We start from the raw sequence: 72,089 nt of genomic DNA, 5'->3' as shown, positions 1-72,089 counted from the left end.
TGTCTCCTCCTGTGTCCTATCCCCCGAAGAGCTGAGAGAGAGGAGGGAGGAAAGCGAATTCATGCAGCAGATAGACAAATTAAAAATGGAAGCTGAGCAGAAAATGGCTGAAAGGGCCATGGAGGCAAAGAAGGCTGTGGCAGAGAGAGCCTTAGCAGAGAAGAAACCTCTACTGGCGCATGAACGGAGTCACAATGAGCTGGATATCAAGGCTAGACTGGCAGATTCCAGCAGTGATGGTGGCAGCAAACATGCAGTACCGGATGCAGAAACATTTGTTGTATTCCCAAGGATTTAGTGCCCAATTATGTGCTTTGAGGTGACATTGATACATGTTTTTCTGCTTACGAGGTTACACTGATCAAGTAATTAGCTCAGAATCACAGCATGTGGAGCTTCCCTGCCAGGACTCGAACCCGGTTCCCCAGCTTCGAGGTTGACCGTCCTAGCCATTAGGCTGCATCCTCTCCAAAGGTTTGCTCCCCAAGAGGTAGGGAACGAAACCAAGTACACACCCCTATGAAGGCCATTTTAATTGCCATGTGTGGGCTCATTCACAAAAAGTATCCCCAAAGGTTCAGAGACAACTAGAAGCTTCCCAACCAATCCTGGGTAAATTTTGTTGATTACTCCAATAAGGCACTGAATGGCTGGGTGAGGGGCAGCAGGGCTAGTTATTTCAATGGGTTGTACCATTTAATCATGAGAGAGCACATGGTCAGTATCTGTTTTCCTGAGTTGCGCCAGCATTTAGTAGACAGTAAGCTGACTGACCCCAGGAAGCTTGATGAGGAGGTGGACCTCTGGGCTAGCACCACCAGAGTGTCCAAGAAGGTAACTGGGTGGACTTCCACAAAAGTGGTCAGGGTTCCCACCAGAAGAAGTAATGTGGACAAAAACTAAAAAATAAGGAGTTTTCTAAAGGCCTCCAAAATAATTCCCTAGGGAGTAGCGGTGACAAGTTCTAGTCTGACCCTATGAAGAAGGAGTTCTTAGATCATAAGACAGGGACGTTTGTACCCCAATGTACTGAGTGTTGCAAGTATGGGCACTCCAAGGGCAACTCCAAATGTCCTAAGAGGGCACAGCTCCCACCAGCAGGCAGACACCTGGGTTGACGACTGTAGCGCTCGGGGAGGAGGTGGTCCCAGTTAGCTTGGGGGGACAGACAGAGGGGACCCTAGTTTCACTGGGGGATAAAGAAATGCTGCTAAACTCCCACATGCCTGCAAATACCTCAAAGTATAGATAGTGGGTCGCCATTAATGGGAAACAGGTGGAGGCGCTGTGAGACACTGGAGCCAGCATGATTACTGTCAAGTGTCAGCTGGTGTTTGTAGTTCAGGTGCTACTGAACATATTCCACCAAGTCGTAGTCACAGACAATCGCGAGAGCCACCTGCTGGTGGACCTGGCTTCCTTTGAGTGGGAGAGGGAGTCTCAGGTTATCTGAAAGTTGCTATGAGTCTTGCCATGCCGGTTGATTGCTTGTCAAGGAATGACCTGGAGCACACTGCCTGCAGGGAGGAAGAGCTCAGTTCTCACTTGGAGATGATGGGATTGCCTGAGAGGGTCTGTATGACCACACAGTCTGTGGCTGTCCAGATTGGGAGTCCAGGGCATCTGGAGACTGAAACAGCAGCCCAGACAGCTGCCAAGCAGAGGGACCGGGGGTGTGGGGAATCGACCCCTGAAATTCCAGCGGTGGAGGTTGACGGGATCCTATCAGGAGGAGTCCCAAAGCCAACCGGAGAGGACATTGCCGCCCTAGGTGACTTACTCGAGCTTGCTTGTTGGTAAGTTGAGAGTGGGCCTACCAGGGAAGAATTCTGCAAAGAGCAAAAGGAGTGTCCCACTCTTGAGGTGACAGGCCTCAGTCTATGCAGCAGCTGAAACCTCTGGCCATTATGAAAAGGTGGCCTGATATATGCTGTCCACTAGTTCTAGTGGGTACCTTGTATCAGTCCAAACAACCCCTTATGGTGATAGGTTAAAGGCAACCTTTATTGAAAGCTATCCTAGCAGTAGCTATGGAGAGCAGCCTTCAGGCTAAGTCTTGAAGGAATGTAAAGCAGCTTGTTTTACCAGTCTATAATCTCTTGAATGATCAAATGAAAAGACAACCACACCAGGTATATATTTAAAATATATGTATTTAGGTTAAGACACACCCCTCTAGTCTCTTTATGAGACTGGAGTTCGAAGTACTTAAGTTACAAGTGAGCAATCATCAGTAATAGCACAAATACACGTTTGGGCCCTAGGGGCGTTCCAAACCATATACCAAAAAAGTGGTATAAGAACCACGACTGAACTTGACACAAGGCCTAGAGCCTGTAGAATCGCTGGGACCCCAAGAAACCATCCAAGGTAGTGACACAGGGGACCCACGGGGACTGTATGCAGTGTGAGAACACATCCGTGGGTTCCCGTTATCTTCTATGGGCAATGTCGCGGTTGGAAATTTAAAGATTAGGGACACTTCTAATCAAGTCAGGACCAAACCCTTTTGGACTTAAGAAGTTCTAGGGTTAGCACCCACGGGAGCACTGGAGTACTCGAGTTACCTCACCCAGGGAAGCCGGGTGCATAGATGTCTTTTGGTGTCGGGTCGTGTCGTCGATTTCAATGGGAGCCTGCAAAGAACTGCTGCTGCTGTGAAGAGGAGAAGTGTCCGAAGAGATCCAAGCCTGGATCTAGGATGGAAGGGACCTGAAAGCAGAGGGGACAGAGTCTGGGTCACTAGCCAGTGACCGAGGGCAGGATGGACCAATGCCCACAAATGTTGGGTGCTTCAGGTGAGTTCATGGGTGTCTTGACTCTTCAGCCACGAAGTCCAGGAGCCATCGATGAAGTCCATGAGCTGGATTCGAGCTGCCCCACAAAGTCTGTCGAGTGCTGCGGTGTCGGTGACCAGAATGGACCCACAAGCCTTGGCAACGGCAAGTCACTGGAATTCAGAGAAAGGACTGCGGTGCAGACCAGCAAGGTCTGAGGGACTCACCCAGCAAGGGTAAGTCAGGGCACATCTGGAGCAACCAGGAAAGCCCAAGCAGAAGAGGAGTTGCCTTTTTGGGGACCTGCTAGCCAACGGGCTAGTGATCGTGAAGGAGCCTCGAGCGGTCGCACTTGAAACTGGCCCACGGGTCACTCGTGGAGTGGAGGCCAGCAATCTTTGGTGCAGGAGGTGCTCAAGGCTGGGGCTACTCAGAGCCCAAAGCACAACTTTAAGGAAGCCCAGGAAGATGCTGTTGCTGCAAAAGATCACGGTGTCCAGGGGTCACGGTTCCACGTAACACACGATAACCACGGGCCTCAACTCTGCTGTGGACTCAGAGTAGCCTCTGGGAAGTCTGGAAATCCACCGCTGGTGATGCAAAGACTTCGGCGTCCGGCGGGAAATTCAGCGATGCAGACTGGTCAGTTGCTTCTTTGGTGGCTGCCAAGCAGGGTAGTCACTCCTTGACCCCAAGGGAGATGTCTTCCGTTTTCTAGTCGTGATAGAAAGTCAAAGGTCCAGGATATATGATACAGAGTTTCGTCCAGGGTAATCTAAAGTCACGAGGACTGGGTTCCCATACTTATACTAAGTTTGGGGGTTGGACATACTTCAGGGACCCACCTATGGGAGGGTTTGGAAAGAGGGGTGGTTACACCCATTTCCTTTGTCCTGTTTGGTGCCAGAGCTGGGGCAGGTAGCCCCTGCAACCGGTTTGAACTGGACTATGCACAGGGACACCAAGTATGCCCCCGGTGCAGAACTTCAAAGCACCAGAGAGTGCTCCCGCCCAGCCCCAATACACATCTGCCTGTCTGGGGAGGTGATTACACCTCCCTTCGACAGGAAACCTATTGTACAGGCCTCCCCTGCCGGAGTTTCGGTCAGCAGCAGGAGGCCAGACCCGTGTCTGTGGCAGAGGCATCCATTTTGTGATGCCAGGGCTCAAGAAAGTCCTTCCGGGTTAGACTAGTGTGAACATGTCTCTCCCTCTAGAAAGGTGGATTGCTACCCCCGCCGCCAGAATTGGCAGGGGGTAGTATTCTAAAGCGTTTGACACCAAACACGACATGTTTTGATGCAGCCATTCCAAAGTTAGCATTTACCGCGAGGTTATAATGCACTTAAGAGTATATGGTATGGCTGTATGACAGAACAGCTATAAGGAAGGATTTCCAAAAGCTGCAGAGGGGCTCAGCTCATGCTTGGGCACCCTCTCACACAAAACCAAGCACTCTGCCTTCAGGATTGTCAAGGCCTGCCATAGGATGATTATAGGTTTATATGTGTCTGTATATATATGTGGATATAGGTAGCCTATACCACGATAAGGGGTGCAAGCACACACTTACCCCGGCTGCAGTAGCAGACCTGTGGTGCCATTTTGTAGTGCTTCCCTGGGGTGGCATAATACATGCTTCAGCCCCTGGTAGGCCTCTGAGGTACATAGTATACCATATACTAGGGGCTTATAAGGCACTCCAGAATCCAATTAGATATGTACCTAATGTACATGCAAATCATTTTAGAGAGGAAGCAGCTTGGCTGTGGTCCTGATTAGCAGGGCCACAGCCAGACTAAGGTAAAAAAACAGTGAAACACCAGCAAAAAGTGGGGGGTACCCATGTGAAGCAGATCCTACTCTCCTACAGGCATCACCTAATCGACTGGGAGAATGATCTCCTCTATAGCAAGCCTAAGGCTCCTGGTACTTGGGCAGCCCATGTGCTGGTGGCTCCATAGTGTTACAGGGTCTTCCTACTAGGTTTGGCTCATGACATACACTTAACATGGCATTTAGGCAAAACACAATCTTTACCAGGCTTGTCACCCACTTCTATTGGCCCTTAATGAAGACAGACTCAGATGCATTCTGCAGGTCTTGTCACATCTACCAGGCCAGTGGGAAATCGGGAAAAAACAAAAAGCTCCCTCTAACCGTCATTGTCAGCTCCTTTGAAAGGGTGGGCATCAACATCTTTGGACCCTTGTACCTCAAGATGACCTTAGGCAACATGTTCTTCCTGGTCTTGGTGGACCATGCCACCATCTTCCCAGAGGCAGTCCCTCTGAGCTCAGTCATTGCACTTGTGGTACCTAGAGCTCTGATGGGGATCTTTACCCTTGTTGGGTTCCCCAAGGAGGTAGTGTCTGACAGAGGCACTAACTTCACTGTCTGTGTACATCAAGTCCATGTAGGATGAGTGTGGTGTAAACTCAATTTTACCACACCCTATCACCCCCAAACCAATGGTTAAATGGTGTCAGGAATCCCCTCCCGCACATGGATTCCCTCCCACGATGCCACTTCCGTGAACCTGGTGCGCTTGGAGGAGAGCGGACTACAACTCCCAGAATGCCCTCCGGCAACAACTGCCTTATGCAACTCAAGAGTTCTGGTTACATAACACCAAGGGTAACGCCTAGTTTTCATGTTATGCAACTCAAGAGTTCTGGTTGCATAACACCAAGGGGAACGCCTAGTTTTCATGTTATGCAACAAGAGTTCTGGTTACATAACACCAAGGGTAACGCCTAGTTTTCATGTTATGCAACTCAAGAGTCATGGTTATACAACGCCGAGAGTACTACTTAAGGAGAAGATCACTGGGACTCGGCGTCGGATATTCTGATCTTTGCAGGAGTACCTGCTTGAGGTACACGGACCCGTTGGTGAGTTGAGCGGCGGAAGGAACATTCTAAGGAGCGGAGGAGAGGTGCTGGTGTGTGCTTCCTGCCCGTGTCCTGTCCCGTTCTGAGAGCCGTATTCAACGTCATTGGGCACAAGTCCTGTTGGTAGAGCCGAAGCTCCCAACGGCCTGACAATTCGGAGAAAACGAGGTTGGTGCGAGCCGAAGCTCCCAACCCTCGTTCCTTGGGTAAACACACGCTTATAGCTAAGACGCTATCCAGGAGGTGTTTCCGTGTCTTAGCCATCGACACTCGTAGGAGAACTGGGATAGGTAGAGCGGCTGCTCCCATCCATTCTCTGCGCCACCTTGGGTATCATCACTTAAACCCGGATACAAGAGACGCACACTAGGAGGTGTTCCCAGCGTCTTTGTGTTGTGGCAGTACTCTGGGGGATACTGGTAGAGCGGCTGTTCCCAGGTGGTAGAGAGCCCGGCCGGGTGACTCCCACGTGCCCCCCGTAGATTCCACAACCTTGGAACTACCCTTCACAGCGGTCGAGTGGCATTGTCGGCCACTGCTTAGCACTGTGCCCTCCGTTGGAGCATACCGGGTCCGGTGTGCATGCGGAGGACGGTTAGACAAGCTGTGAATGGGTATCGTACTTTAACTGGTGATTCCAGTACCGGTATTCTTTGTTGTCTGTAGTTGTTTATCTGTTTATTAAATCATCCTTAAACCTCCATTTCTCTGGTCCGTCGTCTGTTTGTCCCAACCCCGAGAAAGCCAGGACGTTACATAATATCCGACCTCTTCCATAACTATCTCCTGGTTGGGCGAACGACATGGCCACGATTGAGGATGTGTTGGCCGTCTTAGCCGTGATGCAAATCGAGCTCACCGCTTCCAGACAGGAAACAGCAGACGTTAAGGCTAGAATGGACGCTCTGCAGAACGATCTGCTACAGGCGGGTGCCTCTCACACGGCCACGGCTCCTGCAGTTGTGGTAGAGATGCCTGTAGCCATTCCTTTGGCGACACCAGAGAGGTACAGCGGAGACCCCAACACAGTGCAGGTATTCCTCACTCAAGTAGCACTGCATCTGTCCTGCAAACCAAAGGCCTTTCCTACCAGCCAAGCCAGAGTGGCCTTTCTGATCTCGTATCTTGCTGGGAACGCGGCGCAATGGGCAGTCCCACTGGTGAGCAGGGACGACCCTATCCTATGTGATTGGGGAGCCTTCCGCGAGGAATTCTTGAAGGTGTTTGATCGAAGGGCGGACTCGTATACTGCCGATCGAGAGATGTTGGAGCTGAGGCAAGGCAACAATGATCTGGTGCAGTACCTTAATGCTTTTCGAAGGTTAGTGGCCGAAACCAAGTGGCCCATAGCCAAACAAACCGCGCTGTTTCACCAGGGCTTGAGCGAAGAGCTCAAAGATGTGGTAGCACAAATCGACCCCCAACCCAAGACATGTGAAGGCTTGATCAACCTGGTGCTACGGCTGGACCATAGATTGAACGAAAGAAAGGGCGATCACAAGAGGAAAGGGAAAGCGCTGCCATCGTATGTTTCGATGGGTGGCCCTGAGACCAACTCCTCCACCAGGACGGAACCCATGGACATAGGAGCTATAAGGGCGAGCCTTACAGCCACTGAAAAAGAATCACGCCGCAAGCAAGGCCTTTGCCTTTACTGCGGGAAAAAGGGGCACTATGTACGCGAGTGTCCAGCCAAGCCAAAAACCTCACGATACCGAGCGAACAAAACGGTGACAGCAGTGGTGGAAGCACCGGCGGAAAACTGAGGGACTCCGGGTCTAGGGAAGGGGCATCTTGGAGTCACACCCACATCCCTTCCATGTTGAGCCCGAATCAAAAAGGGCGAAGACATTTGTTTATTACCTTACACGTAGGAGTGCAGGACCAGTGGATACCTGTGGTAGCCATGATTGATTCAGGAGCCACGGGCATGTTCATGGACTACAATGAAGCACGGAGACTGGGTCTCACTCTCCTTCCCAAACAGATACCAGAGGAGGTGTATGCAGTGGATGGGAGAAGTCTGGTGACCGGACCTATCGGACAGCACACAGGAGAAATACCGGTGAGGTTCGGAAAACTGCATAACGAACTTATCGATTTTAGCATAATCAGAGCCCCGCAGTACGGGGTCATATTGGGTCTACCCTGGCTCCAAAAACATAACCCAACAGTGGAATTCCTTGGGGTGATGCTGAGCCCCAACGGCCAGGAGATGGCGGAACGCAAGATCAGAGCGGTGGAGGAGGGGCCGGTGCCTCGAGGAGTAAAGGAAGTCCAGAGCTTCATTGGCTTCGCCAACTTTTATAGGCGTTTTATTGAGGGGTTTTCTGGCTTGGTAGTCCCGATCACGCAACTACTAAGGAAGTCTCAGGAGTTCGTGTGGGGACCGGAAGCACAAACAGCATTTGTGGCCCTCAAGAAGGCCTTCAGCACCGCCCCGGTGCTAGCTCACTCGAATCCGGAATTACCCTATGTGGTAGAAGCGGACGCCTCTGATGTGGCGCTGGGTGCCATTCTATCTCAGAGGAATGAGGTGTCGGGTTTGCTCCATCCTGTGGCGTACATGTCTCGTAAATTGAATGACGCGGAACGCAATTATCATATTGCGGAGAAGGAACTACTCGCGATAAAGGACGCATTTGCTGAGTGGAGGCATTTGTTAATGGGGGCCAGACACGTGGTTACAGTGTATACGGACCACAGGAACCTCCAGTTTCTGACGGCGGCGCGGCATTTGTCTCCCCGTCAAATGAGGTGGATGATCTTTTTCTCCGGTTTCAATTTCCACATCACATACCGACCCGGTACGGAGAACAGGAAAGCGGACGCGCTTTCGAGGCAATCGAATGCCAGGGATCCGCAGCCGGTTGCCGAACATTCCATCATCCCTCCAGGAGTTGTGATAGGGGTGATTCAACCACAGACGTTCCTCAGGGGGGTCCACAAGGGGACCCATACCTTCATGTGGCGGAGGTGGCTTCACAGTCACAAGGAGTGGCAAATGAAGGACGGGATTCCGGTGAAAGGACGATGTATGTTGTTACCCACGCCTAGGCTTCGAAAACAGGCCTTCACCTGGTGCCACGTGTCTCCCTGTGCCGGCCATCTGGGTGTCGAAAAGACGGTAGCGAGCCTAGGATGGCAGTTCTGGTGGCCTGCCATGAGAACAGACGTCCGGAATTGGTGTTCATCATGTACCGTTTGCGCATCCATGAAATCGGACCACAGAAGATCGCAAGGACTCCTCCAACCCCTTCCTACACCGACCAAACCCTGGGAAAACATATCCTTAGACTTCATTGTCGGGCTACCAAAGGATCAAGGAAAGACGGCCATACTGGTGGTGGTGGACTATCTCACAAAGATGGGGCACTTCCTCGCTTGCAAACAGGTACCTTCGGCAGGAGAGCTGGCGTCGTTGTTATTGAAGAATGTAGTGAGACAACATGGCCTACCCAACGTGATCGTGTCGGACAGGGGGTCTCAGTTCACGTCGCACTTCTGGAAAACTTGGTGTTCGGCGTTACACGTCAAGTCTGCCATGTCCACGAGTTATCACCCGCAGACGGACGGCCAGACGGAGCGCCTGAACCAGTCGCTCAAACAATATCTACGTTGTTTTGTAGAGAAAGGGAAGGATGAGTGGGTGGACCTACTTTGGATCGCGGAAATCGCGTACAACAACGCCACACATTGTTCCACCAAGGCCTCCCCTTTTTATGGTAACTACGGCCATCATCCCCGGTTCTTGCCGTTTCTGCACCCGGTCAGGGAAGACAGATTGCCGACAACAGCCAAGAGGGTGGCCCGCATCAAGGAGGCCTTGATGAGTTCTCGAGTTGCCCTGGAGGGGGCTAAAGCCACGTATAAAGCCTTTTCTGATAGGAGGAGAAGGCCTGGACCGGTCTACAAACCTGGAGATTACGTCTGGGTCTCTACACGGCACATGAGATTCAAGAAAAGTAGCGTGTTCCATCCCCGCTTCATGGGCCCGTATAGGATCCTTCGATGCATCAGCCCGGTGAACGTGAAAGTGTGCCTGCCCCAGTCCCTGCGGATCCATCCCGTGTTCCACGTTTCCCTCTTGAAACCCGCGAACGCGGTGAGGCCTCGTACGCCGGTGTCGGTGACTGTGGATTCGGAGGTGGAGTACGAGGTGGCTGGTATCTTGGATTCCAAGTGGCGCAGGGGCAAACTATGGTATCTGGTGGCATGGAAGGGGTACGGACCCGAGGAGCAGTCATGGGAACCTGCGGCGGGGGTTCACGCTCCTCGTCTGGTATCGTCGTTCCATCGTCGATATCCTTCCTGTGCTGGTCCTGATGGGGGGCGCTGATGGGAGGGGGATGTACTGTCAGGAATCCCCTCCCGCACATGGATTCCCTCCCACGATGCCACTTCCGTGAACCTGGTGTGCTTGGAGGAGAGCGGACTACAACTCCCAGAATGCCCTCCGGCAACAACTGCCTTATGCAACTCAAGAGTTCTGGTTACATAACACCAAGGGTAACGCCTAGTTTTCATGTTATGCAACTCAAGAGTTCTGGTTGCATAACACCAAGGGGAACGCCTAGTTTTCATGTTATGCAACAAGAGTTCTGGTTACATAACACCAAGGGTAACGCCTAGTTTTCATGTTATGCAACTCAAGAGTCATGGTTATACAACGCCGAGAGTACTACTTAAGGAGAAGATCACTGGGACTCGGCGTCGGATATTCTGATCTTTGCAGGAGTACCTGGTTGAGGTACACGGACCCGTTGGTGAGTTGAGCGGCGGAAGGAACATTCTAAGGAGCGGAGGAGAGGTGCTGGCGTGTGCTTCCTGCCCGTGTCCTGTCCCGTTCTGAGAGCCGTATTCAACGTCATTGGGCACAAGTCCTGTTGGTAGAGCCGAAGCTCCCAACGGCCTGACAATTCGGAGAAAACGAGGTTGGTGCGAGCCGAAGCTCCCAACCCTCGTTCCTTGGGTAAACACACGCTTATAGCTAAGACGCTATCCAGGAGGTGTTTCCGCGTCTTAGCCATCGACACTCGTAGGAGAACTGGGATAGGTAGAGCGGCTGCTCCCATCCATTCTCTGCGCCACCTTGGGTATCATCACTTAAACCCGGATACAAGAGACGCACACTAGGAGGTGTTCCCAGCGTCTTTGTGTTGTGCCAGTACTCTGGGGGATACTGGTAGAGCGGCTGTTCCCAGGTGGTAGAGAGCCCAGCCGGGTGACTCCCACGTGCCCCCCCGTAGATTCCACAACCTTGGAACTACCCTTCACAGCGGTCGAGTGGCATTGTCGGCCACTGCTTAGCACTGTGCCCTCCGTTGGAGCATACCGGGTCCGGTGTGCATGCGGAGGACGGTTAGACAAGCTGTGAATGGGTATCGTACTTTAACTGGTGATTCCAGTACCGGTATTCTTTGTTGTCTGTAGTTGTTTATCTGTTTATTAAATCATCCTTAAACCTCCATTTCTCTGGTCCGTCGTCTGTTTGTCCCAACCCCGAGAAAGCCAGGACGTTACAAATGGCGAGATTCAACAAGACCTTGAAGGGCATGATTATGGGTTTATCTGACCCCATGAAGCGCAAGTGGGACGTCCTCTTGCCATGTCTTCTCTTCGTTACAAGGAGGTACCACAAAAAAGGAGTAGGGTTCAGTTTCTCTGAACTCCTCTATTGTGTACTGTTAGGGGACCTCTAAGCCTTGTCAAGGAGGGAAGGGAGAAAGCCTGCAAGAAACCACTGAAGGATGTGGTCAGCTACATGCTGGCCCTCCGCAACCAGATGCACTGCTTCTGTAAAAAGGCAAAAAGCAAACTAGAAGCCAGCCAAGAGGTCAAGAAACTCTGGTATGTCTGTAAGACCAATCTAGTGGAGTTTTAGCAGGGTCAGAAGTGTGGGTCATGGAACCAGTAGAGCCCAGTGATCTCCAGCACTGCTGGACTGGCCCATACAAAATCAAGGAGCGCAAAGGCACGGCTACCAGACCCCCTAGAAAACCCCAAAGGGTGCTCCAAGTAAAGTGACTTAAGCCTCACTTCGAGAGGTCCGAAGTGAGTATGCTGTTCTTGGCAAATGAGGGGGTGGAAGAGGAGAGGAAACTTCTCTCTGCACATTAATACAAAGGTCAGTGGAGGGTGCCAAGCCCTCTACCACCGTGACCCCAGAGCAATAGGGTGACGGTTACCAGTTGCTGGGACCTTTTGTCTCCTCGTTCTCACTTACCCTTGGACTCACACACCTGCCCGTCCTTGATATCAATCAATCAATCAATCAATCAATCAATCAATCAATCAATCAGGGAATTGTAAGCACGCTACTCACCCATGAGGGTCTGACTAAAGACAGTCCAGCTGTAAAGAACAAAATGTACAGGCCGTCAGACAGGGTGGGAGCCAGCATCAAGGAAGAAGTCTCCAGGATGTTAGCATTAGGGGTAATTGAGCCCTCAAACAGTCCCTGGTCCAGCCCTGTGGTGTTGGTACCAAAGGTTGCCTCACTGGACCACACCCAAACTCTGGTCTGCGTGGAGTATCAAGAACTCAGCTCAGTCACCAGGATTGATACGCACCCTTTCCCTCAAGCTGACGTACTCATTGAAAGGCAGGGCGCTGCCAAATTCCTCATTTGACATGAGGGTACTGGCAAATCGCCCTGACTGAGAGAGCTAAAGAGAGGTCAGCATTGTCAGCCCCAGAGGGCCACTTCCAGTTTTGGGTGATGCCCTTTGGATTGAAAAATGCCCCTGTTACCTTCCAAAGGTTGGTTAACAGGGCCTGGCTGGTAAGGATGCCTTTTGTGCCACCTGCGTTGAGGACATGCTGTCTATATTTCCAGCTAGAAGGAAAACTTATACCTCCTCCACCAGCTGATTCAGGCCCTTCAACTGGCAGGCCTGACCATCAAGGGCAGAAAGGGCCAGATTTGGCAGGGTTCTGTGTTGTTCCTGGGACTCCTGCCAGGTGGGGGCTAAGTGCAGCCCCTCCAGGCAAAGATTGAAACTATCATGGCCTTGCAACTACCTAAATTCCAAACAGAAGTGAGAGTCCTACTGCCTCACAGGCTACTAAATAAGGTTTGTTAACAGTTATGGCATCAATGTTACCCCCTTAGCCGAGCTGACTCCCAAGAAGCAGCCCAGAATGGTGATCTAGTTAGAGGCTTGTCAGAAAGTCTGTGATTGGCTCAAGAAATCCATGTGTACAGCACCTGTGCTCAAGGCACCTGCCTTCTCCAAACAATGTATTGTGCAAATTGACGCTTCAGGGCAGGGCAGGGCAAGTGGGCAGGATTCTTCATTAGCAGGAGGTTACTTACAAAGGAACAGAGGTGGAATGCCATAGACAGAGAAGCTTTTGCTGTGGTCTGGACATTGAGGAAGTTGAGACCATACCTGCCAGGTACCTGCTTCCTGCTTCACACAGCCCACAGGCCCCTCGGATGGATAATGCAGATGAGGGGTGAAAATCCCAAACTGTTAAGGTGGTCCATCTCCCTACAAGGAAAGGACTCTCTTTATGGTGGAACATTGTCTGGGGTCGGACCACGCCAGTGCTGATGGTCTCTCCAGGTTTTTCCTCCTTACTGAAGTGAACTCCCAAGGGGCTTAGTAGCTCTTCCGGCTTTAAGTTGGGGGAGGCGGGACATGTGTTAGACCTGACAGCCTTAAGGTTGCCTTCCATCCAACTTTTTGCCTGCCTCCTCCATTTTCCTGGTCTCGTTTTTGCTGGCTGTACTACTCTGTGCACTAAGCATTGCTAAAGTGCTTGTGCTCTCTCCCCTAAAACATGGTATCTGAAAGAGACTATTAGTTAAAGATTCCTTACCTTAGAATTACCCCAGGCGTCAGAATGGATCCGGAGAATTTTTTCTCAGCAGTACCCCTGCGCGTTGGTAGGTGGTGTCGATCGACTCCACGTTCGTCATCGGCATGGCGGTATCTACTTAGACACCGCATCTGCACGCTGACGTCAGTTCTTTCTTTTTCCACGCCAGCCAGCACAGATCCGGAGAGAGAGGTACCGTTAGTCATTTTTTGACTAACACTTTTTCGACTTTTGCCGATATCTTTTTTGAGTCGTTCTACTCTTGGTGCATGTAGATGTCCCATCGTCAGACTGGCTTCAAGCCTTGTGACTCCTGTCACAAGTTGATGTCGGTCACAAACCCGCACCTCGTGTGCCTCTGGTGCCTGGAGCTCGACATCGACCCGAAGTCATGCTCTGACTGTCAGCCATGAACCCAAAGTCTTTGCGGGAGCAGTCCCAAAAGCTTCTTGGGTCCTGGCAGTCAGCTCTGCGCCGCTCAAGGTCCCGGTCGAGCGGATCGTCGCTCGACCGGTCGTGAAGTCACCACCATCATTCCTCCTCGAAGTCTCCATCATCTGGTAAGCCAAAGCACAAGAAGAAGGTGAAGAATTACCGTCGGTCTTCGCCTTCTCCCCGTCCATCGGCTGACGTGAGGCGGGACGCGGAAGGTCGTCGTCCTTCGGTTCTGCCCGCGGAGCCTCCTGGGACAGCTCCGAGCTTTCCTCCCTTCCTGGGAGCCGGAGCATCCCCTACCCAGCTTTGTGCATTTTACAAACCCCTCCACTCCATCTGTGAGCAGCCCGACTCCACCGGCGCTCCTTTGGGCCTGCTAGACTCGGCTCGGAGCTCTATGCCTTTGATGCTGGCGGCTCCGGCCTCTGCACTGCAGGGCCCCCAGGGATCTAAGCCTGGATCCAGAATGGTGCCGGTCCACCTCACGACACCTTCCCCAGCACCGATTCCTTTGACTACAACTTCAACACCTCCAACGCCGGTTGTGTCCCCGGCCGGCATCAACTCCGGCATCCCCCTCGACTTAGACATGGAGCCGGACCGGCATCGGCCGACGCCGGTACCAACGCCGGTACCAACGTCGACCGGTCCTTTTGTAACACTGTTCTACCCTGGCGTTCCTTATCGCCCTGAGTGGCTACCAGAGGAGGGTGAGGAGGACTGGGAGGGGTCTGTTGACCCTCTGGCAGACCAGCTTGAAGAGCCAGACTTCCTACGGTGGCATTCAGGACTAACCTCCTGACTGAGGTGCTTCAGCCAGCAGCAGCCTTTTCGGAGCCCCTGCTGCAGTTCAATGAGGCCCTCACAGACATCCTTTTGGGCACTTGGTCCAAGACCAGCACAGGGGCTCCTGTGGGTAGGATGATTGCCCAACACCACCGCCCGGCCCAGGGTGACACAATTTTCCTCTCCCAACTCCCTACCCCGAGAGCTTGGTGGTCCTAGCCTCAACATCCAAAGGCGCATTCCCTACTGCTCCCCCAGATAGGGAATCCAATAAGCTAGACCATCTTGGAAAGGAGATGTTTACTTTCGCCAGTTTAGGACTGTGGTCGGTGAACACCGCATGTCTCTTGGGCTGTTGCACCCACTCTGTATGGGACATGGTCGCGCAGGTGCTGCCACAGTGCCCGGAGGAGGCCCGGGCTCTACTCTCCCGTGCGGTTGCAGAGGGTAGAGATGCAGCAAAGTTTGCCATTTGATGTGGGCTGGATACTGCTGACTCGCTGGGTAGAACGATTTCTGCATCAGTAGCCTTGAGGCGCTACGCCTGGCTGAGGAACACTGGTTTCTCCTGGGATGTCCAATCGACCAGGCGGATAATGCGCTCCAGCGCTTCAAGGACTGTATAGCTATGGCCAGATCCTTGGGCTTCACTGCCACCTCTTGCCCTGTTCAATCTGCCTTCCACCCCTTTAGTGGCTATGGAAGGGGTGCCCCACCCCGTTCCACCCAGTGCCACAGGCTGGCACATGCTACCCAGTCTCTGCGTGACCAGGACGTGGGACCCAGTGCCGTGGGTCTGGGGGCTAGTGGGCGGCCAGTCCAACATTGCCCCCTCTGCGGAAGCCTCCAAACCTTCCTAGTCTGACCTTTCAGGGCCAACGGTTGCCAGTGCGCGGCAGGATCCGCCTTCACCTCCCCCACTGGCAAAACATCATGTCGGACACGTGGGTTTTGCAGATAGTCTGAAGAGGCTACTTCCTCCCCTTCGAGACTAACCCTCCCTCCATGCCACCAACATTCCATTGCATGTCGGAGGATCACTCGGCCCTTCTCCGTCAGGAAGTTACGGCTCTCTTGGCCAGGCGAGCTATCGAGCCAGTCACTGTCCCAGAAGTAGGTCGTGGTTGTCACTCCCACTACTTACTGGAACCCAGGAAGGACAAAGGCCTGGACCCTATCTTGGATCTCAGGGACTTCAACACCTTACTCTGGAAGGAGAAGCTCAAAATGTTGACATTAGCTCAGGTCCTGTCTGCCCTTGACCATGGAGACTGGATGGTGGTGTTGCACTTGCAGGACGCTTACTTCCACATTCCCATTCTGCTAACCCACAGGCGTTACCTACGGTTCACAGCAGGCCACGAGCAATTTCAATTTACCGTGCTTCCCTATGGCCTTACCACCGCCCCTCGGGTTTTCACGAGAGTGATGACGGTGGCTGCAACTCATCTGTGCAGATCAGGGGTTCCAGCCTTCCCCTATCTCGACAACTGATCAATGTCGAGCAATCAGATCGGAAGATTGGTTATGGCTAGCGAGGACAATAAACCGTGAAGAGGAGAGCACTTGACGCAAGATAAAAAAAACACCCACAAGCAACTATCTCCTACGAATTTGCTCCTGGAATATAAACGGCTTGGCCAACAAAACATCGAATAAAGACCTCCTGGAATATTTTCAAGGCTTTGATCTCATCTTACTTCAAGAAACTTGGTTAGAGGAAACCTTTCATCTGTTTGGCTTCAGAACCCACCAAACTCCAGCAGTGAGAGGCTCAAAATGTGGACATCCAAAGGGAGGTCTAACTACCTTCACATCAATAAAAACAGTAACTGCGACTGAAGACGTTGATACCTTCACTTCTTCCACCAACTAAAGCACGAAGAGTGAGCATACGGGATGGGAACACCAAGCAACAAATACTACTCTTAAACTCCTATATACATCCCCGCGACAAAACAAAAGGTGCAAAAATGGTGGCGACAGAAATTATCAGGCTCCTCTCGGAAGAATCAACTTCAAAACTATTGCTGACAGGGGATTTCAACATGCACCTAATGGGGCGACAGTCCAGGGACGACCTACTCTAGGAACAACACTCAGCCTGGAATATCCCTTGCCAGGAGCTGAGCACTAAGAGGCAACAATCAGCTCTCGCCAGGAACTTCGTAAAAGATCTGGAACATCTAGACTTTGTGGCCCTAAATGGGCGTTTTCCAGCCCCCTCGGTAACATTCCACACCCCAACCTCAAGCACGCTAAAAGATTACACCTTCGTATCCCTATCATTTTTTAGTTGGCTCACAGGCTTCCAGGTGGGGATCCAAGATGAAAGTGACCACCTACTACAAGAAATTTCCACAAGGATAACTGGATCACCACCTGACCAACCAGCTGAGGAGCCCAAGTCTATTTATATGGACAATCTTAGAAGAATCAAATTCAAAACTAACCAACTGGAGGATCTATTGGCCTCAGCGAAGCTAATATGTGAACAAAGGGAGGAGGCCGCCAGAGATGAGATAACGCACTGGGAAGAATTTACCAAAACACTTGGAGCAAAGCACGCGGCTCATGCTCCTCCAGCTCCAACATCAAACAGGACCTCAAATCTTCAAGACAAACAACTACACACCATAAAAACTCCACATCTGCGGAACCTTAAAAAAGCAATAAACAAAACATTGCGGGAGATTAAGCGCATTCGTCACGACCTATGTTTACAGAGGGAGTTATCGAAACTCAAAACAGAAAAGAAAGAAATAATCTGGCAGGCAAAAAGGGTTTCGGACGAAAATCTGTGGGTTAGACTGTTACATGACTCAAAATCAAACCACAGCGCGAGATTCTGGTGCACAATAAACAGTCTAGCTAACCCGAACGCTTTAAGAATCAACTCACATGTAACAGAGGAAGCTTGGGCCACCTATTTTCTTCAACACTTTAACTCGGACCAGAATCAGGGCACACGCCACACGCCAATCTGCAGAGGGAACCCCTATCAATCTCACAGTTATCCCAGGAAACTAGCATTATTAGTTTACAATCGACCAGGTAAAGGCCAGGATAGCCAAAGGCAAACGGGAGGGTGCACCGGGTCCCAACGGGATTCCGCCAAGTCTTTTTAAAAAAGATCCGGAGTACTGGACTTTTAAACTGTCACCGCTGTTTGCACAAATCACAGGAGGAAACATCATCCCGGACTCCTGGAGGGGGTCAATCATATCCCCAATATAAAAGAAAGGGGATAAGAACTTAGCAAACAGCTACAGGCTGGTGGCCTTTATCGATATTGAAGCAAAATATTACGCTGGACTAATTCTGGAAGACCTTACCGCCTGGATAAAGGATACATCCACCATCCCTATCAATCAAACAGGCTTTGGTAAGGGCATGGGCACAACCACAAACATTCTAGCCCTGTCCCTATTGACAGATAGGATGAAATTAGCAAAACACCCTCTATTCATATGTTTCATCGAATACTTGTCAGCATTCGACAAAATTGACAGGAGTAAACTCTGGCATAAGCTAATGGGGAAAAAAATACCATCTGCTCTCCTAAACCAGCTAATACTCCTTCACACAAAAACATGGGTTCAAGTCAAACTAGGAGACGGCAGGTTTGTATCCTGTAAAATACCAATGACTATGGGGCTCAAACAGGGGTGCGTACTGGCGCCAACACTTTTTAACCTGTACTTGTCCGATTTAACATCGGAATTAGACACATGTATTTTGCATGCGCCAAAAATAGGCGGGTTGCCACTTTCCAATCTCCTGTATGCAGACGGCCTAGTGCTGCTGAGCTGGACTCCCATTGGCCTCCAACATCTATTAGATACAACCAGCAGTTGTTCAGCAAAGAATAGTCTATCGAACAACTATGATAAAACAAAGGTAATGAGGATTCATCCAAGAAAGGACACCTCCAAGTTCCGCTGGCATCTGCCCAATCTGACAATCGCTGTGGTAGACCAATACAAATACTTAGGAGTGATTTTTGATAATAAAGGCACATTTAACGCACAAAAAGATGTCATCAAAAGAAGAGGCAACTCTATCTCCGCAGCAATAAAATCCATCAAGCATACAATAACCGGTCCAAACCTTACTCCATTATTACAAGTTTGGCACGCAAAGCTCATTCCGGCAATCACTTATGGGAGCGAGTGTATAAGGGGAAGAGACGCAGCCACATTAGACAGTATTGTCTCAAGAGCGGCCAGAATGATTTTTAGCCTACCTAAGTATGTTTCACCTGCACAAATAAGGCTGGAATTCGGCCTGCAAAGCCAAGAACTAGCCCGGAAAGGAGCCTATACCAAGAGTTGGTACAAAATCAAAAGAGCAGAAGCAGGAACATTGAATTCTTACCTATGGACCGAAACACAACAAAAGAAAGACTGTGCAGCCATGAGCTACCTGATTGCATCAAACAACCGTCTAGGACTGGAGGAACTTTGGGCAGCATCAGGGCCCTATCATTATTTTAAACAGATTGTAAACAAGACAGTGAAAAAACTATCATTACTAGAAGACAAGGCGGCCCTCACAGAAAGAACCCATGGATGGTTCGTTGTGCAAACCTACGTCAAGCCGTCCCCACAATCCTATCTAGGTGAAGGCTTTAACAGGAGGAAGAAAGAAAAATATCTTTGTCTACGAATTGGCATTCTACCATCATTGCAGCACCTTCACCCATGGAAAAGACCATCGGTCAGACAACATGCCGTTTATGCAAGGAAGCTAACAACAGCATAATACACCTTTTGTGCATCCGCAAAGAATTATAAGCAGAACGACAATATTTTCTGAAGCCACACTTCATAAGCCAGGGGATAAGAACATGTAGGCAAGCAGTAATGGTATGCCTCGGAGGAGGGAACGTCCAGCTGGCGTGTCGCTTCGTACAATTCATGGAAGCAGCTGGGGTGAAACTCGGCCGATAAACCAGTAGTATCACCCACCACCGCATCATTCTTCAGCTTTTCTCTCTTAACAAACAAGATGCACTCAGATTGCCCCTCTTTCGGACAACTGATGTTCCAGCAAGACTATTAATTGCAAATCACTTCTACCACAGGCAGCAAGTGTAGGAGAGTAGGATCTGCTTCACATGGGTACCCCCACTTTTTGCTGGTGTTTCACTGTTTTTCGACCTTAGTCTTGCTGTGGCCCTGCTAATAAGGACCACAGCCTAGCTGCTTCCTCTCTAAAATGGTTCCCATGTACATTAGGTACATTTCTAATTGGATTCTGGAGTGCCTTATAAGTAAGGGTGGGCGGAATTTGCGAAAGGGACTTTCGCAAATTATCTAAAAATTGCGCAAAATCTCCGCAAGCCTGCGAAACTTTCGCGAAGATGGGGAGATTGTTTTTCCCGCCCGTTCACGATGTATTTTTGCGTGCTCGCGGGGAAATATATCTCCAACTTGCCCATGCGGCCGCTAATGGGCGCAGCCATCTTGCTCGCGATGCTTATTTCCTGTTCGTGATCGCAATGACGTCTTCGCGATCGCAAACTCTCGCGGGATAGCGCGACCGGCTACCAACAATCCAACATCTTATGGCGCTCGCGAACGGACAGGAAAACTCATCGGCGAATGCAGGGACCCGTTAAGTTGCGACCACGCGCGCGAGAATGCATTTTTAAAGCGCGAAAAATACTTCCGTTTCGCAGCAGGTTCCGAAAGTTTTGACATTTTCGCGCTCTCCGCGGAACTCAAAAATGTCAAAAGATCGCAAAGATCGCAAGCGGAGTGAAATTTACCGCCCAGGCCTACTTATAAGCCCCTAGTATATGGTATACTATGTACCTAGGGCATAGGTACCTCAGAGGCCTACCAGGAGCTGCAGCATATATTATGCAACCCCTGGGAAGCACTCCAAAATGACACCACAGGTCTGCTACTGCAGCCTGGGTAACTGTGGTATAGGCTACCTATATCACTACCCTATACAGACACATATAAACCTATAAGTCACTCCTATGGCAGGCCTTGACAATCCTGAAGGCAGGGTGCTTGGTTGCTTGGTTTTTACGTGAGAGGGTGCCCATGCATCAGCAGAGTTCTCAGCAGCGTTCGGAGTACCTCCTCTGATGCTGTTTGTGGTGCAGCCTGACCATATACTCTTAAGTGCATTATAACCTCGCGGTAAATGCTAACTTTGGACTGGCTGCACAGAAACATGTCGTGTTTGGTGTCAAACGCTTTGGAATACTACCCCCCCCCCCCCCGCCAGTTCTGGCGGCAGGGGTAGCATTCCACCCTTCTAGAGGGAGAGACATGTTCACACTGGTCAAGCCCGGTAGGACTTTCTAGAGCCCTGGCATCACAAAATGGATGCCTCTGCCACAGATACGGGTCTGGCCTCCTGCTGCTGACCATAACTCCGGCAGGGGAGGCCTGGACAGTAGGTTTCCTGTCCCAGGGAGGTGTAACCACCTCCCCAGACAGGCAGATGTGTATTGGGGCTGGGCGGGAGCACTCTCTGGTGAAATCCTGCACTGGGGGCACGTTTGGTGTCCCTGTGCATAGCCCAGTTCAAACCGGTTGCAGGGGCTACCTGCCCTTGCTCTGGTGCGAAACTGGACAAAGGAAATGGGTGTAACCACCCCTCTTTCCAAACCCACCCATAGGTGGGCCCTTAGAGGTAGTCCATCCCCGAAACTTACTATAAGTATAGGAATCCAGTGCCTAGGACTTTAGATTTCCCTGGACGAAACTCTGCAACATATATCCTGGACCTTCGACGTTCTATCCTGACTAGAAGACTCAAGAAATCTGCCTATATATTCTAATGTTGACTGACCTGTAACCACCAATCAGAATTGCGCTCGTGCACGTTAGGGTGCGCGCACGGTGCGCGCTTATAGATATTTATGTACTTTTAACTGCAATTTTCTCAGGAACTACTGTACAGATTGACTCCATATATGCAAAAGGCACATCCCTGACCTGAGGACTACCTCTTTGCCAAATTTCAAGTAATTCTGTTCAGCCGTTCGGGCTGTACCTTCGACTAAAGGTCCTATGGGAAAACGCGTTTTGGGACCCCCCTTTTTTCTCAGACCCCGCTTGACGAATCACCCCGAGACTTTCAGGGTAGGAGCTGAGCGGAGCGCCCCATTAGTTTTGAAAATTTCGCGAGGATTCGTCAACCGGCGCCAAAGTTATTCAAAATAGAACTTTCAGATTTCCTATGGAAACTCGGTCCTAACTATAACTATCTACTGGCGACCGCCAGTAGATAATATATACACACATACATATATATAAATGCATATGCATATATATGCATATATATATGCATATGTGTGCGTGTAGAGAGAGGTAGAGAGTAGTAGAGAGAGAGGTAGAGTGAGGTAGGGAGGTAGAGAGTAGAGTGAGTAGTAGAGAGTAGCAGAGAGAGAGTAGCAGAGAGAGAGTAGTAGAGTGAGTAGTAGAGTGAGTAGTAGAGAGTTAGTAGAGAGTGAGTAGTAGAGAGTAGTAGAGAGTGAGTAGTAGAGAGTGACTAGCAGAGAGAGAGTAGTAAAGAGAGAGTAGTAGAGAGTGAGTAGTAGAGAGAGTAGTAGAGTAGTCGAGAGTGAGTAGTAGAGAGTGAGTAGTAGAGAGTGAGTAGTAGAGAGTAGTAGAGAGTGAGTAGTAGAGAGTAGTAGTGAGTAGTAGAGAGTGACTAGCAGAGAGAGAGAGTAGTAGAGAGAGTAGTAGAGAGTGAGTAGTAGAGAGTAGTGGAGTAGTCGAGCGTGAGTAGTAGAGAGTGAGTAGTAGAGAGTAGTAGAGAGTGAGTAGTAGAGAGTAGTAGAGAGTAGTAGAGAGTAGTAGAGTGAGTAGTAGAAAGTGAGTAGTAGAGAGAGAGTAGTAGAGTGAGTAGTAGAGAGTAGTAGAGAGTAGTAGAGTGAGTAGTAGAGAGTGAGTAGTAGAGAGTGAGTAGTAGTGAGTAATAGTAGAGAGGAGTAGTAGAGAGTAGTAGAGAGTGAGTAGTAGAGAGTAGTAGCAAGTGAGTAGTAGAGAGTGAGTAGTAGAGAGAGAATAGTAGAGAGTGAGTAGTAGAGAGTGAGTAGTAGAGAGCAGTAGAGTAGTAGAGAGTAGTAGAGAATGAGTAGTAGAGTAGTAGAGAGTAGTCAGTCAGTGTCAGTCAGTCAGTGTAAGTCAGACATCCAGTGTCAGTCATCCAGTGTCAGTCATCCAGTGTCAGTCATCCAGTGTCAGTCAATCAGTGTCAGTCAGTCAGTGCCAGTCAATCAGTGTCGGTCAGTGTCAGTCAGTCAGTGTCAGTCAGTCAGTGTCAGTCAATCAGTGTCAGTCAATCAGTGTCAGTGAGTGTCAGTCTGTCAGTGTCAGTCTGTCAGTGTCAGTCTGTCAGAGTCAGTCAGTCAATGTCAGCTAGAGCAGCTCTGCTGACCTGGTTCTCTGGCTCTAAAGCAGCTCTGCTGACCTTGCTCTCTCCCTCTAAAGCAGAACTGCTGACCTGGCTCTCTGGCTCTAGAGCAGCTCTGCTGACATGGTTCTCTGAACCTAGAGCAGCTCTGCTGACCTGGTTCTCTCCCTCTGGAGCAGCTCTGCTGACCTGGTTCTCTCCCTCCAAAGCAGCTCTACTGACCTGGTTTCTCTGGCTGTACAGCGGCTCTGCTGACCTGGTTCTCTGGCTCTAGAGCAGCTCTGCTGGCCTGGTTCTATGGCTCTAAAGCAGCTCTGCTGACTTGGTTCTCTGGCTCTAGAGCAGCTCTGCTGACCTGGTTCTCTGGCTCTAAAGCAGCTCTGCTGGCCTAGTTCTCTGGCTCTAGAGCAGCTCTGCTGACCTGGTTCTCTGGCTCTAAAGCAACTCTGCTGACCTGGTTGTCTCCCTCTAAAGCAGCTCTGCTGACCTGGTTTCTCTGGCTCTACAGCAGCTCTGCTGACCTGGTTTCTCTGGCTCTACAGCAGCTCTGCTGACCTGGTTATCGGCCTCTAGAGCAGCTCTGCTGACCTGGGTCTCTGGCTCTAAAGCAGCTCTGCTGACCTGGTTCTCTGGCTCTAAAGCAGCTCTGCTGACCTGGCTCTCTGGCTCTAGAGCAGCTCTGCTGACCTGGTTCTCTACCTCTAGAGCAGCTCTGCTGACCTGGTTCTCTGCCTCTAGAGCAGATCTGCTGACCTGGTTCTCTGGCTCTCAAGCAGCTCTGCTGGCCTGGTTCTATGGCTCTAAAGCAGCTCTGCTTTCTGGTTCTCTGGCTCTAGAGCAGCTCTGCTGACCTGGTTCTTTGGCTCTAAAGCAGCTCTGCTGACCTGGTTCTCTCCCTCTAAAGAGCTCTGCTGACCTGGTTCTCTGACTCTAAAGCAGTTCTGCTGAACTGGTTCTCTGCCTCTAGAGCAGCTCTGCTGACCTGGTTCTATGGCTCTAAAGCAGCTCTGCTGACCTGGTTCTCTGGCTCTAGAGCAGCTCTGCTGACCTGGTTCTCTGGCTCTAAAGCAGTTCTGCTGACCTGGTTCTCTCCCTCTAAAGCAGCTCTGCTGACCTGGTTTCTCTGGCTCTACAGCAGCTCTGTTGACCTGGTTCTCAGCCTCTAGAGCAGCTCTGCTGAACTGGGTCTCTGGCACTAGAGCAGCTCTGCTGACCTGGGTCTCTGGTTCTAGAGCAGCTCTGCTGACCTGCTTCTTAGGCTCTAGAGCAGCTCTGCTGACCTGGTTCTCTGCACTCACGATGCATGCACCCGACTTCGCGTAAATATATTTAAAAATAATATAAGTTTATTATAAGTACAAATATGTTATTTTTATGACTATCTTTGATAATCTCTTGCCCTAATATTTATATTAAAGACACATACATATCATTTTGGAACATAATTTTTTTTTTACAGGAGTTGCGCACCGAGCGTGCCCCAGCACGTATATGACATCACGCAGGACCCGCCACCGCGCAATCATCTCGTACTGTAATGCACATGTGTCACGAATGCGCTGGAGCAGGAGTCGCAGACTGGTCGCATACCAATCGCACATATCACGTAATATTAAATGTATATGATGTAACTGAAAAACATGCAGCTGTCGCACACCGTACGCGGATCATTCACGACTTTTCTAAAATAGTGGCTAGACTCCACGCAGCCACTGTGATGTGTACGCTTTGAGTGCCTCGACTCCGAAATTTTTTGGGAAAAAACTTTTTTTTTAAAGAAAATAATATAAATATATTAAAAATATATATATTTTTTTGTGCAATTTTCAGAAAAATATATAATGTTATTTAATAAATAAAATATTTATAAATGAACAGTTACAAAAAAATAGGTATAACTACTATCACACTAAAATTAGCATTTAAAAAACCTTTGAAATTCACTGAAAAAAACCATAGGTTTCAGAGACGTTATAGATAAAAATTAGCATTTAAAACAGCTTTGAAATTCACTGAAAAAACCATAGGTTTCAGAGACGTTATAGTTAGAAATTAGCATTTAAAAAACCTTAGAATTTCACAGAAAAAAACATAGGTTTCAGGGGTGTTATAGTTAGCTGGCCATTTCACTCGTACAAAACCATAGAAATTCCTCCGTTATAGTTAGTTCTGCTAACTATAACTTGCGCGCCCGCAATGCACTGCTGATGATGTCACATATTGCATCATTCATGACATGGTCAGTGACATCACTGATGACATCACTGTTGACATCTCTAATGACATCACTGATAACATCATCCACGTGACAATCTGATACACCTCATCTTACACTAGTATAACCTTTCATCACTCACTGTAAAATACAGAGTACCATATTTGAAACCATTGACACACCAATACCAGTTATTACATACCCACTCACTGATTCCTAAGCCTACACACACTAATCCCCATTCAACAACAGAATCATTTATACATGCAGTCACTAATTAATAGAACACTATCAAATGCACTTATACACATATATAGACATTGACACATCAGCAGTCATCTTAGTCAGTTATGCAGTCATCCTACTCACTCATGAAAAAAATTAATCACACTTACATTTACTCACACAATTATCCAACAACATCTCATTTATTCAAACACATAGTAACTCATAGTTAATATGTTAAAAAAGAACAAGTTACTTACCTTCGGAGCCACAGACGACGCCTAGCGACGCGCAAGGGTATTGCTAACGATCCAGCTTATTTATTATTTATTTATATACACCAACACTCACATACAATGCCTTTTACTTTGTTGAAGATGTACAACTAAAAATATATTCGCTCACCAACACACAAACAAATACACTCAGTCACCCAAACAACTGTTTCCACATGCACTCTTAAACCTATACACCTAGTCAATCAACCATTCACACATCTATGCATAGAGATACACACACCCCATCCAACCACACACAAACTCAGTGTCCCATACAAATACTCACCCAACTAATCAATAACTAATATACACACTCATGTAGTTAGTGACCAACTGATGCAGCATGTTATACAACAACATAGACAGTGCTGCACACATTCACATAGTTTAGTTACTAATCCATGTATTAAGTGAGACACTTTTAATTACTCACTTAAACAGACAGTTAGACAGCTACTAAATCCTCCATCCAGACAGTTATATATCCACTCAATCTTCAATACAGATTGGTATATATATAATACATATTTAAAATTTCAAACTAAAGTACATTCACTGGATGATGCCATCAGTGATGTCATTTGAGATGTCATCAGTGATGTTATCAGTGATGTCACTGACCATGTCATGAATGATGCAATATGTGACATCATCAGCAGTGCATTGCGGGCGCGCGAGTTATAGTTAGCTGAACTAACTATAACGGAGGAATTTCAATGGTTTTGTACAAGTGAAAAGTCCAGCTAACTATAACACCCCTGAAACCTATGTTTTTTTCTGTAAATATATATATGCATATATCTTTCCACATATATATATACACTAAATAACAAACATTACAAATGCAACAGGTCTCGCATTTGTGAAAGTTGAAGCAATTTTATTAAAGACATCACTATATAAACATATATCCATCCCAATATCACTGAAATATGCTTTTATACATGTATAGATCTGTATCTGTGTGCACACTATGCTATTATATACCTATATACATATATAGACCAACATGTATATGCACATCAGTCAGTCAGTCAAAAGTCTTTATTCGGTTTAAGTGCAAACCATAAAAGCATACTACAATAAATAGACTTAAAAATACAAATTTCATTATAAATAATCACTACAGCTAAAAAACACATTGACACAAATTGATTAAACAAGGCAACGTGTCCAATTTAAGACATTAAAAAAGGGTACAGTTCATTTCCTCAAGGTACGAATTACCGCAGATAGAAAATTCGCAATATTAAAAGTTTCCCAGACATCATTTAACATCTGAAGGTATAGAAAGGCAGGTCTCACCTGAACAAAGCCTTTGTTTTTTAATATAGGGAATAAGAAGCGTTTCCTAATATCAATAAAGTGCTCACAGAAGAAGAAAAAATGAGTCATATCCTGTAGGGAGAAATTATCACAGGAACAGGGGCCAAGGTCCGCAGCCTTTTTCCAACCTTTCTTATCTCCAAACAGGAGATGTAGTTGATTTAATCTGAATCTAGTCAGAAGGAAACGGTGATTTGCATTTGTGACAAACCCTAAATATGGTTCCATGGACGGTGTTGTTTTACAGAGCTGGTGTGCCCTAACGGTGCCCTTAACCAGCTCATTCCCTTCCCTATCCATGGTAGATATGTGCATAAATGTTTCTTTACACCATTTGATGTCACCTTTTACCAGGGCCTCTGGAGACTGATATAATTCAGGTCTGCCTAGCTTAATAGCCAGGTTCTGAATATATTTCAGCCAGGGTATACGCGACCCATAATCTAGCAACATACAGTCTCTCAGAATTGTGTGATTCAGCTGTAGATCCGGGTTAAGCCAAATGCTGATCCATTTCAATAATGGGGCCAGGGCAATACTATCTTCTAAAAAACCAATTCCAAGTTCCTGATGTACATTATAGTTAGCAGTTGAGATCGGGACTGAAAGGAGGTTTTTTAAGAACCTATCTTCCACAATCTGGATGCTTTTAGCATTTTTGATGCCCCAAATCTCAGCTCCATACGATGCCAAGGAGAGACACTTGGCTTGATAAACTTGAATAAGGGCCCTCATTGGTCTAGCACCTAGCTTTCTTGCAAAACCCAGAACACCCACAGTTGCTTTTGAAAAAACAATCTTTTTTGCTATTATTTGGGTTACCCAAGAACCTTGGTCGTCAAAAAGAACGCCCAAATAAGGAAATGATGATACCCTGGATAATTGATGACCCCCACATTTAAAGGTTTTAGATTTAGCGTATTTAGGGCCGATGACCATAACATGCGATTTAGCAAAATTGACAGATAAATCCAAGGCCTTCATAAAACCAGCAAATGAATCAAGCAGTAACTGAAGGCCCACTCCCGTTCTTGCGACTAGGGCGGCGTCATCAGCATATAAAAGTGCAGGGATTAGACATTTCCCTGCACGAGGGATATCATTACATGAGGCGATTAGGGTATTGTCTAGTTCATTTATGTTGAAAAACAAAAGAGAGGGGTCCCACTACACCAAGGGGAACAGGACACCAGACAAAGACACTATGTCAAATAAAGAAGACCCCCTTGGGTATCTTAGATAGCATACATCCACTCATCCACATTCATTCACAAGAGTCAGGTATTAGCACCAATAGGAGTCCAAAAATAGGTAGTGTATGTAGAATAATCAGTATATTTATTTATAATCATTAAAATCGTTAAAAAACATTAAAAACACTTGATCACAAAAAATCAATAAGGGAGGCAAAAAAACTGAAAGGGAAGTACACAAGCAGCCAAATCTTGTAATGTAAACCTATCAGGCACTTAGGGAAACAACAATCAAAAACTGACAAGATCAAGGGTACATGTTTCATCAATATGTCACGTTTTTCTTGTATGATTATATCCCAAGGTATTAATCTTTGTGCTTTAGTGGACCTAGTTCTTTATCGGTGTCCAAAAGCGTTGTGTGGATCCTTCCCATACAGTCTGTACAACAAAGCGACGCGTTTCGGTGGTGTCTAGTAATTCCCCACCTTCTTCAGGCTAGCACAAATGCTTGTAACACAACTCCCTCAACAGATAAATTCTGGAAGATTAAAAAGATATATATAAAAAAAAAACCATATACTTTATATCTATATATACATACACATTTATCAAGTAGATTGTTTAACATGGTAATGACAATTCAAGATTGGATTTACATGTTTATATGTCGGGGCAACATACAACCTAACTTAAATGTAGAGACCTCGTCATTGAAACCAATGATTGTCAATACCCAACTCTCGTCCTCCATTGTGGTGTCATACCTAGCACTCTACAACATTCATCCAATTCCATAGTTCCACTAAATTCATTCATACAAATCTCATACATCACAAGTTTTAGAGAGAAGTACCCACCTAATAAGGGATGTACTAGTGAATTAAGATTGTCACTACTTCATTAGTGACATCTATCAGCAGCCGAGTCTATTGTGGCATTCAGTTCTCAATAGAAAAAGGGGGGGTGAGTGATCTCCTCCCTAAGGAAATATATAATAAATGTGCATTAGAGATATTTATTCATGTAATTTTTTCTATCGGGACCCAACTGGTCCTAATTTAATTCAATACCTTGTATATTCTTTCGAAATGGCAACCGTATTATGTTCAGGATAAAATTGTCAAGGCGTGCCGTCCGCCGTGAATTTTCTGGCAGACCAAGAGAAAAAAGGCCAAGAACCCTAATTAATTTTCTGTATTTGATTACATTAAGATAAAATAGAATAGAATAGAAATAGAACCACCCCTCTAATATAAATGAGGGAAGTACCTTGTATGTTGTTTTCAGGATGTGAGGCCCACAGAGGCTATGGGGCTCCTTAAATGCCCAGCTGTCGTCTGGAGGAACACCGCATCCAATTGTTTTTCTTCTAGCAGTGCTGTTTATCTACAGGGAAACGGGACGTACCCAATCGGTTACCGTGCTAGATATATGATTTAAACCTGCTTTGAATGTTTTTATAATGTAACGACCAATTCATTAGTGAACGCGTTCCCCTCCGTTCCTGTTTGGAATTTAGATGCACACCTAAGTCTAAATTCATTCGCGCTATCGCGATCAATGTTAATTTAATGCATTAAAAAATGCGGGGTACCGCTAGAGCTGACCGAGTCTGCCCATGCTGGCTCAGCTATGCATAAGATACTATGGGGATATTAAATGCTCTAACATCATTACAAACTTGGCGAAGCCCAATGCTCACAAACCAAGGCCAGTTTGCTAATGAGACCAACGCGAAAAACAGGCGAGAGGTGGGGACGAAATGAAATTGACTAAACAGTCCGTCCCGCTCGAAGGCATCCGTGTGCGACCATGTCCTACGCCTGCAGTATTAAGCGGGCAGAGTAGCGAAGCAAACTTACCGGGACTGAAAAAGTCTCACGACTTGCCTCTGTTGTCCATGCGATTGTTCCGTGGTGCCGGATTCACTGCGGAACCGTTATTTAAAGCCGTAATTAGTTCCAATTAAGATTTGTATCGTGGCAACAAACATAGGACTGCTCGTGAAAGGATCGAGTTAATCCATTGAAAACTGGCCGCCATCTTGGAATGGGTCCAGGTTAAATATATGTAACGATGCCAAGGATCTCCCCATGTTGGCGTATGGCGACGCCATCATAAAGCGATCAGCGCTAATAGCGAACCTCATACTGCACATGGATAAATCATGTATCCACTGACCGGTACATGTAAATAAGTAGAATTATGTCTATAATTCCACTAGAAATAATATCGATAATCTATATAGCCTGGAGGTTTGTATTAACATAAGAGTGCCGTGTTGATCCAGGCGACATCTCTTTGATCACTTGTGGTCCTAAGTGGTCTAGCAAGGAAAAAGGTTGTTCAACACTCAATATTTAGGATTCAAACAGGCTCATCTATGAGTGTGTTGCCTGGGATTGCCGCCAAGTGGTTAACATAAAAAAGGAAAGACAATAATGAAAACCAATGTCCTAGAATTGAGTTATTATAGCCTGGTGCTGTCAAAAAAGAGCCTAAACCATATCTCATATGGAGTTAGGCGCTTCTGTGAGGTATAACAAAGCAACCTGTCAACCTATGTTTTATGGTATGAGAGCCCTTGATATCCTGCATGTAAATATGAATACTAGCAAGACAGATTACTATTGTACAAGATGATGCTATGGTGGCTCATCCATCGAACTGAACCTGGCGAGAGACACATGAATTAGGTGGACCCTATTTAATTTATGGAGCATCTTTATCTTATGAGTTTTTCCCATTCCTCACGTGAGTTGAGGCCCTGCCTTACCGTGTTAAATATACAGATGTACCACTGTTCTCTGGCCTTTCTTTTGTCATCCATGTTGCCTCCTCTTTTGTTCAGTGTGATTTTTTCTAAGATAAACCAGGACAGGTCATTTTCACGATGTCCCGTTTCTAGAAAATGTGAGACTAGAGGGGCATTCATTTTCTTAGTCCTAATAGCAGATCGATGCTCTAGGAGGCGAACACGTAATTCTCGGCTTGTCTCACCGATGTATGCGTGGCCACACGGACATTTAAGAAAATAGATGATATTTTTGCTCCGGCAGTTGATGAGAGTATGTGTCACAATCGTTCTGCCATTGTGCTTAATCTCTTTGGCCACGATGCATTCTGCACACACAGAGCAATTACCACATCTTACATTGCCTGTGGGTTTGGAGTTGTCAATCGTTCTCTGTTTTTGGTTACTGGCCTCTCTATATGTATGGACCAATTGATTGCGTAAGTTAGTATTACGTTTGTAAGCAAAGATTGGTCTCTCTAGTATCACGGTCTCCTCATTATTCAAAATGGTCCAATGTCTATTGATGACATTTTTGATCTTATTGCTGATTCCATAAAACTGACTCACAAAGACAATTTTGGTCATCTCGTCTTCTTTCTTTTTGGTTTGTTCGAACATAGCCTCTCTGTTATAGAAACGCGCTCTTTTAAAGGAGTGGGATATCAGCTTCTTAGGGTAGCCCCTATCACCTAATTTCTTTTTAAGGACCTGTGAGTGTTTATAGAAATCATCCAGCTCAGTACAGTTTCTCCTTAGCCTGAGAAACTGACTAAACGGAATATTGTTCTTCTGAGATAGGGGGTGGTAACTGGAGTAATGAAGAAGAGTGTTTTTGTCCATAGGTTTGGTGTATAGTTCTACTTCCAAAATGCCACCCCTTGCAGCAATCGTGATATCTAGATAATCAACACTGGTCTTGCTAAAATGTCCAGTAAACTTTAAGTTTGTGTCCCCTAGGTTCAACCAACTCAGGAACTCTTCTAATTGTTCAATTGGGCCAGTCCAAATAAAGAATACATCGTCGATAAAACGATGCCATTCGCTGATGTTCTCATAAAATGGTGCCATTTGATTGTAAATGTGTCTGTCTTCAAAATGTCCCACATAAAGACATGCCAGACTAGGCGCACAGGTTGCGCCCATGCTGGTCCCCTTCTTCTGGCGAAATAGTTGGTCCTTGAATAGAAAGATGTTGTTTTTCAATACTAAATTGGTGCATTCAATAATGAACTCTTTGTTGACTCCCTCAATGGTTGTGTTATTGAGGATCTCTTCAATGACCTGAACAGTGGATTGTTGCGGTATGTTCGTGTAAAGAGCCTCAATGTCGAGGGTAACAAGACATTGAGTTTCTTCACAGAACAATTTATTCTCAACCAGGCCTATAATGTGGGTAGTGTCTTTGACATAAGATTTTAATTGGCTGACCATGGGCTTTAGAAAAAAGTCGATATATTTGCTGAAGGGTTCTAAAATAGAACCCAAACAGCTGACAATAGGTCTCATGGGGGGATCTTGGGGGTCCTTGTGAATCTTCGGAAGACCATATATGGCCGGGATTTTAGGGTTGGTGTTATGTAGGAACTTTTATTCCTGTTCACATATCCAGTTTTCTTCTCTAGCTACCTTTAAGAGGTCGCTGCATTTTTTGGAGAGATCGATAATCTCCTTTTGGTGAATTCTTTCATAATGTTCCTCAATATTCAGTAGGCTTAACATTCTTTCGTCATAGTCTTGTGTATCAAATACCACGACCCCACCCCCTTTATCCGCGGGTTTGATCGTGATGGAATGATCCTCTTTAAGAGTGCTAATAGCTATTCGTTGAGCCCTATTTAAATTGTGTGTTTGAGTAAATTCATTTTTAAGGATATTTTGGACCTCAATCTCCACAACTCTCTCAAAGGTTTCTATGTTGTGTCCCACTGAACCTAAAGAGGGCGTAAATGTAGATTTAGGTTTTAGTCCTGTCACGTTTTTCGACTCACTCATTGGTTTACCTTCAAAAAACCTCCTTAACCTAATCTTTCTAAAGAAGGATCGTAAATCCCTTTCCAGTTGAAATCTATTAGTGGTTGGAGTGGGGACAAAACTAAACCCCTTGCTCAATATTTCGATTTCATTCTTGTTTAGTGTTCTGTTGGATAGATTGATGATAGGCATTTTATCTACCGCCAGTATCTCTGGCGTCTGGTTTGCATATACTCCTGTTGGGGTTGGTTCCGAACTGGTTGACCCCCTGCTTGGTTCCCATTGAATCTGCCTCTTCTGTGTCGTTGTTCTAAAAAAGTCCCCTGTTGTTCCATGGGTCCTCGTGCGCTATCTTCCCTATGTGTGTATTCCTCGTCACTGCTAGATCCAGTGGTGTCTGAAAATGTAATTTGTTTTCTGTTGTTACGTGTATATCTCGGTCTTCTAGAGTAATTTCTGTCCCATCCGGGTTCAATTTTCTGGTCATAATAGTTATCTTTGAGGAAAGGGTATGCAAGTTCCTGACTAAATCTATTTATATCTTTTTTCAATTTATTGGTCTTTTTGTTGGTAAGGTAATCTCTGTACCCATCCACATCCTTGTTAATCTCCTCCAATTTTAATTTAGCATCCCCTAGCGCTGTTTTTTCTGACAATTCCTGTTCTAGTTTGGCAATAGCTTCTCTTTCTATTATGATAATTTCCTGGGCAGTCTCGATAATGAGAAGCATCCAATCGCGACTGCAGCGATTTGATATTTGAGTCCAAGTTTCTAAAAATTTTTTATTCTCAATGAATAAACCCGGTTCATTGCGAATCTGGAGACCAATCGGTATTACACCAGATTTGACGTATTCAATTAAAAATTCTGCGTGGGCTTCTGTTCTTATCAACTTCTTTTTTAAATTAAGAAGCGAACCCCATTTTTCACCATTCCCAGTCTTATTACTATTGATGATTCTATTGTATTGATCCTCGCTAAACCCAAAGGTTTTAAAAGGATCCATTTATCAGAGTTAATTAGGATCCAAACTACACAACAGTGTATAAAGGAATAATGGGAAAGGGACGGAGTCCCTGGCTCTCCAGTCACACGGACTGTGCTAAGTAGTTGAAAAACAAAAGAGAGGGGTCCCACTACACCAAGGGGAACAGGACACCAGACAAAGACACTATGTCAAATAAAGAAGACCCCCTTGGGTATCTTAGATAGCATACATCCACTCATCCACATTCATTCACAAGAGTCAGGTATTAGCACCAATAGGAGTCCAAAAATAGGTAGTGTATGTAGAATAATCAGTATATTTATTTATAATCATTAAAATCGTTAAAAAACATTAAAAACACTTGATCACAAAAAATCAATAAGGGAGGCAAAAAAACTGAAAGGGAAGTACACAAGCAGCCAAATCTTGTAATGTAAACCTATCAGGCACTTAGGGAAACAACAATCAAAAACTGACAAGATCAAGGGTACATGTTTCATCAATGTGTCACGTTTTTCTTGTATGATTATATCCCAAGGTATTAATCTTTGTGCCTTAGTGGACCTAGTTCTTTATCGGTGTCCAAAAGCGTTGTGTGGATCCTTCCCATACAGTCTGTACAACAAAGCGACGCGTTTCGGTGGTGTCTAGTAATTCCCCACCTTCTTCAGGCTAGCACAAATGCTTGTAACACAACTCCCTCAACAGATAAATTCTGGAAGATTAAAAAGATATATATAAAAAAAAAACATATACTTTATATCTATATATACATACACATTTATCAAGTAGATTGTTTAACATGGTAATGACAATTCAAGATTGGATTTACATGTTTATATGTCGGGGCAACATACAACCTAACTTAAATGTAGAGACCTCGTCATTGAAACCAATGATTGTCAATACCCAACTCTCGTCCTCCATTGTGGTGTCATACCTAGCACTCTACAACATTCATCCAATTCCATAGTTCCACTAAATTCATTCATACAAATCTCATACATCACAAGTTTTAGAGAGAAGTACCCACCTAATAAGGGATGTACTAGTGAATTAAGATTGTCACTACTTCATTAGTGACATCTATCAGCAGCCGAGTCTATTGTGGCATTCAGTTCTCAATAGAAAAAGGGGGGGTGAGTGATCTCCTCCCTAAGGAAATATATAATAAATGTGCATTAGAGATATTTATTCATGTAATTTTTTCTATCGGGACCCAACTGGTCCTAATTTAATTCAATACCTTGTATATTCTTTCGAAATGGCAACCGTATTATGTTCAGGATAAAATTGTCAAGGCGTGCCGTCCGCCGTGAATTTTCTGGCAGACCAAGAGAAAAAAGGCCAAGAACCCTAATTAATTTTCTGTATTTGATTACATTAGGATAAAATAGAATAGAATAGAAATAGAACCACCCCTCTAATATAAATGAGGGAAGTACCTTGTATGTTGTTTTCAGGATGTGAGGCCCACAGAGGCTATGGGGCTCCTTAAATGCCCAGCTGTCGTCTGGAGGAACACCGCATCCAATTGTTTTTCTTCTAGCAGTGCTGTTTATCTACAGGGAAACGGGACGTACCCAATCGGTTACCGTGCTAGATATATGATTTAAACCTGCTTTGAATGTTTTTATAATGTAACGACCAATTCATTAGTGAACGCGTTCCCCTCCGTTCCTGTTTGGAATTTAGATGCACACCTAAGTCTAAATTCATTCGCGCTATCGCGATCAATGTTAATTTAATGCAGTAAAAAATGCGGGGTACCGCTAGAGCTGACCGAGTCTGCCCATGCTGGCTCAGCTATGCATAAGATACTATGGGGATATTAAATGCTCTAACATCATTACAAACTTGGCGAAGCCCAATGCTCACAAACCAAGGCCAGTTTGCTAATGAGACCAACGCGAAAAACAGGCGAGAGGTGGGGACGAAATGAAATTGACTAAACAGTCCGTCCCGCTCGAAGGCATCCGTGTGCGACCATGTCCTACGCCTGCAGTATTAAGCGGGCAGAGTAGCGAAGCAAACTTACCGGGACTGGAAAAGTCTCACGACTTGCCTCTGTTGTCCATGCGATTGTTCCGTGGTGCCGGATTCACTGCGGAACCGTTATTTAAAGCCGTAATTAGTTCCAATTAAGATTTGTATCGTGGCAACAAACATAGGACTGCTCGTGAAAGGATCGAGTTAATCCATTGAAAACTGGCCGCCATCTTGGAATGGGTCCAGGTTAAATATATGTAACGATGCCAAGGATCTCCCCATGTTGGCGTATGGCGACGCCATCATAAAGCGATCAGCGCTAATAGCGAACCTCATACTGCACATGGATAAATCATGTATCCACTGACCGGTACATGTAAATAAGTAGAATTATGTCTATAATTCCACTAGAAATAATATCGATAATCTATATAGCCTGGAGGTTTGTATTAACATAAGAGTGCCGTGTTGATCCAGGCGACATCTCTTTGATCACTTGTGGTCCTAAGTGGTCTAGCAAGGAAAAAGGTTGTTCAACACTCAATATTTAGGATTCAAACAGGCTCATCTATGAGTGTGTTGCCTGGGATTGCCGCCAAGTGGTTAACATAAAAAAGGAAAGACAATAATGAAAACCAATGTCCTAGAATTGAGTTATTATAGCCTGGTGCTGTCAAAAAAGAGCCTAAACCATATCTCATATGGAGTTAGGCGCTTCTGTGAGGTATAACAAAGCAACCTGTCAACCTATGTTTTATGGTATGAGAGCCCTTGATATCCTGCATGTAAATATGAATACTAGCAAGACAGATTACTATTGTACAAGATGATGCTATGGTGGCTAATCCATCGAACTGAACCTGGCGAGAGACACATGAATTAGGTGGACCCTATTTAATTTATGGAGCATCTTTATCTTATGAGTTTTTCCCATTCCTCACGTGAGTTGAGGCCCTGCCTTACCGTGTTAAATATACAGATGTACCACTGTTCTCTGGCCTTTCTTTTGTCATCCATGTTGCCTCCTCTTTTGTTCAGTGTGATTTTTTCTAAGATAAACCAGGACAGGTCATTTTCACGATGTCCCGTTTCTAGAAAATGTGAGACTAGAGGGGCATTCATTTTCTTAGTCCTAATAGCAGATCGATGCTCTAGGAGGCGAACACGTAATTCTCGGCTTGTCTCACCGATGTATGCGTGGCCACACGGACATTTAAGAAAATAGATGATATTTTTGCTCCGGCAGTTGTTGAGAGTATGTGTCACAATCGTTCTGCCATTGTGCTTAATCTCTTTGGCCACGATGCATTCTGCACACACAGAGCAATTACCACATCTTACATTGCCTGTGGGTTTGGAGTTGTCAATCGTTCTCTGTTTTTGGTTACTGGCCTCTCTATATGTATGGACCAATTGATTGCGTAAGTTAGTATTACGTTTGTAAGCAAAGATTGGTCTCTCTAGTATCACGGTCTCCTCATTATTCAAAATGGTCCAATGTCTATTGATGACATTTTTGATCTTATTGCTGATTCCATAAAACTGACTCACAAAGACAATTTTGGTCATCTCGTCTTCTTTCTTTTTGGTTTGTTCGAACATAGCCTCTCTGTTATAGAAACGCGCTCTTTTAAAGGAGTGGGATATCAGCTTCTTAGGGTAGCCCCTATCACCTAATTTCTTTTTAAGGACCTGTGAGTGTTTATAGAAATCATCCAGCTCAGTACAGTTTCTCCTTAGCCTGAGAAACTGACTAAACGGAATATTGTTCTTCTGAGATAGGGGGTGGTAACTGGAGTAATGAAGAAGAGTGTTTTTGTCCATAGGTTTGGTGTATAGTTCTACTTCCAAAATGCCACCCCTTGCAGCAATCGTGATATCTAGATAATCAACACTGGTCTTGCTAAAATGTCCAGTAAACTTTAAGTTTGTGTCCCCTAGGTTCAACCAACTCAGGAACTCTTCTAATTGTTCAATTGGGCCAGTCCAAATAAAGAATACATCGTCGATAAAACGATGCCATTCGCTGATGTTCTCATAAAATGGTGCCATTTGATTGTAAATGTGTCTGTCTTCAAAATGTCCCACATAAAGACATGCCAGACTAGGCGCACAGGTTGCGCCCATGCTGGTCCCCTTCTTCTGGCGAAATAGTTGGTCCTTGAATAGAAAGATGTTGTTTTTCAATACTAAATTGGTGCATTCAATAATGAACTCTTTGTTGACTCCCTCAATGGTTGTGTTATTGAGGATCTCTTCAATGACCTGAACAGTGGATTGTTGCGGTATGTTCGTGTAAAGAGCCTCAATGTCGAGGGTAACAAGACATTGAGTTTCTTCACAGAACAATTTATTCTCAACCAGGCCTATAATGTGGGTAGTGTCTTTGACATAAGATTTTAATTGGCTGACCATGGGCTTTAGAAAAAAGTCGATATATTTGCTGAAGGGTTCTAAAATAGAACCCAAACAGCTGACAATAGGTCTCATGGGGGGATCTTGGGGGTCCTTGTGAATCTTCGGAAGACCATATATGGCCGGGATTTTAGGGTTGGTGTTATGTAGGAACTTTTATTCCTGTTCACATATCCAGTTTTCTTCTCTAGCTACCTTTAAGAGGTCGCTGCATTTTTTGGAGAGATCGATAATCTCCTTTTGGTGAATTCTTTCATAATGTTCCTCAATATTCAGTAGGCTTAACATTCTTTCGTCATAGTCTTGTGTATCAAATACCACGACCCCACCCCCTTTATCCGCGGGTTTGATCGTGATGGAATGATCCTCTTTAAGAGTGCTAATAGCTATTCGTTGAGCCCTATTTAAATTGTGTGTTTGAGTAAATTCATTTTTAAGGATATTTTGGACCTCAATCTCCACAACTCTCTCAAAGGTTTCTATGTTGTGTCCCACTGAACCTAAAGAGGGCGTAAATGTAGATTTAGGTTTTAGTCCTGTCACGTTATTCGACTCACTCATTGGTTTACCTTCAAAAAACCTCCTTAACCTAATCTTTCTAAAGAAGGATCGTAAATCCCTTTCCAGTTGAAATCTATTAGTGGTTGGAGTGGGGACAAAACTAAACCCCTTGCTCAATATTTCGATTTCATTCTTGTTTAGTGTTCTGTTGGATAGATTGATGATAGGCATTTTATCTACCGCCAGTATCTCTGGCGTCTGGTTTGCATATACTCCTGTTGGGGTTGGTTCCGAACTGGTTGACCCCCTGCTTGGTTCCCATTGAATCTGCCTCTTCTGTGTCGTTGTTCTAAAAAAGTCCCCTGTTGTTCCATGGGTCCTCGTGCGCTATCTTCCCTATGTGTGTATTCCTCGTCACTGCTAGATCCAGTGGTGTCTGAAAATGTAATTTGTTTTCTGTTGTTACGTGTATATCTCGGTCTTCTAGAGTAATTTCTGTCCCATCCGGGTTCAATTTTCTGGTCATAATAGTTATCTTTGAGGAAAGGGTATGCAAGTTCCTGACTAAATCTATTTATATCTTTTTTCAATTTATTGGTCTTTTTGTTGGTAAGGTAATCTCTGTACCCATCCACATCCTTGTTAATCTCCTCCAATTTTAATTTAGCATCCCCTAGCGCTGTTTTTTCTGACAATTCCTGTTCTAGTTTGGCAATAGCTTCTCTTTCTATTATGATAATTTCCTGGACAGTCTCGATAATGAGAAGCATCCAATCGCGACTGCAGCGATTTGATATTTGAGTCCAAGTTTCTAAAAATTTTTTATTCTCAATGAATAAACCCGGTTCATTGCGAATCTGGAGACCAATCGGTATTACACCAGATTTGACGTATTCAATTAAAAATTCTGCGTGGGCTTCTGTTCTTATCAACTTCTTTTTTAAATTAAGAAGCGAACCCCATTTTTCACCATTTCCAGTCACCACTGTGATTTTATTACTCTTATTACTATTGATGATTCTATTGTATTGATCCTCGCTAAACCCAAAGGTTTTAAAAGGATCCATTTATCAGAGTTAATTAGGATCCAAACTACACAACAGTGTATAAAGGAATATTGGGAAAGGGACGGAGTCCCTGGCTCTCCAGTCACACGGACTGTGCTAAGTAGTTGAAAAACAAAAGAGAGGGGTCCCACTACACCAAGGGGAACAGGACACCAGACAAAGACACTATGTCAAATAAAGAAGACCCCCTTGGGTATCTTAGATAGCATACATCCACTCATCCACATTCATTCACAAGAGTCAGGTATTAGCACCAATAGGAGTCCAAAAATAGGTAGTGTATGTAAAATAATCAGTATATTTATTTATAGTCATTAAAATCGTTAAAAAACATTAAAAACACTTGATCACAAAAAATCAATAAGGGAGGCAAAAAAACTGAAAGGGAAGTACACAAGCAGCCAAATCTTGTAATGTAAACCTATCAGGCACTTAGGGAAACAACAATCAAAAACTGACAAGATCAAGGGTACATGTTTCATCAATGTGTCACGTTTTTCTTGTATGATTATATCCCAAGGTATTAATCTTTGTGCCTTAGTGGACCTAGTTCTTTATCGGTGTCCAAAAGCGTTGTGTGGATCCTTCCCATACAGTCTGTACAACAAAGCGACGCGTTTCGGTGGTGTCTAGTAATTCCCCACCTTCTTCAGGCTGGCACAAATGCTTGTAACACAACTCCCTCAACAGATAAATTCTGGAAGATTAAAAAGATATATATAAAAAAAAAACATATACTTTATATCTATATATACATACACATTTATCAAGTAGATTGTTTAACATGGTAATGACAATTCAAGATTGGATTTACATGTTTATATGTCGGGGCAACATACAACCTAACTTAAATGTAGAGACCTCGTCATTGAAACCAATGATTGTCAATACCCAACTCTCGTCCTCCATTGTGGTGTCATACCTAGCACTCTACAACATTCATCCAATTCCGTAGTTCCACTAAATTCATTCATACAAATCTCATACATCACAAGTTTTAGAGAGAAGTACCCACCTAATAAGGGATGTACTAGTGAATTAAGATTGTCACTACTTCATTAGTGACATCTATCAGCAGCCGAGTCTATTGTGGCATTCAGTTCTCAATAGAAAAAGGGGGGGTGAGTGATCTCCTCCCTAAGGAAATATATAATAAATGTGCATTAGAGATATTTATTCATGTAATTTTTTCTATCGGGACCCAACTGGTCCTAATTTAATTCAATACCTTGTATATTCTTTCGAAATGGCAACCGTATTATGTTCAGGATAAAATTGTCAAGGCGTGCCGTCCGCCGTGAATTTTCTGGCAGACCAAGAGAAAAAAGGCCAAGAACCCTAATTAATTTTCTGTATTTGATTACATTAAGATAAAATAGAATAGAATAGAAATAGAACCACCCCTCTAATATAAATGAGGGAAGTACCTTGTATGTTGTTTTCAGGATGTGAGGCCCACAGAGGCTATGGGGCTCCTTAAATGCCCAGCTGTCGTCTGGAGGAACACCGCATCCAATTGTTTTTCTTCTAGCAGTGCTGTTTATCTACAGGGAAACGGGACGTACCCAATCGGTTACCGTGCTAGATATATGATTTAAACCTGCTTTGAATGTTTTTATAATGTAACGACCAATTCATTAGTGAACGCGTTCCCCTCCGTTCCTGTTTGGAATTTAGATGCACACCTAAGTCTAAATTCATTCGCGCTATCGCGATCAATGTTAATTTAATGCATTAAAAAATGCGGGGTACCGCTAGAGCTGACCGAGTCTGCCCATGCTGGCTCAGCTATGCATAAGATACTATGGGGATATTAAATGCTCTAACATCATTACAAACTTGGCGAAGCCCAATGCTCACAAACCAAGGCCAGTTTGCTAATGAGACCAACGCGAAAAACAGGCGAGAGGTGGGGACGAAATGAAATTGACTAAACAGTCCGTCCCGCTCGAAGGGATCCGTGTGCGACCATGTCCTACGCCTGCAGTATTAAGCGGGCAGAGTAGCGAAGCAAACTTACCGGGACTGAAAAAGTCTCACGACTTGCCTCTGTTGTCCATGCGATTGTTCCGTGGTGCCGGATTCACTGCGGAACCGTTATTTAAAGCCGTAATTAGTTCCAATTAAGATTTGTATCGTGGCAACAAACATAGGACTGCTCGTGAAAGGATCGAGTTAATCCATTGAAAACTGGCCGCCATCTTGGAATGGGTCCAGGTTAAATATATGTAACGATGCCAAGGATCTCCCCATGTTGGCGTATGGCGACGCCATCATAAAGCGATCAGCGCTAATAGCGAACCTCATACTGCACATGGATAAATCATGTATCCACTGACCGGTACATGTAAATAAGTAGAATTATGTCTATAATTCCACTAGAAATAATATCGATAATCTATATAGCCTGGAGGTTTGTATTAACATAAGAGTGCCGTGTTGATCCAGGCGACATCTCTTTGATCACTTGTGGTCCTAAGTGGTCTAGCAAGGAAAAAGGTTGTTCAACACTCAATATTTAGGATTCAAACAGGCTCATCTATGAGTGTGTTGCCTGGGATTGCCACCAAGTGGTTAACATAAAAAAGGAAAGACAATAATGAAAACCAATGTCCTAGAATTGAGTTATTATAGCCTGGTGCTGTCAAAAAAGAGCCTAAACCATATCTCATATGGAGTTAGGCGCTTCTGTGAGGTATAACAAAGCAACCTGTCAACCTATGTTTTATGGTATGAGAGCCCTTGATATCCTGCATGTAAATATGAATACTAGCAAGACAGATTACTATTGTACAAGATGATGCTATGGTGGCTAATCCATCGAACTGAACCTGGCGAGAGACACATGAATTAGGTGGACCCTATTTAATTTATGGAGCATCTTTATCTTATGAGTTTTTCCCATTCCTCAAGTGAGTTGAGGCCCTGCCTTACCGTGTTAAATATACAGATGTACCACTGTTCTCTGGCCTTTCTTTTGTCATCCATGTTGCCTCCTCTTTTGTTCAGTGTGATTTTTTCTAAGATAAACCAGGACAGGTCATTTTCACGATGTCCCGTTTCTAGAAAATGTGAGACTAGAGGGGCATTTATTTTCTTAGTCCTAATAGCAGATCGATGCTCTAGGAGGCGAACACGTAATTCTCGGCTTGTCTCACCGATGTATGCGTGGCCACACGGACATTTAAGAAAATAGATGATATTTTTGCTCCGGCAGTTGTTGAGAGTATGTGTCACAATCGTTCTGCCATTGTGCTTAATCTCTTTGGCCACGATGCATTCTGCACACACAGAGCAATTACCACATCTTACATTGCCTGTGGGTTTGGAGTTGTCAATCGTTCTCTGTTTTTGGTTACTGGCCTCTCTATATGTATGGACCAATTGATTGCGTAAGTTAGTATTACGTTTGTAAGCAAAGATTGGTCTCTCTAGTATCACGGTCTCCTCATTATTCAAAATGGTCCAATGTCTATTGATGACATTTTTGATCTTATTGCTGATTCCATAAAACTGACTCACAAAGACAATTTTGGTCATCTCGTCTTCTTTCTTTTTGGTTTGTTCGAACATAGCCTCTCTGTTATAGAAACGCGCTCTTTTAAAGGAGTGGGATATCAGCTTCTTAGGGTAGCCCCTATCACCTAATTTCTTTTTAAGGACCTGTGAGTGTTTATAGAAATCATCCAGCTCAGTACAGTTTCTCCTTAGCCTGAGAAACTGACTAAACGGAATATTGTTCTTCTGAGATAGGGGGTGGTAACTGGAGTAATGAAGAAGAGTGTTTTTGTCCATAGGTTTGGTGTATAGTTCTACTTCCAAAATGCCACCCCTTGCAGCAATCGTGATATCTAGATAATCAACACTGGTCTTGCTAAAATGTCCAGTAAACTTTAAGTTTGTGTCCCCTAGGTTCAACCAACTCAGGAACTCTTCTAATTGTTCAATTGGGCCAGTCCAAATAAAGAATACATCGTCGATAAAACGATGCCATTCGCTGATGTTCTCATAAAATGGTGCCATTTGATTGTAAATGTGTCTGTCTTCAAAATGTCCCACATAAAGACATGCCAGACTAGGCGCACAGGTTGCGCCCATGCTGGTCCCCTTCTTCTGGCGAAATAGTTGGTCCTTGAATAGAAAGATGTTGTTTTTCAATACTAAATTGGTGCATTCAATAATGAACTCTTTGTTGACTCCCTCAATGGTTGTGTTATTGAGGATCTCTTCAATGACCTGAACAGTGGATTGTTGCGGTATGTTCGTGTAAAGAGCCTCAATGTCGAGGGTAACAAGACATTGAGTTTCTTCACAGAACAATTTATTCTCAACCAGGCCTATAATGTGGGTAGTGTCTTTGACATAAGATTTTAATTGGCTGACCATGGGCTTTAGAAAAAAGTCGATATATTTGCTGAAGGGTTCTAAAATAGAACCCAAACAGCTGACAATAGGTCTCATGGGGGGATCTTGGGGGTCCTTGTGAATCTTCGGAAGACCATATATGGCCGGGATTTTAGGGTTGGTGTTATGTAGGAACTTATATTCCTGTTCACATATCCAGTTTTCTTCTCTAGCTACCTTTAAGAGGTCGCTGCATTTTTTGGAGAGATCGATAATCTCCTTTTGGTGAATTCTTTCATAATGTTCCTCAATATTCAGTAGGCTTAACATTCTTTCGTCATAGTCTTGTGTATCAAATACCACGACCCCACCCCCTTTATCCGCGGGTTTGATCGTGATGGAATGATCCTCTTTAAGAGTGCTAATAGCTATTCGTTGAGCCCTATTTAAATTGTGTGTTTGAGTAAATTCATTTTTAAGGATATTTTGGACCTCAATCTCCACAACTCTCTCAAAGGTTTCTATGTTGTGTCCCACTGAACCTAAAGAGGGCGTAAATGTAGATTTAGGTTTTAGTCCTGTCACGTTATTCGACTCACTCATTGGTTTACCTTCAAAAAACCTCCTTAACCTAATCTTTCTAAAGAAGGATCGTAAATCCCTTTCCAGTTGAAATCTATTAGTGGTTGGAGTGGATTATCTAGATATCACGATTGCTGCAAGGGGTGGCATTTTGGAAGTAGAACTATACACCAAACCTATGGACAAAAACACTCTTCTTCATTACTCCAGTTACCACCCCCTATCTCAGAAGAACAATATTCCGTTTAGTCAGTTTCTCAGGCTAAGGAGAAACTGTACTGAGCTGGATGATTTCTATAAACACTCACAGGTCCTTAAAAAGAAATTAGGTGATAGGGGCTACCCTAAGAAGCTGATATCCCACTCCTTTAAAAGAGCGCGTTTCTATAACAGAGAGGCTATGTTCGAACAAACCAAAAAGAAAGAAGACGAGATGACCAAAATTGTCTTTGTGAGTCAGTTTTATGGAATCAGCAATAAGATCAAAAATGTCATCAATAGACATTGGACCATTTTGAATAATGAGGAGACCGTGATACTAGAGAGACCAATCTTTGCATACAAACGTAATACTAACTTACGCAATCAATTGGTCCATACATATAGAGAGGCCAGTAACCAAAAACAGAGAACGATTGACAACTCCAAACCCACAGGCAATGTAAGATGTGGTAATTGCTCTGTGTGTGCAGAATGCATCGTGGCCAAAGAGATTAAGCACAATGGCAGAACGATTGTGACACATACTCTCAACAACTGCCGGAGCAAAAATATCATCTATTTTCTTAAATGTCCGTGTGGCCACGCATACATCGGTGAGACAAGCCGAGAATTACGTGTTCGCCTCCTAGAGCATCGATCTGCTATTAGGACTAAGAAAATGAATGCCCCTCTAGTCTCACATTTTCTAGAAACGGGACATCGTGAAAATGACCTGTCCTGGTTTATCTTAGAAAAAATCACACTGAACAAAAGAGGAGGCAACATGGATGACAAAAGAAAGGCCAGAGAACAGTGGTACATCTGTATATTTAACACGGTAAGGCAGGGCCTCAACTCACGTGAGGAATGGGAAAAACTCATAAGATAAAGATGCTCCATAAATTAAATAGGGTCCACCTAATTCATGTGTCTCTCGCCAGGTTCAGTTCGATGGATTAGCCACCATAGCATCATCTTGTACAATAGTAATCTGTCTTGCTAGTATTCATATTTACATGCAGGATATCAAGGGCTCTCATACCATAAAACATAGGTTGACAGGTTGCTTTGTTATACCTCACAGAAGCGCCTAACTCCATATGAGATATGGTTTAGGCTCTTTTTTGACAGCACCAGGCTATAATAACTCAATTCTAGGACATTGGTTTTCATTATTGTCTTTCCTTTTTTATGTTAACCACTTGGCGGCAATCCCAGGCAACACACTCATAGATGAGCCTGTTTGAATCCTAAATATTGAGTGTTGAACAACCTTTTTCCTTGCTAGACCACTTAGGACCACAAGTGATCAAAGAGATGTCGCCTGGATCAACACGGCACTCTTATGTTAATACAAACCTCCAGGCTATATAGATTATCGATATTATTTCTAGTGGAATTATAGACATAATTCTACTTATTTACATGTACCGGTCAGTGGATACATGATTTATCCATGTGCAGTATGAGGTTCGCTATTAGCGCTGATCGCTTTATGATGGCGTCGCCATACGCCAACATGGGGAGATCCTTGGCATCGTTACATATATTTAAACTGGACCCATTCCAAGATGGCGGCCAGTTTTCAATAGATTAACTCGATCCTTTCACGAGCAGTCCTATGTTTGTTGCCACGATACAAATCTTAATTGGAACTAATTACGGCTTTAAATAACGGTTCCGCAGTGAATCCGGCACCACGGAACAATCGCATGGACAACAAAGGCAAGTCGTGAGACTTTTTCAGTCCCGGTAAGTTTGCTTCGCTACTCTGCCCGCTTAATACTGCAGGCGTAGGACATGGTCGCACACGGATGCCTTCGAGCGGGACGGACTGTTTAGTCAATTTCATTTCGTCCCCACCTCTCGCCTGTTTTTCGCGTTGGTCTCATTAGCAAACTGGCCTTGGTTTGTGAGCATTGGGCTTCGCCAAGTTTGTAATGATGTTAGAGCATTTAATATCCCCATAGTATCTTATGCATAGCTGAGCCAGCATGGGCAGACTCGGTCAGCTCTAGCGGTACCCCGCATTTTTTAATGCATTAAATTAACATTGATCGCGATAGCGCGAATGAATTTAGACTTAGGTGTGCATCTAAATTCCAAACAGGAACGGAGGGGAACGCGTTCACTAATGAATTGGTCGTTACATTATAAAAACATTCAAAGCAGGTTTAAATCATATATCTAGCACGGTAACCGATTGGGTACGTCCCGTTTCCCTGTAGATAAACAGCACTGCTAGAAGAAAAACAATTGGATGCGGTGTTCCTCCAGACGACAGCTGGGCATTTAAGGAGCCCCATAGCCTCTGTGGGCCTCACATCCTGAAAACAACATACAAGGTACTTCCCTCATTTATATTAGAGGGGTGGTTCTATTTCTATTCTATTCTATTTTATCTTAATGTAATCAAATACAGAAAATTAATTAGGGTTCTTGGCCTTTTTTCTCTTGGTCTGCCAGAAAATTCACGGCGGACGGCACGCCTTGACAATTTTATCCTGAACATAATACGGTTGCCATTTCGAAAGAATATACAAGGTATTGAATTAAATTAGGACCAGTTGGGTCCCGATAGAAAAAATTACATGAATAAATATCTCTAATGCACGTTTATTATATATTTCCTTAGGGAGGAGATCACTCACCCCCCCTTTTTCTATTGAGAACTGAATGCCACAATAGACTCGGCTGCTGATAGATGTCACTAATGAAGTAGTGACAATCTTAATTCACTAGTACATCCCTTATTAGGTGGGTACTTCTCTCTAAAACTTGTGATGTATGAGATTTGTATGAATGAATTTAGTGGAACTATGGAATTGGATGAATGTTGTAGAGTGCTAGGTATGACACCACAATGGAGGACGAGAGTTGGGTATTGACAATCATTGGTTTCAATGACGAGGTCTCTACATTTAAGTTAGGTTGTATGTTGCCCCGACATATAAACATGTAAATCCAATCTTGAATTGTCATTACCATGTTAAACAATCTACTTGATAAATGTGTATGTATATATAGATATAAAGTATATGTTTTTTTTTATATATATCTTTTTAATCTTCCAGAATTTATCTGTTGAGGGAGTTGTGTTACAAGCATTTGTGCTAGCCTGAAGAAGGTGGGGAATTACTAGACACCACCGAAACGCGTCGCTTTGTTGTACAGACTGTATGGGAAGGATCCACACAACGCTTTTGGACACCGATAAAGAACTAGGTCCACTAAGGCACAAAGATTAATACCTTGGGATATAATCATACAAGAAAAACGTGACACATTGATGAAACATGTACCCTTGATCTTGTCAGTTTTTGATTGTTGTTTCCCTAAGTGCCTGATAGGTTTACATTACAAGATTTGGCTGCTTGTGTACTTCCCTTTCAGTTTTTTTGCCTCCCTTATTGATTTTTTGTGATCAAGTGTTTTTAATGTTTTTTAACGATTTTAATGACTATAAATAAATATACTGATTATTCTACATACACTACCTATTTTTGGACTCCTATTGGTGCTAATACCTGACTCTTGTGAATGAATGTGGATGAGTGGATGTATGCTATCTAAGATACCCAAGGGGGTCTTCTTTATTTGACATAGTGTCTTTGTCTGGTGTCCTGTTCCCCTTGGTGTAGTGGGACCCCTCTCTTTTGTTTTTCAACTACTTAGCACAGTCCGTGTGACTGGAGAGCCAGGGACTCCGTCCCTTTCCCAATATTCCTTTATACACTGTTGTGTAGTTTGGATCCTAATTAACTCTGATAAATGGATCCTTTTAAAACCTTTGGGTTTAGCGAGGATCAATACAATAGAATCATCAATAGTAATAAGAGTAATAAAATCACAGTGGTGACTGGAAATGGTGAAAAATGGGGTTCGCTTCTTAATTTAAAAAAGAAGTTGATAAGAACAGAAGCCCACGCAGAATTTTTAATTGAATACGTCAAATCTGGTGTAATACCGATTGGTCTCCAGATTCGCAATGAACCGGGTTTATTCATTGAGAATAAAAAATTTTTAGAAACTTGGACTCAAATATCAAATCGCTGCAGTCGCGATTGGATGCTTCTCATTATCGAGACTGCCCAGGAAATTATCATAATAGAAAGAGAAGCTATTGCCAAACTAGAACAGGAATTGTCAGAAAAAACAGCGCTAGGGGATGCTAAATTAAAATTGGAGGAGATTAACAAGGATGTGGATGGGTACAGAGATTACCTTACCAACAAAAAGACCAATAAATTGAAAAAAGATATAAATAGATTTAGTCAGGAACTTGCATACCCTTTCCTCAAAGATAACTATTATGACCAGAAAATTGAACCCGGATGGGACAGAAATTACTCTAGAAGACCGAGATATACACGTAACAACAGAAAACAAATTACATTTTCAGACACCACTGGATCTAGCAGTGACGAGGAATACACACATAGGGAAGATAGCGCACGAGGACCCATGGAACAACAGGGGACTTTTTTAGAACAACGACACAGAAGAGGCAGATTCAATGGGAACCAAGCAGGGGGTCAACCAGTTCGGAACCAACCCCAACAGGAGTATATGCAAACCAGACGCCAGAGATACTGGCGGTAGATAAAATGCCTATCATCAATCTATCCAACAGAACACTAAACAAGAATGAAATCGAAATATTGAGCAAGGGGTTTAGTTTTGTCCCCACTCCAACCACTAATAGATTTCAACTGGAAAGGGATTTACGATCCTTCTTTAGAAAGATTAGGTTAAGGAGGTTTTTTGAAGGTAAACCAATGAGTGAGTCGAATAACGTGACAGGACTAAAACCTAAATCTACATTTACGCCCTCTTTAGGTTCAGTGGGACACAACATAGAAACCTTTGAGAGAGTTGTGGAGATTGAGGTCCAAAATATCCTTAAAAATGAATTTACTCAAACACACAATTTAAATAGGGCTCAACGAATAGCTATTAGCACTCTTAAAGAGGATCATTCCATCACGATCAAACCCGCGGATAAAGGGGGTGGGGTCGTGGTATTTGATACACAAGACTATGACAAAAGAATGTTAAGCCTACTGAATATTGAGGAACATTATGAAAGAATTCACCAAAAGGAGATTATCGATCTCTCCAAAAAATGCAGCGACCTCTTAAAGGTAGCTAGAGAAGAAAACTGGATATGTGAACAGGAATATAAGTTCCTACATAACACCAACCCTAAAATCCCGGCCATATATGGTCTTCCGAAGATTCACAAGGACCCCCAAGATCCCCCCATGAGACCTATTGTCAGCTGTTTGGGTTCTATTTTAGAACCCTTCAGCAAATATATCGACTTTTTTCTAAAGCCCATGGTCAGCCAATTAAAATCTTATGTCAAAGACACTACCCACATTATAGGCCTGGTTGAGAATAAATTGTTCTGTGAAGAAACTCAATGTCTTGTTACCCTCGACATTGAGGCTCTTTACACGAACATACCGCAACAATCCACTGTTCAGGTCATTGAAGAGATCCTCAATAACACAACCATTGAGGGAGTCAACAAAGAGTTCATTATTGAATGCACCAATTTAGTATTGAAAAACAACATCTTTCTATTCAAGGACCAACTATTTCGCCAGAAGAAGGGGACCAGCATGGGCGCAACCTGTGCGCCTAGTCTGGCATGTCTTTATGTGGGACATTTTGAAGACAGACACATTTACAATCAAATGGCACCATTTTATGAGAACATCAGCGAATGGCATCGTTTTATCGACGATGTATTCTTTATTTGGACTGGCCCAATTGAACAATTAGAAGAGTTCCTGAGTTGGTTGAACCTAGGGGACACAAACTTAAAGTTTACTGGACATTTTAGCAAGACCAGTGTTGATTATCTAGATATCACGATTGCTGCAAGGGGTGGCATTTTGGAAGTAGAACTATACACCAAACCTATGGACAAAAACACTCTTCTTCATTACTCCAGTTACCACCCCCTATCTCAGAAGAACAATATTCCGTTTAGTCAGTTTCTCAGGCTAAGGAGAAACTGTACTGAGCTGGATGATTTCTATAAACACTCACAGGTCCTTAAAAAGAAATTAGGTGATAGGGGCTACCCTAAGAAGCTGATATCCCACTCCTTTAAAAGAGCGCGTTTCTATAACAGAGAGGCTATGTTCGAACAAACCAAAAAGAAAGAAGACGAGATGACCAAAATTGTCTTTGTGAGTCAGTTTTATGGAATCAGCAATAAGATCAAAAATGTCATCAATAGACATTGGACCATTTTGAATAATGAGGAGACCGTGATACTAGAGAGACCAATCTTTGCTTACAAACGTAATACTAACTTACGCAATCAATTGGTCCATACATATAGAGAGGCCAGTAACCAAAAACAGAGAACGATTGACAACTCCAAACCCACAGGCAATGTAAGATGTGGTAATTGCTCTGTGTGTGCAGAATGCATCGTGGCCAAAGAGATTAAGCACAATGGCAGAACGATTGTGACACATACTCTCAACAACTGCCGGAGCAAAAATATCATCTATTTTCTTAAATGTCCGTGTGGCCACGCATACATCGGTGAGACAAGCCGAGAATTACGTGTTCGCCTCCTAGAGCATCGATCTGCTATTAGGACTAAGAAAATGAATGCCCCTCTAGTCTCACATTTTCTAGAAACGGGACATCGTGAAAATGACCTGTCCTGGTTTATCTTAGAAAAAATCACACTGAACAAAAGAGGAGGCAACATGGATGACAAAAGAAAGGCCAGAGAACAGTGGTACATCTGTATATTTAACACGGTAAGGCAGGGCCTCAACTCACGTGAGGAATGGGAAAAACTCATAAGATAAAGATGCTCCATAAATTAAATAGGGTCCACCTAATTCATGTGTCTCTCGCCAGGTTCAGTTCGATGGATTAGCCAACATAGCATCATCTTGTACAATAGTAATCTGTCTTGCTAGTATTCATATTTACATGCAGGATATCAAGGGCTCTCATACCATAAAACATAGGTTGACAGGTTGCTTTGTTATACCTCACAGAAGCGCCTAACTCCATATGAGATATGGTTTAGGCTCTTTTTTGACAGCACCAGGCTATAATAACTCAATTCTAGGACATTGGTTTTCATTATTGTCTTTCCTTTTTTATGTTAACCACTTGGCGGCAATCCCAGGCAACACACTCATAGATGAGCCTGTTTGAATCCTAAATATTGAGTGTTGAACAACCTTTTTCCTTGCTAGACCACTTAGGACCACAAGTGATCAAAGAGATGTCGCCTGGATCAACACGGCACTCTTATGTTAATACAAACCTCCAGGCTATATAGATTATCGATATTATTTCTAGTGGAATTATAGACATAATTCTACTTATTTACATGTACCGGTCAGTGGATACATGATTTATCCATGTGCAGTATGAGGTTCGCTATTAGCGCTGATCGCTTTATGATGGCGTCGCCATACGCCAACATGGGGAGATCCTTGGCATCGTTACATATATTTAACCTGGACCCATTCCAAGATGGCGGCCAGTTTTCAATGGATTAACTCGATCCTTTCACGAGCAGTCCTATGTTTGTTGCCACGATACAAATCTTAATTGGAACTAATTACGGCTTTAAATAACGGTTCCGCAGTGAATCCGGCACCACGGAACAATCGCATGGACAACAGAGGCAAGTCGTGAGACTTTTTCAGTCCCGGTAAGTTTGCTTCGCTACTCTGCCCGCTTAATACTGCAGGCATAGGACATGGTCGCACACGGATGCCTTCGAGCGGGACGGACTGTTTAGTCAATTTCATTTCGTCCCCACCTCTCGCCTGTTTTTCGCGTTGGTCTCATTAGCAAACTGGCCTTGGTTTGTGAGCATTGGGCTTCGCCAAGTTTGTAATGATGTTAGAGCATTTAATATCCCCATAGTATCTTATGCATAGCTGAGCCAGCATGGGCAGACTCGGTCAGCTCTAGCGGTACCCCGCATTTTTTAATGCATTAAATTAACATTGATCGCGATAGCGCGAATGAATTTAGACTTAGGTGTGCATCTAAATTCCAAACAGGAACGGAGGGGAACGCGTTCACTAATGAATTGGTCGTTACATTATAAAAACATTCAAAGCAGGTTTAAATCATATATCTAGCACGGTAACCGATTGGGTACGTCCCGTTTCCCTGTAGATAAACAGCACTGCTAGAAGAAAAACAATTGGATGCGGTGTTCCTCCAGACGACAGCTGGGCATTTAAGGAGCCCCATAGCCTCTGTGGGCCTCACATCCTGAAAACAACATACAAGGTACTTCCCTCATTTATATTAGAGGGGTGGTTCTATTTCTATTCTATTCTATTTTATCTTAATGTAATCAAATACAGAAAATTAATTAGGGTTCTTGGCCTTTTTTCTCTTGGTCTGCCAGAAAATTCACGGCGGACGGCACGCCTTGACAATTTTATCCTGAACATAATACGGTTGCCATTTCGAAAGAATATACAAGGTATTGAATTAAATTAGGACCAGTTGGGTCCCGATAGAAAAAATTACATGAATAAATATCTCTAATGCACATTTATTATATATTTCCTTAGGGAGGAGATCACTCACCCCCCCTTTTTCTATTGATAACTGAATGCCACAATAGACTCGGCTGCTGATAGATGTCACTAATGAAGTAGTGACAATCTTAATTCACTAGTACATCCCTTATTAGGTGGGTACTTCTCTCTAAAACTTGTGATGTATGAGATTTGTATGAATGAATTTAGTGGAACTATGGAATTGGATGAATGTTGTAGAGTGCTAGGTATGACACCACAATGGAGGACGAGAGTTGGGTATTGACAATCATTGGTTTCAATGACGAGGTCTCTACATTTAAGTTAGGTTGTATGTTGCCCCGACATATAAACATGTAAATCCAATCTTGAATTGTCATTACCATGTTAAACAATCTACTTGATAAATGTGTATGTATATATAGATATAAAGTATATGTTTTTTTTTATATATATCTTTTTAATCTTCCAGAATTTATCTGTTGAGGGAGTTGTGTTACAAGCATTTGTGCTAGCCTGAAGAAGGTGGGGAATTACTAGACACCACCGAAACGCGTCGCTTTGTTGTACAGACTGTATGGGAAGGATCCACACAACGCTTTTGGACACCGATAAAGAACTAGGTCCACTAAGGCACAAAGATTAATACCTTGGGATATAATCATACAAGAAAAACGTGACACATTGATGAAACATGTACCCTTGATCTTGTCAGTTTTTGATTGTTGTTTCCCTAAGTGCCTGATAGGTTTACATTACAAGATTTGGCTGCTTGTGTACTTCCCTTTCAGTTTTTTTGCCTCCCTTATTGATTTTTTGTGATCAAGTGTTTTTAATGTTTTTTAACGATTTTAATGATTATAAATAAATATACTGATTATTCTACATACACTACCTATTTTTGGACTCCTATTGGTGCTAATACCTGACTCTTGTGAATGAATGTGGATGAGTGGATGTATGCTATCTAAGATACCCAAGGGGGTCTTCTTTATTTGACATAGTGTCTTTGTCTGGTGTCCTGTTCCCCTTGGTGTAGTGGGACCCCTCTCTTTTGTTTTTCAACTACTTAGCACAGTCCGTGTGACTGGAGAGCCAGGGACTCCGTCCCTTTCCCAATATTCCTTTATACACTGTTGTGTAGTTTGGATCCTAATTAACTCTGATAAATGGATCCTTTTAAAACCTTTGGGTTTAGCGAGGATCAATACAATAGAATCATCAATAGTAATAAGAGTAATAAAATCACAGTGGTGACTGGAAATGGTGAAAAATGGGGTTCGCTTCTTAATTTAAAAAAGAAGTTGATAAGAACAGAAGCCCACGCAGAATTTTTAATTGAATACGTCAAATCTGGTGTAATACCGATTGGTCTCCAGATTCGCAATGAACCGGGTTTATTCATTGAGAATAAAAAATTTTTAGAAACTTGGACTCAAATATCAAATCGCTGCAGTCGCGATTGGATGCTTCTCATTATCGAGACTGCCCAGGAAATTATCATAATAGAAAGAGAAGCTATTGCCAAACTAGAACAGGAATTGTCAGAAAAAACAGCGCTAGGGGATGCTAAATTAAAATTGGAGGAGATTAACAAGGATGTGGATGGGTACAGAGATTACCTTACCAACAAAAAGACCAATAAATTGAAAAAAGATATAAATAGATTTAGTCAGGAACTTGCATACCCTTTCCTCAAAGATAACTATTATGACCAGAAAATTGAACCCGGATGGGACAGAAATTACTCTATAAGACCGAGATATACACGTAACAACAGAAAACAAATTAAATTTTCAGACACCACTGGATCTAGCAGTGACGAGGAATACACACATAGGGAAGATAGCGCACGAGGACCCATGGAACAACAGGGGACTTTTTTAGAACAACGACACAGAAGAGGCAGATTCAATGGGAACCAAGCAGGGGGTCAACCAGTTCGGAACCAACCCCAACAGGAGTATATGCAAACCAGACGCCAGAGATACTGGCGGTAGATAAAATGCCTATCATCAATCTATCCAACAGAACACTAAACAAGAATGAAATCGAAATATTGAGCAAGGGGTTTAGTTTTGTCCCCACTCCAACCACTAATAGATTTCAACTGGAAAGGGATTTACGATCCTTCTTTAGAAAGATTAGGTTAAGGAGGTTTTTTGAAGGTAAACCAATGAGTGAGTCGAATAACGTGACAGGACTAAAACCTAAATCTACATTTACGCCCTCTTTAGGTTCAGTGGGACACAACATAGAAACCTTTGAGAGAGTTGTGGAGATTGAGGTCCAAAATATCCTTAAAAATGAATTTACTCAAACACACAATTTAAATAGGGCTCAACGAATAGCTATTAGCACTCTTAAAGAGGATCATTCCATCACGATCAAACCCGCGGATAAAGGGGGTGGGGTCGTTTGATACACAAGACTATGACGAAAGAATGTTAAGCCTACTGAATATTGAGGAACATTATGAAAGAATTCACCAAAAGGAGATTATCGATCTCTCCAAAAAATGCAGCGACCTCTTAAAGGTAGCTAGAGAAGAAAACTGGATATGTGAACAGGAATATAAGTTCCTACATAACACCAACCCTAAAATCCCGGCCATATATGGTCTTCCGAAGATTCACAAGGACCCCCAAGATCCCCCCATGAGACCTATTGTCAGCTGTTTGGGTTCTATTTTAGAACCCTTCAGCAAATATATCGACTTTTTTCTAAAGCCCATGGTCAGCCAATTAAAATCTTATGTCAAAGACACTACCCACATTATAGGCCTGGTTGAGAATAAATTGTTCTGTGAAGAAACTCAATGTCTTGTTACCCTCGACATTGAGGCTCTTTACACGAACATACCGCAACAATCCACTGTTCAGGTCATTGAAGAGATCCTCAATAACACAACCATTGAGGGAGTCAACAAAGAGTTCATTATTGAATGCACCAATTTAGTATTGAAAAACAACATCTTTCTATTCAAGGACCAACTATTTCGCCAGAAGAAGGGGACCAGCATGGGCGCAACCTGTGCGCCTAGTCTGGCATGTCTTTATGTGGGACATTTTGAAGACAGACACATTTACAATCAAATGGCACCATTTTATGAGAACATCAGCGAATGGCATCGTTTTATCGACGATGTATTCTTTATTTGGACTGGCCCAATTGAACAATTAGAAGAGTTCCTGAGTTGGTTGAACCTAGGGGACACAAACTTAAAGTTTACTGGACATTTTAGCAAGACCAGTGTTGATTATCTAGATATCACGATTGCTGCAAGGGGTGGCATTTTGGAAGTAGAACTATACACCAAACCTATGGACAAAAACACTCTTCTTCATTACTCCAGTTACCACCCCCTATCTCAGAAGAACAATATTCCGTTTAGTCAGTTTCTCAGGCTAAGGAGAAACTGTACTGAGCTGGATGATTTCTATAAACACTCACAGGTCCTTAAAAAGAAATTAGGTGATAGGGGCTACCCTAAGAAGCTGATATCCCACTCCTTTAAAAGAGCGCGTTTCTATAACAGAGAGGCTATGTTCGAACAAACCAAAAAGAAAGAAGACGAGATGACCAAAATTGTCTTTGTGAGTCAGTTTTATGGAATCAGCAATAAGATCAAAAATGTCATCAATAGACATTGGACCATTTTGAATAATGAGGAGACCGTGATACTAGAGAGACCAATCTTTGCTTACAAACGTAATACTAACTTACGCAATCAATTGGTCCATACATATAGAGAGGCCAGTAACCAAAAACAGAGAACGATTGACAACTCCAAACCCACAGGCAATGTAAGATGTGGTAATTGCTCTGTGTGTGCAGAATGCATCGTGGCCAAAGAGATTAAGCACAATGGCAGAACGATTGTGACACATACTCTCAACAACTGCCGGAGCAAAAATATCATCTATTTTCTTAAATGTCCGTGTGGCCACGCATACATCGGTGAGACAAGCCGAGAATTACGTGTTCGCCTCCTAGAGCATCGATCTGCTATTAGGACTAAGAAAATGAATGCCCCTCTAGTCTCACATTTTCTAGAAACGGGACATCGTGAAAATGACCTGTCCTGGTTTATCTTAGAAAAAATCACACTGAACAAAAGAGGAGGCAACATGGATGACAAAAGAAAGGCCAGAGAACAGTGGTACATCTATATATTTAACACGGTAAGGCAGGGCCTCAACTCACGTGAGGAATGGGAAAAACTCATAAGATAAAGATGCTCCATAAATTAAATAGGGTCCACCTAATTCATGTGTCTCTCGCCAGGTTCAGTTCGATGGATTAGCCACCATAGCATCATCTTGTACAATAGTAATCTGTCTTGCTAGTATTCATATTTACATGCAGGATATCAAGGGCTCTCATACCATAAAACATAGGTTGACAGGTTGCTTTATTATACCTCACAGAAGCGCCTAACTCCATATGAGATATGGTTTAGGCTCTTTTTTGACAGCACCAGGCTATAATAACTCAATTCTAGGACATTGGTTTTCATTATTGTCTTTCCTTTTTTATGTTAACCACTTGGCGGCAATCCCAGGCAACACACTCATAGATGAGCCTGTTTGAATCCTAAATATTGAGTGTTGAACAACCTTTTTCCTTGCTAGACCACTTAGGACCACAAGTGATCAAAGAGATGTCGCCTGGATCAACACGGCACTCTTATGTTAATACAAACCTCCAGGCTATATAGATTATCGATATTATTTCTAGTGGAATTATAGACATAATTCTACTTATTTACATGTACCGGTCAGTGGATACATGATTTATCCATGTGCAGTATGAGGTTCGCTATTAGCGCTGATCGCTTTATGATGGCGTCGCCATACGCCAACATGGGGAGATCCTTGGCATCGTTACATATATTTAACCTGGACCCATTCCAAGATGGCGGCCAGTTTTCAATGGATTAACTCGATCCTTTCACGAGCAGTCCTATGTTTGTTGCCACGATACAAATCTTAATTGGAACTAATTACGGCTTTAAATAACGGTTCCGCAGTGAATCCGGCACCACGGAACAATCGCATGGACAACAGAGGCAAGTCGTGAGACTTTTTCAGTCCCGGTAAGTTTGCTTCGCTACTCTGCCCGCTTAATACTGCAGGCATAGGACATGGTCGCACACGGATGCCTTCGAGCGGGACGGACTGTTTAGTCAATTTCATTTCGTCCCCACCTCTCGCCTGTTTTTCGCGTTGGTCTCATTAGCAAACTGGCCTTGGTTTGTGAGCATTGGGCTTCGCCAAGTTTGTAATGATGTTAGAGCATTTAATATCCCCATAGTATCTTATGCATAGCTGAGCCAGCATGGGCAGACTCGGTCAGCTCTAGCGGTACCCCGCATTTTTTAATGCATTAAATTAACATTGATCGCGATAGCGCGAATGAATTTAGACTTAGGTGTGCATCTAAATTCCAAACAGGAACGGAGGGGAACGCGTTCACTAATGAATTGGTCGTTACATTATAAAAACATTCAAAGCAGGTTTAAATCATATATCTAGCACGGTAACCGATTGGGTACGTCCCGTTTCCCTGTAGATAAACAGCACTGCTAGAAGAAAAACAATTGGATTCGGTGTTCCTCCAGACGACAGCTGGGCATTTAAGGAGCCCCATAGCCTCTGTGGGCCTCACATCCTGAAAACAACATACAAGGTACTTCCCTCATTTATATTAGAGGGGTGGTTCTATTTCTATTCTATTCTATTTTATCTTAATGTAATCAAATACAGAAAATTAATTAGGGTTCTTGGCCTTTTTTCTCTTGGTCTGCCAGAAAATTCACGGCGGACGGCACGCCTTGACAATTTTATCCTGAACATAATACGGTTGCCATTTCGAAAGAATATACAAGGTATTGAATTAAATTAGGACCAGTTGGGTCCCGATAGAAAAAATTACATGAATAAATATCTCTAATGCACATTTATTATATATTTCCTTAGGGAGGAGATCACTCACCCCCCCTTTTTCTATTGAGAACTGAATACCACAATAGACTCGGCTGCTGATAGATGTCACTAATGAAGTAGTGACAATCTTAATTCACTAGTACATCCCTTATTAGGTGGGTACTTCTCTCTAAAACTTGTGATGTATGAGATTTGTATGAATGAATTTAGTGGAACTATGGAATTGGATGAATGTTGTAGAGTGCTAGGTATGACACCACAATGGAGGACGAGAGTTGGGTATTGACAATCATTGGTTTCAATGACGAGGTCTCTACATTTAAGTTAGGTTGTATGTTGCCCCGACATATAAACATGTAAATCCAATCTTGAATTGTCATTACCATGTTAAACAATCTACTTGATAAATGTGTATGTATATATAGATATAAAGTATATGTTTTTTTTTATATATATCTTTTTAATCTTCCAGAATTTATCTGTTGAGGGAGTTGTGTTACAAGCATTTGTGCTAGCCTGAAGAAGGTGGGGAATTACTAGACACCACCGAAACGCGTCGCTTTGTTGTACAGACTGTATGGGAAGGATCCACACAACGCTTTTGGACACCGATAAAGAACTAGGTCCACTAAGGCACAAAGATTAATACCTTGGGATATAATCATACAAGAAAAACGTGACACATTGATGAAACATGTACCCTTGATCTTGTCAGTTTTTGATTGTTGTTTCCCTAAGTGCCTGATAGGTTTACATTACAAGATTTGGCTGCTTGTGTACTTCCCTTTCAGTTTTTTTGCCTCCCTTATTGATTTTTTGTGATCAAGTGTTTTTAATGTTTTTTAACGATTTTAATGATTATAAATAAATATACTGATTATTCTACATACACTACCTATTTTTGGACTCCTATTGGTGCTAATACCGGACTAGTTCATTTATGTACAGTGTAAAAAGAAGAGGTGCCAAGATGCACCCTTGTCTGACCCCGTTTAATATGGGTATGTCTTTTGTACAATTACCCCTTTGGTCATAGCGAACTGTTGCCGATAACTCTCTATGTAAATCCGCTAAGAAGTATACGATGTCTTTGTCTACTCCATGGGATAGGAGCAGGGACCATAGTTTTGACTTATTTACACGGTCAAAGGCCGATGACAAATCCATGAAGGCTACCAATAAGGTTCCCTTCTTGGCCACCGTGTATTTGCCAATTAATAGCTGTAAATTAAGACATTGATCTATGGTACCCATCCCTTTTCTAAATCCATACTGGACCTTAGAGAGTGTTCCTGTTTCCTCTAGCCAACCGTTCAGTTGGGCAAGGACAACCCTCCCCAGTACTTTCACGGAGGAATCTATAAGGGAGATTGGACGGTAACAGCTCGGATCACCTCTATCACCCTTTTTAAAAATGGGGATTATGACAGATTTTGCCCAAGTCGACGGTAGGCCCAGTTGACATGCGTTTACGAAAACATTGAATAAAATTTTAGACCAGGATTTTATATCTGATTTAAAAAGATCTGCTGGGACTCCATCAGGTCCCGGCGCCTTATTACTAGTCATTTGCATGATGGCATTTGTGACCTCTAGTTCTGTGAAGGACAGGGTATAACTCTCCGGGTTAAGTGAGGACGTCACCCTCGGGCCATCTCCATCATACACCTGTTTGAAATGGCTAAACCACTTATCTTCTTGGATACCGCAGTCGAGCTCATTGTTACTTTTACCGTTAAAAAAGGGCTTGTTTACGATCGACCAAAATTTGGCACTGTTTTTGATAACATCGATGGATAAAAGTTCATTCCATGCCTCTTCCCTAATTTCATTTTTGCGCTTATTTTGAGCCGTTTTATAGGCTTTCCTGCATATAGCAATTTCTGCTCTGTCTGGTGGGACCGCTTTCAGAGTTCTCATTAGCTTCCGTTGGGCGGATGAGCAGCTGTGATCAAACCATTTCTCCCCATTCGTGGGTTTAGCCTTACATACTTTTTTGAGATCACTATTTACCTGAGAGCAAATGTTGCCATAAGCTGTCAGGACTGCTTCACCAAAGATCCCATCTTGCAGACACATATGTATTTCTTCCCCAACCGTTCCCCACAAATTCTCATTAAAATCCTTTGGTACCACCTGACACCATTTCAGGCGACGTGTTTGGTCAGTTGGCCTTATGTCCAGAGTTCTGACTGTAGGATTATCAGATTCTCTTTTCCTAAGATCATCAGTCAGAATTATCTGGACAGAATTGTGATCACTGTAAATAGACCAATTTACCTTATATCGACTTACATTATCTGCTAAGTTAGTGCTGACAAAAATGTAATCAATGGTGGAGCCTAAGCCATTTCCTTTGTAGGTTGGGATATCATTTATATGATTAACGGGATGAACCAAGGCATTGCCAGCAAGAAGCTCATCGAGAAACATACCCTGCGGTGTGTGATCAAAATGCGTATTTCCTTGATTTGGTGGACCTAAACTGTCCCATACAAAACAGTTTTTAAAACAACAATGAACGTTAAAATCACCAAGCACTATAACCGAATACGGATTCTTGTTAGTTTCATTATACATTTGCAAAAAATCATATAGACTGACTAAGTGTTCATTTGGCGTGCTCTTAGTAAACGAATTATGAAAATTTACAATAAGCCAGTTCCCATTAGAGTTGGATTGAATTTCCACTGCTAGACAATAAGGCGAGCCTGACTCCACTTTACTATATTTGCCCTCAAGTGTCAGTGAAATGAGAGTGAGAAGACCGCCTTTTGCCCTCCCCCTGCAAGAAACCGCCGCAGGTGACCAAAAAGCGGAAAACCCATCTAACAAGAAGGTACATTCAGTGTCCCAAGTTTCTTGTAGCCCAATGATTTCGTGGCCTGATAAACAGTCCCTCCATATGGGGTCATGTGCTTTGCTGTTAAGGCCGGCTATATTCCAACTAAGGACACTTGTGCCTAAAGGCTGCCGAGAAGCAGCAGCTATGTTAACCACATTTTCAACAATGACATTCCTTACTACAGTCATAACATTTGGGATACCCTCTACTCTCCGCTTGAACCCTGGACCTCTTCCAAAATAGATATTAAGCCTTCCCTAGTAGATCTGGGAGTAACCCAATCATGGTGAAGTCAGTCATTAGAATCTAAATCACTCAGAACTTGAAAACGATTAGAGGTGACAAGACCATGAGAATACTGTCCTTCAGGGTAACGTACCCTGCCCTCCAACGGATCACTAATGGGTAGGTTAATCTGTTGCCTATAAAAATAGCCCAGTGATCGGAGGGTAATGCCCTGTTCAGTATATGGGAGCAAGGTAGCTTGTAATAAGATATTATTAACACAGTCCCCCTTTATGTTCTTACGAGAATGCCCTACCCAAGAGACTCTTCTGGTTGTTAGTATCTGATGGGCTAAATGTACTGGAAAACCACAATGCTTATTTAACCACGAAACTGTTTTGTGTTTGAGAGATTCATGGGATTCTGAATTAATTTTTTGGGCACCATCCTTCAGTGGGGGTACATTTGTTAACACTACAACAAATGGTGCACAATCAGGGGGTAAATCGGTTTTCGCTCCTCCTGTATGCAAACTTCCATGTACCTTGTTGCTCCTTGAACAGCTATCTAAAGGTAAAATATTATTCTCATTGATCGTGGGTACAACAGCCAGGGGTTCAGTAGAGTTTGGAGTTACCTTTGAGGACTTAGGAAGATCAGCAGTTCCACATAAACCCCCAGCTACACTACACGGTTGCCCGGAGGAATTGATACTAAGGGCCAAGAGATTACGTAGGCCTTCAATCTCTGCCGATAGTTCGCCAATCTTGGTTACTAGGGGTTCGACTATTTTTAAAATTTTCGCCTCCAAAAGACCTATCAAGGAATCTAATTGGTTAGAATCTATCTTAGTTATAGGGTTATTAGGAGTGGCTAACTCCGTAGTGACTCTGTTTAAAGATGCAGAACCCGTTTTTTTATGGATGCTTCGCGCACCTCCCTGTTTCAGTTGAGTGCGCTTACGAGATCTCAGCACTCTCTGAGTAGACAGATCCGGGGATTCTTCTGGGGCCTCATTTACATCAGTTACTGGGTCCCTATTTATTTCTGGTGATTCTTGTACACTAAGAACTTGATCGGCCGGGGTTACCGAATCATGGTTCTCATTAGGGCTGTTCGCACCATGAGATGGAGGGGAAGATATAGTGAGTATATCATCCGATAGAGGGCATGTGGTCGTTAAATTGGACCCCTGACCTAAAGATTTACGCCTATCACCATTGATTTTAGTGACTACTTTAACTAAGTAGTTGTCTAAAGTTGAGGCAGTGGAGGATTTACTACTCAATGTAGATTTAGCCATGGTGGGCACACCCCTGGGAGTTCCTAAAATTTAAATTAAACAGTAATACAATATAATAGCACCAACACATATAGTGACACCAAATAGCCAAAATGAATGAATTAAAACCAGTACAACAAAATCTATAGTCCAGAGGATAGGCGGGCCACCCAAACCGGGTGCTCACGTATATTAATCTTACTGGTTAGTAACGTGGCCCGTCCCGGCCTCAGTCGGTCCTCTGAGGGCCACAGAGGGCCCGCCCTTTGCCCGGGCTTAGCCCGGCGCCACCCGCGCGCGTCCCGCGACGCGGAGGAAGCCTCTCAGTTTTAAGCGCCTCCGGGCACGCAGGAAAGCGGAAGCAGGTGGTGCCGCTAGGGACTCTGGGGGCTGTAGTCCTTCTGCAGAGCGTCCAACAAGAGAGACTGCACCGACGGAGACCGCGGCGTCTCTGACCCCCTCAAGATGCAGAAGTGCGCAGCGGAGCGTCCGGGCGTCTGGCAGGTGCCTCTGTTACCCACGCAATGCCCCCGCTCCACCGAGGGAGCCTCTCAGTTTTAAGCGCCTCCGGGCGCGCAGGAAAGCGGAAGCAGGTGGTGCCGCTAGGGACTCTGGGGGCTGTAGTCCTCCTGCAGAGCGTCCAACAAGAGAGACTGCAGCGACGGAGACCGCGGCGTCTCTGACCCCCTCAAGATGCAGAAGTGCGCAGCGGAGCGTCCGGGCGTCTGGTAGGTGCCTCTGTTACCCACGCAATGCCCCCCATGCACATATATACACATACAATACATCTGCATATCTAAATAACGAAACCTCTAAATGCATGCATAAATATGCATATTATGTACATTGAAAACTGCTAACACAATAATAAAAACACTTCTAAAAAGAAACACCATTTGCTAAAAAAATGCTCTAACTTGGACAAAGACGAGACCTGTTGCATTTTTAATGCTTGTTTGCAGGGGAGGGGTTTGGTGGCCCAGGTGGCTCTTGGTTTGTGCTTTTGACGCACCCTCCCCGCCCCCCCACACACATGATGAAAAGCTTAGTGGGAATGGGCTCATTTGATGTCGAACTTGCTTTTCAGTTTAAACGAGACATTCCATTGAATGGTTTTAAAGTTAAAGGCGACACAGTCTCGCCCTCCAGAATGGACGCAATGTTCACGGGGCTATGCAACGAAGCCACTAACAGGCATTGAAAGCCTATAGTTCTGGCTTGTTGTGGGTGTAGTGTTGCCAGCGGTGCAAGGGCTGTTCAGTGTTCAGTCCAATGATGACATTTAGACAAGTTCAAAGAAATAAGGACCGATGAGTTCTCTCCTTCAGATGGTTGCCCCAAAACGCGTTGAGTGTCCTTCAGCTCCAAATGTATTCATTCAAACAAGGAAGTTGGACCTTAGGAATTTAGACTGTTTAAGAAGACTTTCAGCCTCATGCATCAACCCAAAATCCAGTCGGTAAAATACCGAATCGCTAATAGCTCCCGGTATTAAGTTAAAAATACCCAATCCCAATGCATCAACCCACAAGCAAAAATCGCTATTTAAGGAATCCTTAAATAGCGATTCTTTAAATAGGGATTCCTTAAATACCGATTCCTTAAATAGGGATTCCTTAAATACCGATTCCTTAAATAGCGATTGCATTTAAGGAATCCCAAAGTGAGATTCCTTAAATGCAATGCATCAAAGTTAAAAAATTAGCGATTTCGCTAATAGGGGGAGCAAATTACCATGAAGATGAACTGCATGGTAATTTGCAAAAACTTTGAAAAATGCACTTTTGTGCATTTTTCAAAGTTTCATGTTGCGCACACACATGCCCTTAGAGCATGTGTGTGTGCAACATATGTGCACATATCATTTTCAGGGGTGCTATAGGGTGTCATTTTGACACCCTTGCACCCTTGAAATTGCATGAGCAATTTGCGAGAACCTACTGGTACTCGCTATTTGCTCATGCAATCTCCGATTCATTCCTATGGGCCTGGAGGCCCATAGGAATGATTGGGACGGCATTCCTTAATTGCTACTCGCTATTTGCTAGTAGCAATTAAGGAAAGTTAAGGAATCGCTATTTGAATAGCGATTCCTACATGCATAGCCTTTTGCTATTCCTTATTAGCGAATCCTTATTTTTCGCTAATAAGGAATCGCAAATGCTAATGTTGATGCATATGCCCCTTTATGGTTTACTCGCCAAAATTGATCCTTTCATATAATGGTTTCCACTGGCGTGGATTGGACACGCTTCTCTGCGGTCGTTCCTATAAGACATGGGCGCACACAGGGTTGATGTCTTTTAATGATGATGCTAGTGAGCAATGCAATGGAGCCATAATCGGGGCTGAGATATCTGATGCAACTAACAGGCATTGACAAAGCCAGTAGTACTGGAGGGTAGGTGCTCTTACGTGTTGAGTAAAAGAAATAGATACAAGGGCAGAAGAGGCGGAACCAGGTGTCAGTCTAGGCCAAGCAAACGATTATGTATGCCTAAATGTTTTATTTCAAAGCCGAATGGAGAGCCTCAAGTGCTCAAGCAGGAATCACCAGGCTTCCCTGGTGACACGTCAAAGTACTCTTGAACGTGTGGATCGCACACTTGTGTAGGGTGCTTGCTAAATATTCCTTAAGGTCTACCTTGTGTTTGGAAGGTGCAGCTTATCTAAGCTGGGTGGGGGTGAGTTCCCAACAGCTGTCATGGAGCAGGGACAGTTTGGATGGCTCATGGAGCACAGGATGCTTGGCCTGCTCGGAGGGGCGTGTGATTTATTTGCAGACTTAGCCTTGCAAGCTTCCCTGCGGTTGTTTGTCTGACGAGGGCGATGCAATGGAATGGTTGCAGGCATGCTCCAAGAGACGGGCTTTCGACTAGGCAGCACCATAAACTTAACCGGGGAGAGTACTCAGGCCAAGGAGAGGCTGGGTGACTCTTGGGCCTGTCAATGGTCCGCAGCCCTTGACCCTGTTTCAGGCCAGGCCGCTCCCCCGCCGCATCAGCAAACCCTGAGGGTGCCGTGTCCCTGCCCCTCGCTACTGCTGCTACTGCTGGAAGTTCGAGATCCTCCTCCACCCACAGGCTCCCGCCTGCGCCTCATCCCTGGTGGCCCAGTGGTGGGCTGTAAGTATTGCTCTGCCTGTTTCTGTCTGCTTTCACTCTCTCTGCTCATCTGTGCTTGTTTTCTGTCCATCTGATTGCATTGTGTCCCTGTCTACCTCGCTTCCATTCCGTTTATCGTGATCCCCCGTTGTGCTGCCTCTGCTCCCCTTTGCTTCCCCCCCCCGAGTGAATAAAGTTGCCTCCTTGTCTTTTTTGCTTTTTTCGCTGTCCCTTCCTCCTTTCCCCGCCGCCCGCTTCCCGCTCTTTTCTGCCGCTGCGTCCTCTGCGGCCCCGCCCCCCTCCCTCCCATTGGCTCCCGCTACCCGCCTCCCAGCTGCTCCTCCCTCCCTCCACCCCTTCATAATGCAGGCCGTCTGCGCCTGGACTGCGCCCAGCGCCAGAACCCCTGGCCCCTGACAGGCCCACCACGCACAACGGACCTTCGACGACGCCACCCTCCTCGCACTCAACACCGGCCGCTCGACTGCCTGCTACCAAGCCACCCCGAAGCGCACTCACGGACCATTCTCCTGCCAAAACTGCTGCTACACCAGGACCCGAACCACCACCTCCCACACCAGCCCAGGAAACAACAACGACCTCAAGTGCATCCTACTCAACACCCGCTCCGTACACAAGCACGCCATCGAACTCTGGGACCTCCTCGACTCAACAGCCCTGGACGTCGTGTTCCTGATGGAAACCTGGATGAACGCCTCCTCGGCCCCTGACATCGCCATTGCCATCCCGGACGGCTACAAAATCATCCGGAGGGACCGTACCAACAAGCCCGGAGGAGGAATCGCCATCGTCCACAGGAACACCCTCAGAGTCACGTCCAGCACCGAAGAAACTCTCAGCACCGCCAAGCACCGACACTTCCAGATTCACACCGACCCCAAGACCACCCTCAGAGGAACACTCATATACAGACCACCGGGTCCATGCCCACAATTCAACTAATCCATCGCCGACTTTGTCAGCACGCATGCCCTCGCCACCACAGACTACATCCTCCTGGGGGACGTAAACTTCCACCTGGAAAACAACAACGACAACAACACCACCACCATGCTCGACAACCTCTCCAACTACGGACTGAAGCAACTAGTGAACACCCCGACCCACCACGCAGGCCACACGCTGGACCCCATCTTCTCTGCCAGCACCAACATCACGGTCAGCCATACCACCACTCTGCACTGGACCGACCACCGATGCATCCACTTCTCCTACAAGAAACTCACCGCACATATCCAACCACTGCTGATCCCCCGAAGATGCTGGAGCAAAGTCACCACTGACCAGCTGACCGCCGCCCTCGCCCAGGGCCCCCCGGCCAACGCCTCGGACACCAACACCGCCGCCCGAAACCTCACACAGTGGATCAGCAACTGCGCCGACACCCTCGCCCCTATCAAGAACCCTCCGAACAAGCACAACAGCAGGAGAACCACATGGTTCACCACAGACCTCAAGGACTCCAAAAAATCCCGCCAAACTCTAGAGAAAGCCTGGCGCCAAGAACGGACTGCGGAAAACCTCGAGGCCCTTAAGACCGCCACACGCAAACGCCACCAGCTCATCCGCATCGCCAAGAGAACAGCCTTCAGAGAGCGCATAGACAACAACGCACACAACAGCAAGGAGCTCTTCTGCATCGTGAAGGAACTCTCCAACCCAAGCTCCAACTCGAACGACATCCCCCCTCACAGGACCTCTGCGACTCACTCGCGGCCTTCTTCCACCGCAAGATCGCCGACATACACGACAGCTTTGCAAACCAGACGCCTCCACCAGCCGCAGAACCAACGCCCCCCACCGCCCTCCTCAGTCGCTGGACCCCCGTCAACACCGAAGATGTCACCCAGATCATAAACACCATCCACTCCGGCTCTCCATCCGATCCCTGCCCTCACCACATCTTCAACAAAGCAGATACCATCATCGCACCCCACCTCCGAGACATCATCAACAGCTACTTCGAATCTGCCACCTTCCCTGAGAGTTGGAAACACGCTGAAATCAACGCCCTCCTTAAGAAGCCGACAGCAGACCCCAAGGACCTCAAGAATTTCCGACCCATCTCCCTGCTCCCCTTCCCGGCGAAGGTCCCCGAGAAAGCAGTCAACAAGCAACTGACCAACTTCCTCGAAACCAACGGCTCCCTCGACCCGTCCCAGTCTGGCTTCCGCAGCAACCACAGCACCGAGACAGCCCTCACCACCGACGACATCAGAACCCTGCTCGACAACGGAGAAACCACAGCCCTCATCCTCCTAGACCTCTCAGCTGCCTTCGACACGGTCTGCCACCGCACCCTAAAAAAAACACATCTCCACAACACAGGGATCCAGGGAAAGGCCCTGGACTGGATCTCCTCCTTCCTCATCGACAGATCCCAGAGAGTCCGCCTACCCCCGTTCCACTCAGAGGCCACCAAGATCATCTGCGGCGTACCCCAAGGCTCATCACTCAGCCCGACGCTCTTCAACATCTACATGAGCCCCCTCGCCGACATCGTCCGCGCACACGACCTCAACATCATCTCCTACGCCGACGACACCCAGATGATCCTCTCCCTGACCAGAGACCCAGTCACCGCCAAATCCAACTTCCAAGAAGGAATGAGGGCCATCGCCGAATGGATGAAGATCAGCCGCCTGAAACTGAACACAGACAAGACGGAGGTCCTCATCCTTGGACCATCCCCCTCCACCTGGAACGACTCCTGGGCACAGCACCGACACCCACCGACCACGCACGCAACCTAGGGTTCGTCGTGGACTCATCGCTCACTATGACCAAGCAAGTCAACGCCATCTCCTCCTCCTGCTTCAACATCCTCTGCATGCTACGAAAGATCTTCAAATGGATCCCCACGGAAACAAGAAGGACTGTCACCCAAGCCGTCGTCACAAGCCGGCTCGACTATGGCAACGCACTCTATGCAGGGACAACGGCCAAGCTACAGAAAAGACTGCAACACATACAGAATGCCTCCGCACGCCTCCTCCTGGACATCCCCCGCCACAGCCACATCACCGCCCACCTGAGAGACCTGCACTGGCTCCCCATCAACAAGAGGATCACGTTCAAGCTCCTCACCCACGCACACAAAGCGCTCCACAACGCCGGACCCGAATACCTCAACAAACGCCTCTTGTTCTGCGCCCGACTCGCCAACTCCCCTCAGCCAGCCTCGCCCTCGCCACCGTACCACGCACCAGAAGAACAACAACAGGCAGCAGATCCTTCTCCTACCTTGCCACCAAGACCTGGAACTCCCTCCCCACCCACCTCTGACTGACCCAAGACCTTCTCCCCTTCAGGAGACACCTCAAGACCTGGCTGTTCGAGCAGTAGCAGCACTCCAACACCCCCCCCCCCCTCAGCGGCTTGAAACCCTCGCGGGTGAGTAGTGCGCTCTATAAATGTACTGATTGATTGATTGGTTGCTTGGCATGCCTTTCTAGTTGTTTGTTACAAGCTCGCTCGTTTGAGATCCAGACCTTTACTTGAATATTCAAGTAAACTCCATGGTTGAGTGCTATTAGAGGGAGCCGAAGTTACCAACTCCTTTCCCGCATGACCATGGGAAGGTGGAGCTGATCTTTTCAGTGGTGGGTCAATTCTGTTAAATTCACAGAGTGTTACGAGGCCTGACTCTGCAGGCTTGTTGTGTCTTTCTGGTTGTTGAGCGAGTCGAGCCATTCCCACCGGTTCTCTGCCTGGGTCGTGTGTCCTTCAGCGGCCCCACCTCAGAGACTTTTAGAGGTATGTCCTGGGTACATTCTGTGCTTAATATGGTTTTCATGATAAATGCGGATTGTTGTATCTTTTCAGGGGGAAGAGATCCAAGTCAAGTACCTATAGCTCATAGTTGAGCCATCGCACACCTTGGGGGTTGGGCCTGCCTGGTCATCTCATTGACACATTCTTATACGGACTGGACCCCGATGAAGTATATGCTGAAAACCCTGACTCGGCACGTTTGGCCTCGAATCCCCTTCAGTGGCTGCAGTGCTTCTTGTCGTGCGAGGCTCCCTCAAGGTCATGTGCACTGAGGCAGAGGGTCCCAGTGGACCCACCTAAGAGGGGATGCGTCTGAGCTTGAAACTGGGAATCTTAGATCCCAACTTGGTCATTGGAATATAATACACACGCCTGCCTGGCTAGCTCTAACCTGAATCACAAATTACTAGAAGGTAAGTCAAATCCGGCTTGACTTAGGTGGAGGGCACTCAATTTTGGGGTAAATCAAGTAAACCAGGACTAGTTCTCTAGCATCATGGGTCAGCTGGTTGGCACACACTGTGGATCTGGGAATGGACTGGGCGCACTCAGCAGCGAAGAAAGCGAAAGAGCTGCACATTGCCACAATCCAGAGTGTGACGGAAGTAATAATTCTATCCCAGCCAAAACAAATCAACCTACTCACTGTCAGATGTACAACTTAGAGACGTTCACACCAGTCTCGCTGAACCAGTCTTGACATGAGCAAGTGTTCGCCACAGTTTGTCAGGATACCGGACTGGGCAAAGGTCTGGTCTCCTAGCAGAAATTGTGACCCCGTAAATCAGCACGTGTTAGTGGTGATTGTTAGAAAGGGTAGACGGACCGGGAGGGTCGGCCGGGGTCAGGAGGAGAGGTCTCCGGGGAGAGCCGTCTCCAGCGATCGTACAGACAAGTAACTTCCCCCCCCACAGACAGATACCACACACGGATAAGGTTCAGTGTTCTTTATAAGCACTTCTTAAGGTACGGTTGAATGGTACAAGGAGGTCTGGACTCAGGGGTCCCCTCGATTCAAGTCTCTCAAAGCAGGGTAAGGGGTAGCGGGACAGTCTGTCTACCAGTCAGGTAGTTCGGATGAGATGATAACTAGCTCACAATCCTCGAGCTTGGTGGTTTAGTTGGTACGGGCCGC

The sequence above is a fragment of the Triturus cristatus genome, chromosome 4_1, assembly GCF_964204655.1.
Source record: "Triturus cristatus chromosome 4_1, aTriCri1.1, whole genome shotgun sequence".
Lineage (NCBI taxonomy): Eukaryota > Metazoa > Chordata > Amphibia > Caudata > Salamandridae > Triturus > Triturus cristatus.
The sequence above is the reverse complement of the archived record's forward strand: the minus strand, read 5'-3'. Positions refer to the sequence as shown.